The sequence below is a fragment of the Gossypium arboreum genome, chromosome 4, assembly GCF_025698485.1.
Source record: "Gossypium arboreum isolate Shixiya-1 chromosome 4, ASM2569848v2, whole genome shotgun sequence".
NCBI classification, from domain to species: Eukaryota; Viridiplantae; Streptophyta; class Magnoliopsida; order Malvales; family Malvaceae; genus Gossypium; species Gossypium arboreum.
Window position 1 is genome coordinate 110,265,465 of NC_069073.1, and position 72,089 is coordinate 110,337,553.

The 72,089-nt window shown below is 33.4% G+C and overlaps 4 protein-coding genes across 4 annotated transcripts; 3 read left to right on the forward strand and 1 right to left on the reverse strand.

Annotated features, from left to right (window-relative positions):
- The first annotated feature begins 4,609 nt into the window (after positions 1-4,609).
- Positions 4,610-9,091, forward strand: LOC108459506 (protein trichome birefringence-like 3). The gene is made up of 6 exons (XM_017758888.2): positions 4,610-4,930; positions 5,012-5,249; positions 5,357-5,528; positions 7,379-7,575; positions 7,655-7,813; positions 8,597-9,091. Exons 1-6 carry the CDS (start codon positions 4,762-4,764, stop codon positions 8,928-8,930), a joined length of 1,269 nt encoding a protein of 422 aa, XP_017614377.1. The 5' UTR covers positions 4,610-4,761; the 3' UTR covers positions 8,931-9,091.
- A 2,931-nt stretch (positions 9,092-12,022) lies between these two features.
- LOC108459392 (uncharacterized) lies at positions 12,023-13,874 on the forward strand. The gene is made up of 5 exons (XM_017758755.2): positions 12,023-12,265; positions 12,427-12,522; positions 13,324-13,385; positions 13,516-13,574; positions 13,662-13,874. The coding sequence occupies exons 2-5, from the start codon at positions 12,443-12,445 to the stop codon at positions 13,671-13,673; spliced, it is 213 nt and encodes a 70-aa protein (XP_017614244.1). The 5' UTR covers positions 12,023-12,265; positions 12,427-12,442; the 3' UTR covers positions 13,674-13,874.
- Positions 13,875-15,220: 1,346 nt separating this feature from the next.
- LOC108458309 (protein SCO1 homolog 1, mitochondrial) lies at positions 15,221-17,871 on the forward strand. Its single transcript, XM_017757658.2, has 7 exons — positions 15,221-15,486; positions 15,579-15,767; positions 15,883-15,973; positions 16,361-16,573; positions 16,794-16,883; positions 16,987-17,119; positions 17,517-17,871. The coding sequence occupies exons 1-7, from the start codon at positions 15,334-15,336 to the stop codon at positions 17,623-17,625; spliced, it is 978 nt and encodes a 325-aa protein (XP_017613147.1). The 5' UTR covers positions 15,221-15,333; the 3' UTR covers positions 17,626-17,871.
- Positions 17,872-20,484: 2,613 nt separating this feature from the next.
- LOC108460736 (AMP deaminase-like) lies at positions 20,485-27,464 on the reverse strand. The gene is made up of 20 exons (XM_017760355.2): positions 26,755-27,464; positions 26,057-26,205; positions 25,763-25,949; positions 25,161-25,339; positions 25,033-25,084; positions 24,809-24,936; positions 24,536-24,715; positions 24,089-24,156; positions 23,846-23,988; positions 23,415-23,476; positions 22,996-23,109; positions 22,702-22,842; positions 22,436-22,588; positions 22,137-22,190; positions 21,952-22,062; positions 21,688-21,861; positions 21,524-21,604; positions 21,334-21,432; positions 21,048-21,177; positions 20,485-20,943 (listed from the first exon to the last, which is right to left on the reverse strand). The coding sequence occupies exons 1-19, from the start codon at positions 27,113-27,115 to the stop codon at positions 21,109-21,111; spliced, it is 2,505 nt and encodes an 834-aa protein (XP_017615844.1). The 5' UTR covers positions 27,116-27,464; the 3' UTR covers positions 20,485-20,943; positions 21,048-21,108.
- Between the last annotated feature and the right edge of the window lie 44,625 nt (positions 27,465-72,089).

Sequence of the window (72,089 nt, forward strand, 5' to 3'; positions counted from 1 at the left end):
CTATCATAGAGAATCTATTCATGAATCTTCTGTAGTACCCAGCTAAACCTAGAAAGCTTCGAACCTCTGTCACATTCCTCGGCGATTTTCGCTCAACAATAGTCGAGATCTTATTTAGGTAAACTCTAATTCCTTATCCTGACACGATGTGTCCTAATAATCTGACCTCCTTAAGCCAAAATTCACTCTTGCTGAACTTGGCATACAACTTCTTATTTCTCAAGGTTTGTAAAACCGTTCTCAGATGCTCTGCGTGTACTTTCTCAGCATGTAAGTAAATCAGTATATCATCAATAAAGACTACTACGAACTTGTCCAAATATGGCCAGAAAATGCGGTTTATCAAATCCATAAACACCACAGAAGCAATTGTTAAACCAAAGGGTATAACAAGAAACTCATAGTGCCCATACCTTGTCCTAAATGCGGTTTTCGGTACATCTTGCTCCTTAACTCTTAGCTGATAGTAGTTCGACCTTAAGTTTAGAAAACACGGTGGCTCCTCTCAACTGATCGAACAGATCATCGATCCTTGGCAAGAGATACTTTTTCTTTATGGTTACCTTGTTGAGCTGTTGATATTCTATGCACAATCTCATCGACCCGTCCTTCTTTTTCACAAAAAGTACTGGAACACCCCATTGTGAATAACTCGGTCTTGCAAAACCCTTATCCGTTAACTCTTGTAACTGAGCCTTCAACTCCTTTAACTCTGTTGGAACCATTCTATACGGAGCAATCGAGATAGGTGTCGTACCGGAGACCAACTCAATGCCAAACTCAATTTCTCTAGTTGGAGGTAATCCGGACAACCTTTCCGGAAACACATCCAGATACTCACATACCATCGGCACTGACTCAATTTTCACTTTCGACTATTTGGTGTTCAACACAAATGTTAGGTAGGACCCATACCCTTTTCTCAATTATTTCTCGGTAGTCAAAGACGAAATCAATACTGGTGAGTTATCCGGTTCACCTGATTCAACTTGAAGAATATTCCCATTCTCACATTTCATTTCAATAAACTTGCTACTATAATTCACTATCACATTATGAGCAGTTAACCAATCCATGCCAAGAGTTAGGTCAAATTCATCAAATGGTAGTAGCATGAGGTTAGCCGGAAAACAATAACCTCTAATCATCAAAGGACAATCTCTACACACTTTATCAACTATCATATGTCTGCCTAACGGGTTTGACACTTTTATTACAAATTCAGTGGACTCAATAGAAATATTTATACGGGGTACTAATTTCATGCATACATAGGAATGAGTAGACCCTGGATCAATCAAAGTAATAACAGAGATATCGTGAAGAGAAAAAGTGCCCATAATCACATCTGGTGAAGATACCTCTTCGCGAGCGTGAATGACATAAATCTTTACAAGCGCACGACCCTCAGACCTTGCAGCTGAATCTCTAGAGGCACCTTTACTGCTAGCCCCACTACCCTGACTCAGTGTCACATGCTCACTCTCCACTGGCGCAGCCCCTTCAGCGGGAGCCGGCGCATTACTTTCTACGTCATCTGCCGTAACTACATTAGGATCCATTTACTATATGAAAAACATAATTTATAATCGTCAGGAATCGTCACACTATCAATATAAAACTATGGAACATATAGCTAGACTCGTACTCATGCTAGGTTAGTTCTAGAATCGACTAAACCTTAGCTTTAATACCACTAAATGTAACAGGTTAGTTCTAGAATCGACTAAACCTTAGCTTTGATACCACTAAATGTAACACCCTACACCTGTGCCCTACGCTGGGACGGAATACAAGTTGTTACCAACCTTGAACACATGCATTCCTACGTTTTTTAATTATCAAGATCTGGACAATTTAAAACTTTGTTTAAACTTCTTCAATACGGCCTACAAGACTTCAAACATCCATTTAAAAACCAATCGGGACCAATTTGGGTCCTTCAATAAATTCTGAAAAATAGTACTAGACACAGGGGCACACGGCCGTGTGGAAAGGGCAACAAGCCCGTGTGACCAATTTGACATGGTCGTGCTGTTGACCCATGTGACTCACATGGCCTAAACATACAGGGACACGCCCATGTCCTTTACCCGTGTGGAATTAATTTCAAATTTGAACCTACAGGGGTTTTCACATGGCCTGGCACACACCTCTGTTCATGGCTCGTGTTCCTCACACGGCCATGACATGCCCGTATATTAACCCGTGTGCAAAAACCTGGACATTCTGTTTCTGATGTTAGCAATTCTTAAGGGTCACACGGCCAAGGCATACGCCTGTGTGCTACACCATGTCCTTCATATGGCTGAGACACACGGTCGTGTCTCTGCCCGTGTGTTTACTACCATGCATACTAACTTAAAATTTTTACGTGCAGGGGACACACGGTCGGACAACACACCCATGGGGCTGGACGTGTGTGAGACACACGCCCGTGTGTCTACCTGTGTAAACAACATAGAGCTATTTACCAAGCCCTTTGCCACCTTGAAACACAAAATAACAACACCCGTCATGCTAAAGATCATCGAAATATGATTCCCAAATCCAACAACCACATCTAAGGCATTTACATATTACATATTTACTAAAACAACCAACAAATTACCCATTCATGAAATAACCTCTTGTATTCATGTGATAACTTTCAACTTAAACCATTTCCATGGTCTTATACAAAATGAATCAAAATGCCAAAATAAACCAACACATTTGGCCAATTAATAATGACACAAATTCTAAAGTCAGGGTCTTATACATGCCATAATCAAAATAAATAGATCTAATTATACCAAGTACTTCGATTGATAGTGTGATCGATGCCTCCGACGTCCGTTGATCCACGAGCTAATTAGACGACACTATAAGAAAATGGAAAGAAATAGGGTAAGCATAAAGCTTAGTAAGTTGCATGAAAATAAATATAGTGACAACTTTACTAATCTTCATCTTACTCAAGATACAAAAATAAGTATAAGCACAACTTACTCATCACTATCCAATACCATTCACATAGCATATACTAAGCTCACATCTCATACATTCAAATTGGTACTTGTACCACTCACAACATGGTTATACTTTTCTCGTTAAACTTAAACTGTGACTCTCGCCGTAGAACCATTTAAAATACCATCGGATATTCACTAAGCCTCAAACACAGTGTATAATGCTAATGCCATGTCCTAGACATGGTCTTACACTAGCTCATCCATCAAGTCGATGCCATGTCCCAGACATGGTCTTACACTGACTCTCACATATCCGTGCCGATGCCATATCCCAGATATGGTCTTACACTGACGTATTTTGTAGCCGATGCATGTCCCAGACATGTCTTATACTGACTTACATCTCGAGGCCGATGCCATGTCCTAAACATGTCTTACACTAGCTCTCGTCTCAATGCCGATGCCATGTCTCAGACATGGTATTATACTGGCTCTCATAATGTGGCCGATGCTTGTCCCAGACATGTCTTACACTAGCACACAAATGACCCGAGTGTCATGGCACGAATATTTGATTTATTTCCTAATGTTCAAACGGGAGTTCTACTATCTCAATATTCATCATACACAATCATTTCCACAAACAAGCAATTTATGCTATATCAATTCAAATGCATATAATAACATTATAGTTGCATTATTTACATACAACTTACCTCGGTATACAAAATGTAGACTACTCGTTTGGCTTAGTCCACTTGCTTTGTTTTTCCTCAGTCTAAATTCTCCCCCAAAACAAAATCTAAATTTGCTCCTGAATGTGTCATCTTAAAAATAATATATAATTGGTTACATTTGATGGGAGGTTTCGTTTCTTATTAATATTTTCACTTTTTTTCCTTCACTAGATTTTTATCTCATTTTTTTTACAAAGTTTTAAGAGAGCATATTTATAAGGAATAGCCATCCAAGGGGAGAATTGTTGCAATATTACATACACTTTGCATGTTGTGGATGACTTAATATACAAAGAAAAGGCTCTTTGAATGCTTTATGAGATTCATGTACTCTATGGCACATTATATTATGGAATGAGTCACCCTCCTCTTATTAATGGCATTTATGTATATTTTATGATACATTTTATTATAAAATGTATCTACTTTCGATTTTATTTATTTACGATATATATTAGATGATTTCACATTTAAAATGTGGGTAATTTTTTTTTTTAAAAATACTTTTATAAAAGAATATTCATGAAATGAATTATAACAGGTGCCAAAAATTTCTTCTTGCCGTCTCCCTTGCGTACACACACATGGGGACCGTAAAAGATACTGCGAGTACGTTAGTCGACATCAGCTTTTCTCCTGCTACCAAATGAAGACAAAAAATTGATACCATACTCAGCAACGATAGGAGCACAAAGAATTGAAAAGAAAGCCTGTTACGAAAAGATACATCATTTACTTCACCTAATTAAAACGTTTAAAGGTATAAATTTAGATTCAAATGGTGATTTAGATCATGTAGCTTCCACGAAAAGGAAGAAGATTAGACAAGGATGTTAGCCTTTGAACTTACTCTCTACCTTCCATTACATTATGCTAAACCAATATATATATGTCAAAAATCCCACAAACCATAGCTTTAGCTTTACTCCTACTCAAAACACAAAGGTGGTCATCATTCTGATGCACCAGCTGAGCTCTCTGATGCCTTTTATCACACTGTTTTGGCTTTTGGGTTTTAATATTTCTCAGCTCTGCCTCAGCGCCTCTTTGTAGCATCTCCTTCAACCATTATGATGAAAGGTTACAGAGGAAAGCTACCCCTTTCAATCATCACTGTTACACTCTGCGGTTTTGCTTTCCTTGCTCTCTTATATACTGAAAGACTCAGTTTTCTCTCTTCAAGTTCTTTTCTCAAATCTAAATCCTGTGCTAGAAGAACAAGTGCTGTTGTTAAAGCTAGTAAGTGATTCAACAGGGTTTGTTTTATGATTGAATTTTTTTGTACGAGGATTTTATTGTTATGATGTCGTTGTCTAACAGAGGATGAAACAGCAGAGAAGAACCTAGAAAACCCCGAACTAGACGATAGGTTCGAGTTTGACCCTGAGGAATGTGATATAACTCGTGGGAAGTGGGTGTTCAACCGTTCCATCAAGCCTCTGTACACAGACAGGAGTTGTCCGTACGTGGACAGGCAATTTTCTTGCGTCAAAAATGGTCGGCTTGATCTTGATTACCGTCATTGGGAATGGCAGCCAGACGACTGCTACTTGCCTAAGTAACAAACATACATTTAGAATTTAGGATGATTTTAGAATTTGAATTTTGAGGACGTCTAATGAAGTAATCGGTTTTATTCCTTCTAATGTTTCATTTCATGTGTAGATTTGATCCAGAAGTTGCGCTTGAAAAGCTTAGAGGGAAGAGGTTGGTGTTTGCAGGGGATTCCCTGCAAAGGAGTCAATGGGAATCTTTCGTTTGTATGATAGAATGGACTATTCCTCCACAAAAGAAGTCTATGAAACGAGGCAAAATTCGTAATGTCTTCAAAGCCAAGGTACTTACCCCTCTAACATTTGAAATATTTGGTCAAATCCCATTATATTTTTTTACACTTTAATTGGTTAAAAATAGTCCCTGTATTTTTTTGAATATTTTGAATTTAATCCTGGTTGTGTACTTTCATTTTCAAGATTTTAGTCTCTTTACTTTTTATATTTTAAAATTTAGATTCAACAGTTAACACTGTTAATTTTTCTTTTAAATTTAAGTTTATTACAATGTTATCTTTTTAATTACATGGCTACCAAATGATTTTTTTAATTTCAAAATGTTAAATTAACAAATTTTACAATGTTAACAATTGGATCTAAATTTTAAAATTTTAAAAATACAGATATTAAATTATTGAAAATAAAAATATAAGAATTAAATTCTAAATTTTGAAAAGTAGAAAAACTTATCACATATTTTAACTATTTTATTTTACATAATTTAATTCTGTACTTCAGTAAGGTTAAAATTTTTGTTAACTAAAAATATTTTATGACATTTAAAATGTGATTATGAGAATAGTTATTTTCACTAATTTTTTTTTAAATCCCACTGCACCTAGTAATTAATCATCTTGGTGATTGTGAACAAAGACATCATCATCTATAACAACATATTGAAATGCATAGAGTAGTGTAGAAATTAGGCTTTTGAATGCTGACACGTTAGCAGTTGGGGTTTTATTAAGTAAGGGAGAAAAAAGGGTCTAATTATCCCTCAGTCCCTGAACATCTTTTAGTCCCTCTCACTCGCTTTTTGTTTTAAAATTTTCATCATCTACTTGTTTGATTTAAAATTAAATTAAATTAATAACATTATTAATCTGTTTCTATAAATTTAAATATTAGTTATCAATTAAATTTTAATTTTTAAATCAAACTTTTGAATATTAAAATGCGGCATATTTAAAATTGAAAAAATCCAATAAAAATTATACCAATTGGATTTAAAATTTTAAATTAATTGCAAATGAGCTAGATTCCTGTATTAATTTTTATTTTATATCAAGTATTTAGATGATTTTGTTCCTACATCTACTTTCAACTCCAATGAAATTCATATTCAATTTATTTGTAAAATTTTATCTATTTATTTTAGGATTATTATCCTAATTGTCGCTTAAGCTTTTAATCCCACAAACAAAATTACAAATCTAATATAAAGTCTTCAAAAAAATTGGCCACAAAATTGCTATAAATTAAATAAGCTTTTTTTCCAATTTAAATAACAATGTATTTAAAATAATTAATTTTGATAAATTATCATAAAATTATTTAAGCAATTAATAAAATATATTATTAATGATAATATTTTTAGCCTATACATAATTTGTTCTTAACTTTCGAAAAATTTAAATTTATTCTATTATAGTTTTGCTTGAAAAAATTATTTTAGGTTTTACTTTAAATAATTTATTATTAAAATGATTCACACATAAATATATTAATAATATTATGATACTCCAGTAATGTGCTTTTTTTATTTAACAAATAATTTTAAAAATTGACAAATGTCTTTTATAAAATATTTATTTTTTAATATTTTATTATATTTTATAGGACACTTATCACCTCTTACGCTTAAATTAATAAATACTTTATATAATAAATAATAATTAATTTTTAAGGAAAAATAATTAATTAATTACTTAAATTTATGGTTTTTTTAAATTTGAAAGTAATTATTATTTAAATAAATTATAAAAAATATTAATCCCCTGCGTTAGCTGGGGAACTAATGGTAGTCATAGTAAAGTATTACGTCAAATCATGATTTGATTAAAGAGAAGGTACACCAGAATCCAGAAAATAACATAAAAGCTAACACTGACCCAACCCCATTAATCTTTGGCAGGAATATAATGCGAGTATAGAGTTTTATTGGGCTCCATTTCTCGTTGAATCCAATACTGAGGTGAATATCTTAGAACCGAAGAAGAGAATCATAAAAGTTGACTCAGTTTCCAAGCAGTCAAAAAACTGGGAAGGAGCTGATATCCTTGCCTTCAATACTTACGTTTGGTGGATGATTGGCCTTCGCCTCAAAACACTGTATGTAACTTCTCCGCTCTCCATTCCAAATAATTTCTTTCTGGGTTTAAGCTTCTGATTTTGAACATTACATGAACAGGTGGGGTTCGTTCGCAAATGGTGAAGAAGGTTATGCACAGCTGGATACACCGGTTGCCTACAAAATCGGTTTGAAGACATGGGCTAACTGGATCGATTCTACCATCAATCCCAACAAGACACGTGTTTTCTTCACTACCATGTCCTCTATACATTCCAAGTCTGCTTCTTCTCCTTCTTCTCTTTCTAATCTTGCTTTTTTAAGGTTAAATTACAGTTTTGATCTCTCTACTATGTTCAAATTTGTAATTTGGTCAATGTCTTTTAATTTGACATGATTTGATTTTCTCTACTCTTATAATGTTATTAGTTAACATAAATAGTTAATAGCGTTTGCTATTTTGGTTAAAATATTGACTATTGACATGAATTTTTCTTAAAACATCATTCTAATAAGAAAACGAATTATGTTAGAATGATGAGTTGAAAGTAATGTTTTTAAGAAAAAATTCATGTCATCATTTTAGCCAAAATAGTTAATAATGTTAACTATTTAGATTAACTAATCATATTATAAAAATAGAGGAATAAATTATGTCTAATTAAAATATATAGATTAAATTCTAAAACTTAAATAAAGTAAAAGGACCAAAATTAAAATTTAACTTTTTAATATTACCTATTTTTACCAAATGTGCAGAAGCAAAGACTGGGACAAAAAGATGGACTGAAATTTAAACTAGGATATATATATTTAAAAACACCTTTCTAGAAAAATCATGTTGATATTTTTAAAAATCAAATCAGCATTTTAACTGAAATAATTAATAACTAACTAATGAGATTCTATAAGTAGATTATCAAATTATATCAAATTAAAATACATGAACTAATTTCAAAATTGAACATAGTAGAGGGACCAAAATCAGAATTTGACATTTTCTCAACCCAGTGTATTTTTTTGCCAAATATAACCATGGGCATGAATGCTTTTATCGTGCAGGAGCAAAGACTGGGGCAGGGAAGATGGGCTTAAATGCTTCAACGAAACGAAGCCAGTGATGAAGAAGAAATTCTGGGGAAGCGGTTCCAACAAGGATATGATGAGCGTGGTGGCTGGTGTGATCAACAAAATGAAAGTCCCCGTTTCGGTTCTTAACATTACGCAGCTTTCAGAGTACAGGATCGATGCCCACTCATCCATTTATACCGAAACTGGGGGACGGCTTTTGAACGACGAGGAAAAAGCAGATCCAGGCCGTCATGCCGATTGCATCCATTGGTGCTTGCCTGGTGTTCCCGATACTTGGAATCAAATATTTTTAGCACATTTGTAGATTTTTATTTTCATTTTTTCACTCCACAGAAACCGAGAAGGGAATTAATCTGCTTGTTATGCGTTAATTCAAAGTTCTTTTGATTTGTATATTGCAAGTTGTATTCTTAAGCAAATTTTGTGCATACAAGATGTTGTTTCCTATCAAATTACAAGAAACAACAGCTGAATCATTTCATTTTCTTTAATCATGATTTATTCGAATTTTGGGTTATTATCGCCGAATATCATTAAACCATAGTTTCTAAATTGGCCCCAAATTTCAAAGACTTCTAATATCCTTTTAAGTACTAATATTGTATCAATCAACTCCTTCAATGAACTTACTTATTAATTTAGGCTTTAAATGTGATTCAAATACGTTGCGTATAATATTTAAAATACATGGTTCAAATTGTAAATATATATGTACTTATTTCGTGGATAACATAAGTATGAAATATTAAAATGAAAAAAAAAAGAAGAAGAAGGGTAAATTACACCAACAGTCACTCAATTTTGGGTAGCTGACAAAACAGTCATTCTGGTTTCAATTCAATCACTCAACTTTAGAAAAATAACAAAACAATCACTAACGTTATCAAAAAGTGACAAATTAGTCACCCATTAACTTTTTTCGTCACTGGCTTAACGGGACCGCTAACGTGGCCAGTTAACTTGCCACGTTGGACGAGGCAAAGTTGAGTGATTTTTTTTCGTCCTTCATTTTCTATTTTTTAATAAATGGCCCAATTTTTTTACTTTTTACGTAAATGACCCAATATGTTTATGCTTTTTCTTCTCCACCCCAACAATCTCTATTTTCAAATATAGTGATCTGCTTCTTCTTCTTCACTAACACAAATATGCTCAACTTTAAAAAAAATGCAGTTTTCATTTTCCATTTTCCACGAAAGAGAGATGATGGTCAACATTAAACATCATCATCATCCATTAACTACTGTAGGTTTAGACCTTACATGGGTATAACCAACAAGATCCATTAACTGACAAATGAGTTTCCATTTCAATACAAACCATATGTACTCAACAAAACACTCACAATCAGATACTTACCAAACATCACCATGGTAGTAAACCGATAAAAAGTTTTAAGACAAAAGGTAATAAAGAAAACAAAAATCCCATAGAGAAAAAGAAATGGAAATAGCAACAATTGCATCGTTTTATCCCTAAACCATGGCAGATTCTAAGTCCAAAGCATCTAGTACAAAGAAGAAGAAATAAAGATGACCTGAGAAGAGATTAGATGGTGCATTTGGCTGGATATGGCGAAGAAAAGCTCTCGACCGTTCTCACCACGGGAACCTTTCTTTGTGAAGCTTGCCTCACCGTCGTCACCGCGATCCATGACCTTTTTTTTCTTTTCTCGATTCCTGGCTCAGTCACAAATCTCAAATTTTTTCTCTTCTTCTCATCCTTTTTCCTTCTTCTTTTTCTTCTTCTTTTATCGCCTAGCCTAACTAGGGTTTTAATTTGGGGTCGTTTACATAGTAGGATGGCATGCCACTTTTCCGTTACGTTTATAACGAAAAATGGTTAAAAGGTCTGTTTTGTTATTTTTCAAAAGTTGAGTGACTGAATTGAAACCAAAGTGACTATTTTGTCAGCTACCCTAAAGTTGAATGACTATTGGTGTAATTTACCCCCCAAAACAAACAACCCTCTTCAATTTATAGGCATAGTATTTTTTTTCAAAAATGTTGATCAAAGTTGTTCATGTATACGTTTGTTTTATATGTACTCTATGTCAAATTTGAAATGACATTTATTGCCTAAATTTATGGGCAAGACCTATCATATTTTTATGACTTAATTAATACAAAATTGATCACTTGCCTATCAACATGAATACTATAACATGCTTCAAACCATATCAACCCCACCTATTGACACCCTATCATTAGATGCTTCATAGTTTCCTTCACCATATGACACAAATCACAAATAGGGAATCTTTACACCTTCTCTTCACATATTAAGATTAGTTGGGATGGTGTTACTACATAATATACGCATTCTTAGGATGAACTTACTATTGAATCGTACCAATTGATATGATTCATAGCTAACCTTTTTTACATAGGGTCCTTCCCAATTCGTCATTATCTTGTCTTTTAGTATTTTTTTGCTAATGGCCTTTACGTGCCTCAAATTCATGTATGAGCTGGGCATTTTATTGCAATGTTCCTTGATGTCGTTGGAACTATTCTTGAAGGAGCTTGAGTTGCTTCGGTAGTTTTGTATATTGTTGGCTCGCATTCATATTGTTTTGGATGGAGGAATGGTCAGTTAGTGGCAATAGGGGTAGGGGGTTATTTGCAAGTTGCAACTTGAGGTTCATATTGATTTAGGTAGCTATGGTAGTACTAAGGCTAAGGTTGCGTGTAGCTTTGCTAGTGATACTATTGGTAGGCTAGATGGGTGGTGTTGTACGAATATCCCTCGTGATGACTAGGTTGACCATAGTGGTTATAGGCAAAATATTGTTGGTATCCTGACCTCATAGGGCATTGGTAGCAAGCCTTTATTTATATAGGTTTGAAGATTTAATGTGGGTCTTTCAAAAATGATCACTTTAGCTTACAAGTCTAATTTTAAGATTATGGATATCTTTTTTTTTTTTTAAACATTAATTTCATTAAGGTTCTTATCATATCTGCTCTTTTTGATACTATGCCTAGAACTACTCATAACCCCTCCCCAACCCTTAAATAGGAAGATAATGCACTTCAACGTACTCAAACTCATGACCTTCTGCATTGACAATAATGCCAATGCCAATCGAACTAAGACTCAATTGACAAAATTATGGGTATCTCATTTAGATTTGATGTAATATGACAAAATGACTAACATATAGAACTGACTTTTAAAGTTATAAGATATGACACGAGACATTATTAATTTTTAAAAGATGAATGAGGTAAATTTATGTACAAGTGACCTTGCTTGAATTGGAGGAGTTGCGTCTCGATCCTTTGTCCGGGAATATGTATCAAACTTGTAATTTCCCTTGTAAAAGAATATATAAAATTTCTTGATTGTTGAAAATAGAATTCTATAAATCCAACAAGACAAAGAAAAAGAATTGGAAAGGCCCAAGGAGCTAAACTTTTCGTTTAGACAACAAAAAAGTTTTCTGGCCTGTTAATCGCCATGGTCCATCAAATCCCCTGAGCCCTGACCCAGCTTCAACCCCACAACTCAGAAGGACACTCGTGCGGTCCTGCCTGCGCCTGATATAAACGAAACTCAAGCCTCCTTAACAGAGATCAGGTAGCTTCGAGAAACAAAGGAGCCTGCTACATCGTCTTCATCGTTTTCATTTGCCAGGTAAAACTCCTCTTTATCATCATAAGTCCTAGCGTTAATTCTTTCTTAACCTTTTATATAATTACATAATGATTGTTTTGTTGTCTAACAAAAATATTAGGGTTTTTTTGACTTCGGGCTTTTTGATCTGATATTTGTTTTTATTTTAATTTTTTTATCAGATTTTGGGAACTGATCATGGCTGGAGGAGGAAATTTCATGCACAGAGTTATATCTTATGTCGTCAATGAGCTTGTCGTTGATAGACTTGCAAATAGGTACCTTTTTTTCTCTGGTTTATTTTTCATTATTTTCCATTGATTTTTTTTTCTTATTGATTTTTTTTTCTAGAATAAGAAAAAAAATCAAAATATTTTCTCGAGATCAGAAAGGTTGAATATTTGTTCGTGTAATTCTAAAGACTTGAAAATAGCTTGTTGTTTGCTAACTATTTATGGAAGCTTCTTTCTCTGGCTGCTGGGACTGCTCTGTTTCCCATCAGTTCGTTCACTTGAAGCAAAAGTGCCTCAATTCTCAAATCACACACACACACACACACACACATCGATAGTGCAACATGCCTTGCATTATGGATTAAGGAGGTTTGAGAAGATTTTTACCTCAAAATCAGCCCCCTTTCCCTTTTTGGTACAAATTTATTCGAAATGGTATTGACTTTTTGTTTAATATATCTTTTCAAATGCTTGAGACCAAATTTTGTTTTTAAAGTTTGTGAATCATCTAGGAAAAGGATTCCGAAATTTGGTTTGCTTCGATAGAGTTGTTAATGTTAGGCATATGCTATCTCCAGTGTAAAATATCTGGAACTGGATTTTTTTGTTGGGGGGGGGATTGATAAAATTTTCATATGAACAAAATAAATAATTGAACATTGAAGTTTGATCTTTAATAGCCGGTGGAAAGTTTTCTCATAGTTTTAGGCAATCTGAGTTCTTTTTCCTTTTAGTTTCATTGATTGTTTGTTTGCTTACATTAATCATTGCTCTATGATTCCTTCGAGGACCAACCTTTGTTTCTTTTTTATCTTCTTTGGTTTTTTATGTTTTTTTATTTTTCAGCCCTGCATTCCAAAGATTTGCTGTGAGGACATCAAAGAGGATAGAAGATATCTCCAGTATAGGTATGTGCATGTCTCGTCCTGTTACTATGATCTTTTTCTAAATTCTGTGTGTGAATTTAACCTGCTATTATCCTACAAAAAGCCAACGAAAGACCTTGCTGATGTTAATTGCCGGCTTTGGTGCATGCAGCTGAGAAGAAGAGGCAAGAACTCGCTGAACAAATGAAAGAAATCTCGAAAAACATGGAGGTTGGCTGTAATTATTTAACTTGATATTAAAACTTTACCTTTGGTGGATGTTTTATTGTTTCTAACCACATATTGTTTTCCTTGCAGTCTAAAAACTAATGATCGTATTCGTACAACTGCTCTGACCCTCTCGTAGTTTTGGTAATCTCTAGCTTATGTACTGCTATATGAATCCATTTTCTGAAATAGAGGGGCGTAATTTGGCACCTCTAATCCACTGGTTATGGTACTGCTGCATGTATTTCAAAGGTGGTTTATTCTCTTCCAATTGGATAATGTAGGAGAAGTTTTCTTTTTGAATATGCAATGATACATATATATATATATATATATATCCCATTTATAATGAGTGATATTGACAAGCTGGTGGTAGTATTATGTTACATGGAACTCGTTGTGATTTTGGATAGTGGCATTTGCTCGTTTCATTCGGTCTTGATGTTTATATACTTTTCCAGATGTTAAATTGATGAAATAAGAGGTTAAAATGTGTGGCTTGTGATTTAAGGTAAGTTCAAAGTCAAATGAACTTTCTCTTGCAGTGCTGGTTGAAGATGTTTGTTCATCATAGGCAAAAGATGTGAGCATCAATGATCATCTCTCCCTATAAACATTTTTGGTAACCACCATTGACTTCCAAGAGATTTTCAGACAAAATAATTCAATTTTATTGTGTTTCGGGTTTCGACTTGATTCAATCGTATGGGATGATGCAAATTGGGTTCGGAGGCGTGGTTGTAGCTGGTCTTTAATTAAAATTTTCGTGTTTGGATTGAATTAATGTTTGCAGAATTCGGTTGGATTGATTGGTTGAGTTGGTTTTTTTGGTTTTATTAAAAAAGATAAAAATAAAAATATTAAAAAAAATTGATTTCATGTTAGTAGATTTCACGTTCTATTGATTGGATTGGCCTCATCAATCCACACAATTATATCTCTCAACTACTGGTATTATTTTGTCAATTAATTATAAAATGTACGAAATTATCATTCAATTATTAAATTTTATCTTTTTTATTAATAATTATAGATTTTGAAATTTTCATAAAATAACTTTATACTTTAAAATTTTTATGTTGTGTAAATTTAATCTTGATTTTGAAATAATATTTAGTAATTTAAAATTTTTTAATAATCTTATTGTTCTTTGAGACTTTTTACTTAAAAGTTTTTAAAAAATTTATTAGTGTTGAAAATATAGAAAATAAAATGAAAAACATTTAAAATTCATGATAATAATTTTCATCTTTTCTTCTTTTTAAAAATAACATTCAAAGTTAAGAATTAAAATTAAAATTACATAATTTATAAATATTGATAGTTAAAATTATTATTATGTTAATTTTAAAGTGGCCACCGTTGACCAACTAATAAAAAAGATAAAATTAAATAACTTAATACTTATTTTGTAATTTTTATAATTAATTAACTAAAAATAATTAAATAGTTAGTAATATAATTTACCCTTCTAACAAGAACTATCAATTTATAAAAATATAAATCAAGGTCTGTGGTAGTATTTGATTAACCATTATTATTTTTAAAGCTCTGAAAAAAAATCATAAAAAAACACATGGACATAGGCTGTGGGGCTTGGATTCTACTCCAAATCTTCCCAAAGTAGCCCAATACAGCAGCAAATGTGGAGTTGAGATCTAATTAAAATGATGTCTAATTCCCTTTATTTGCAAAACCCCTGTTCCTTTCGTAGTACAGTAGGGTTTATCGAAACGCAAAAGTTGAAGACTGGAAAGATCCCATGGCTACTGCTATTTGGAGAAACGCATCTCGTTTACGAAGCTTTAATCGGTGTCTTTATGCCCGCAGTCTGAGCCAATTCAGATCCTCCATTCCATCTTCAACCATAACCCCCCACTCTCTTTGCGCTCCATCTCTCCCTTCCTTCCCTCCGGTTCGTTTCCCTCCTCATTTCTTTCTTCTCCTTTTGAAAGTTACCCAGAATATCCTTTCAATCTCTCATCTTTCTTTTTTGGTGGTTCACAGGTTATTCCTGTTGGAGCTGAATTCAAATCCTTGGGAATTTATGGAAGGTTTTTATCTAATTCCACCGCAACTCCTACCGAAAATCAAGAGAAATCGTCTTCGTCATCGAAAACCAATTCTGAAGAGACCCAAAACACTGGAGGTTCGCAGCAGAGCAGTGGTAGTGAAGGCAAGCCTGTTCGCGGCGGGGTACTTCAATTTTTATTCCCCTTTTTGGCTTCTTAATTTGTTCTCTTTCTGAAACTTCCCCTTTTTTTGGATTAAAAAGTTTCGAATCTTGTTTTGATTGGATTGGAATTTGCAGCCTGTTTCATGGTTGAGTTTTCTTTTGCTGCTTGCCACTGGAATCGGTATTATTTTTTACTACGACAATCTAAAGAAAAGACATATTGAAGGTACACTTCTATGGTGAGTTGTAAGTTATGTTAAAAGGTTTTGCATTGCTGGGAAAGAGAGCATCACAATAAACAGTTGAGTCTTTAAAAGTTATAACTTGCGACTTCGGGCATCGTTAATGTCATAGTTCCATGGTTCTACAATATGCAAGATAGTCTTTTAAAAGTTGTAACTTGCAAGTTTCGGCATCACAATGTGTTTTTTAGGCTTTATTTAAGAGTAGCAGTGTTGTCAAAATGAATTGAACTTTGGCAGAAAAGAGTTCTTATGGTTCAGCTAGGCGATGAATGAAATGTCTCCAATTTTCAATTACTAATTACTAGTATCATATCACTTTTTCTTTTTCTGCTCGTATTGGTTGAAGACTTGAAGTTTTACTACTGCAGAAATTAGTAATGCTTCAAAGGCTGTGAAAGAAGGACCATCAGCTGGAAAAGCAGCCATCGGGGGTCCATTTAGTCTTGTAAATCATGACGGTAAACGTGTTACTGAGAAAGACTTTAAGGGGAAGTGGACTTTGGTTTATTTTGGCTTCACTCACTGTCCAGATATCTGCCCAGATGAGCTGCTAAAGCTAGCTGCTGCTATTGACAAAATAAGTAAGTTGCTGATAGTTTCACTTGGCCAGAAAATAAAATTATGAATTGTATGTTTAGTTATTTAAAAACTTGCATATCATCAAAGAAACTAATTTGATTCTTTATTTATCATGAAACTAGAATATGAGACAAGAATTTGTCAGGCTAGAAACAACTCAAGTGATCCATTTGTAGTAACTTCAATTTCTATTTGGTGTCTTCTTTTGTTTTCACTTCTTAGAGGAAAAGGCTGGAATAGACATTGTGCCCGTATTTATCTCTGTTGATCCTGAAAGAGATACTGTTGAGCAAGTACGTGAATATGTGAAAGGTACTTCATAGTATTTTTTTGAAGTATTTTGGTCAATTTGCTTATGCAACTGTAATTTGGTTCATCAAAACTTTTACCTGTAATTATTTTCCCACTTTTGCAGAGTTTCATCCAAAATTAGTAGGTTTAACTGGTACACCGGACGAGATAAAGAAAGTTGCTCGTGCATATCGAGTTTATTATATGAAGACGGCAGAGGAAGATACAGATTACCTTGTTGATCATTCCATAGTCATGTAAGTACTAGCTTTGTTTGATTTGACCTGCAATGTTGTTGACTGGTAATTGAGATCTGTATAGTAATAGGCATTGGTGTATGTTGACATTGATGAACACAAAATAGCAGACCTCAAAATAGAAAAAAGATGGTAGTTTACTGGCAAGAGTTGTTTGATTAGGAGATGAGATGAGAAAAGGTTTTCACCTTTTTCCTAGTGAGGACTGGTACTCTTGGGACTCTCGAAGGTAGCGATGTTAGTAAATGTGGGCATGTGTGCCACCAATATAAAGTTCCTAAACCTATCAGCACCTTTTAACATTAGTTTATTGGCTGCCACTGGCATTTCATTCATGCACTGCTTGTAGGAAGACTGTGATTTCTGACTTGATTCTTGCTCTGACATGCATATGCAGGTACTTGATGGACCCAAAAATGGAATTTGTGAAGTTTTTCGGGAAGAATAATGATGTCAATTCACTAACCAACGGTGTAATCAAAGAGATAAGTCAACAAAAAAAATAGAGATGGTTCTTTTTTGAGCTATAAGGTTCTGGTTTGTTTGATTTGGATTATCCATTCCTCGGCACGGAGACTAACAATTTTTCTCTAGTTTTCACCTGAAAAGAATACATGATTTATATTTATGTTTAAAGAATTTTATGCTGGAAAGCTTGAGCTCAATAGATTGCAATTGTACTTGAAAATAAATGCTTATTTGCATGTATGAGATTGATTTTGATACAAAATTATATTTATATGTGCACATAACATTGCCTGCCACAAGTTCATGGAGTAACCTGCCAGTCTTCTACAAATTGTAAAGTTTCTGCTTCAATGATATTAGATTTGTTTTGTTAGATTTTGATAATTATAAATGCTACTCATGTAGTTGTTTTATGTGTCAAGCGAAAACATATATTTCTCATCAAAATTATAAGTATCTTGTAAGTCTCTGCATTTGTACTAAACAATACTCATTGTAACATTCAAAACTATGCTTTCTTTCCACGTCTTTCAATTTTGTATGTAGTAATTTTCTTGATTTCCTTTTTATTTTCAATATTTTCTCATAATTTAATAATTTTAGTTTTCTTTTCTGATACATTTAGTTTTATTTTCTAATTTAAAATGGTTCACTTAATTTATAATACAAATGTTAATTTATTATTGATTAGTGTGGTCGGTGATGTTTGATAAAATGAAGAAATTATATTAAAATTGTTTGATATATTAGTAAAAATTAAGTATTGAATATAATTATATAGAGAGGATTCACTTGTATTGGTATAAAAATTAAATTTGTATATTTTGTGTGATTAATATTTTAACGATTTAACCGTCAGTATTTCATTCATATAGATTGTGTATATGAAATTTGACCTAAATTAAAAAAATTAACATATACACAATCTATATGAATAAAATATATAGTTAATTGTTAAGTTAATATTATTTTTTTAATTACACCAAAAGATTGTTTTTGTTGGAAATTTTGTATTAATTAAAATTTTAATATCATTATCAAATGCATTTAAAAATTAAACATTAAAAACAACTTTAATAAAATGCATTTTTCAATGTTACATCAAAACACACTTAAAATATATACTCCTTCTGTTCTACTAAACTTGTCACATTTTAATTTTTATGCCTCATTTAGTTACTAGTGTAATTACATTAGAAAAAGGTTTATTTATCACATATATATTGCAATAGTTAAACATAAAAATAAAGAATAGTTAGTATAAATTTAAACTTGGAAATAAAAGGTGAGTAAAACTCTTGTAAAAACAAGACCTCCAAAATAAGTGAAAAAATTTTCTTCACTTAGCTAAAAATAAATTATGAGTGACTAAATATTATCAATTGAACTAATTAAATCATATACGAAAACATGAGTAAAAATAATACACCAACCAAACAGAGCATTAATGGTTAAATTTTTAACTTTTAACTCTTATTCTTTAACGTTTATTATGGATAAAATTTTGAAAAATATAATAAAAACTTTAAATGGAGTAGTTTTAAATATGTTTTTTTATTGTGGATCCCCTCAAAATATAATTCTTCATTTGAAAATGTGGGCTCAAAATTATCCTAACAAAATCTATCCTCCAACATAGAAATCTCTTTATGGAGGAATTGTGATCTCTTTATTCCAATGATCAGGAAGAGATACAATACCTGTTAAGAGTTGCCTAAGTCATAAATTAACTTCGGATTAGTGCTTACACTACTACCTAGATCTCCTCGACCCATGCTAATAGCTAGGAAGATCATATGTCTGCAAACCTCTTGTATAAAATGTGGATGCAGAAACCTAAGTTTCCTTGAAATGTTTTGTCTGCTTTTGATTTATGGGAGATATGGCAAGTTCATTATGCGATGATCTTTCAAAGTACTTGTCCTAAAAAATTGTTTATTGATAGGGTGCTTTCAGCAATGAGAGAATTCTTTGGCCTTTCCTTAGCTGTCAGACAAAGAAATCTCCTCGTTTTGTTCCAGTTACCTAGAAACCGCCTCTTGTGGACTAGTTCAAACTCGATAACTCCGGCAAAGCGGGAGCGAGAGTCCTCATAAGAAACCATAAGGGGAATTGGATGATAGGATCTCATCGTCATATTCCTAGAGCCACTACTGTTGAAATTCTAGACCCTTAGAGACTACCTTGGAATAGATAGAGATCTTAATGTGTAGCTAATCTTATGATAGAAGTGGATGCCACTGTCTTCATTCAATTTGCCTTATGATAAAGTTTTTAATATTATATATTCACCTTTGATTGATGAATGCAAGATACTTCTTCATAATATGACTTTTAGGTCCTTGAAGCATGTGTTTCGAGAAGGCAACAAGTGCCGATTGCTTTTTAATAGAGATACTAATATTATATTGTCACCTTTGATTGATGAAGATAGGATATTCCTTCTCAAGATGACTTTGAAATCCTTGAAGCATGTGTTCTGAGAAGGCAACAAATGTGCTGATGCTTCGGCCGTACTAAAGAGTTTTTTACATCCTATTCCTCCCTAGAAGAATGATGTTTCATGGCGAAGTTTTTTCTGTTGCCTAATTCTCTTACTTTTATGTGATATGCAACGACGCACTATGCTTCGAACAGTTTTTTATCTTTTAATAAAGCTTAATTCCTTTTTCGAAAATAAAAAATATGTTTTCTAATAAAATTTAATTGATTAAAATATTTAAATACCGAGGTTAAAGTTCAAAAAATTTGACTTAGAAAATGTCAGCTGCTACATTTTTATTGAGACAATATTAATATGATAATTTGGATGTAAATCGTGAAGTGAATAAAACATAATCAATTAACTGAATCCTAGTTCAGGTCGGGTAACCAAACTTAAAATAGTGGCTTCCAAGTTATATTAATTTTATAAATGATTATTTTCGAATAACATTGAAATTAGAAGTCTGGTCAAAATTGATAATGCATGAGAAGACAAGAGAAGAGAGCAAACTTCCTACCTTGATAAATAAATATATATTATTGTAGTAACTATATATAACAGTAAGTAGTAGTATTCTATGATAGCTTTAACCTACCTAACAATAGAAGATATCATCTTTGATTGTCATCTGAAATGGTATTGTTTAAGGATTCTGCTTCCTCTTGTGTTTGTCATGTTTGCAGAAGTTTCCCTCCACCACCACCACCTACAAGCTAAGCTTTGCTTTTGCTTTGCCCAACCAGTGGCCTTGTAAATACCATCCATTAGCTTCCCATGTTGATCGTCATATCCCTTTTTTTATGCAGGATTCATGTCCAAAGGCCAGCTTCTTTTCTTTGCCGCCTCCTGCTGTTGTAATAAATAAATGCCACTGCCCCACATAATCCCTCGTATTATTATTCAAATAAATCCAATTGTTTATTGATAAACTAGAAATCTACAGAGAACAGGACCAGAAGAGAATCAGATGGCTACCTCCTCAGTATATGTGATGTGTAGTGTTAAACAATGGAATTTTGTGCAGTATGGTTGCACATTACTTGTCCACTTCTTCAGGGATAATGGCATTGCCCAGGTACACCAGCTGCATCTCCTCTCTCCAGATCTGCAGTAAATTATAGTATATATGTCGAATTTGCTTAATTTAATTACTCCCAGATACCATGATTGATTTAAAAGTAGTAAACCAGTAAATGCGGTGTATTAAGGTTATTGAAGCCCCTTTAGGCTTTAATGCATGACCAGGAAAAACACTATTTACCCTGTCACGAAATTCCAGCCGGATATGAGGTACATTTGTCCTCTGTATCTCATTTCCATTAGGCCCTCTCTTGTAATACTCCTTTCCAATCCAGTGTGACTGAAAAAAATAAATAAAATACAACTAATTTTAATAAATCCATCATTTCAAGAAGGAATCAGCTCAGTAGTCTCCGAATAAAAGCATGTACCTTCAAAGCATGTGAAAAACCAGACTGGTAGACTGAATTACGGGCAATCTCACATAAATCACATGCACTCAGCTTCCACACCTGCAGTTCAAAGGCTTTAATTTACTTTAACATTAGATAAAGTATAGATATAGTTGCCTAGAGAGAGAGAGAGAAGAGACTACAGAAGCAGCTATGCTATATTCTTCCACCAAAGGTTCCTTTGTTAAGTGTATTTGAAGTGGATCATCCGTAGACAAGGAAACATTCAGACCACGAAGGAAAAACATTGGAAAAGGATTCCGATGATAGTCCAGAAACAAGGAATTGTTGCTCAGAGGAGACATAGCCAAGCCAATCTGGTACCAATATGCCAATCCATGACAACGGTTAGAAATTCCCTTCCTATTGATTAACTCAAATATTTTTAAGTTTCCTTTTCTTCTTACCTGTGCCAAATAATAAAGATACTGTAGTACAGGAGATTTCCTTAAATTGATTCCATGTGCAATATTATGAGCAGTTAGAAATGTTGCAGCAAGGTGGTCAATATCACCAGCCTGAAAATACAATAAATATGAGGGACAAAAAAAAAAAAATATTCATGAAGGTAGCGTATAACTTTCATGAGTACCTCCCCAGAATGTGGTCGGAATTTGATGGTTGTCATGCCCTTGGATTCACGAAGCTGCAAAAATCGTGCCACATGGTTCAGCATTTTATACCAAATGGTATGCCAATGTGGATGAATCTATTGTGGATTTAAAGAAGAAAGGCAGTATTGAAGATGATATAGAAAAAAAGTTATTTTTAACCAACTATTCTCGAAAGTCATTTCTTTAACTTGGCACAGGTAATTTGGAAATAAAAAAGACAATAAAAGTCTTCAAATCTAGTAAAGATTAAAACCAGGTCCACTTATATAATACATACCTTGTTTAAGGTATAGAGGTTTGCGTAGCAATAATACGCATAGTAGGAGAATGCAGGATTAAATACATTAGTCCATTGATCTGGTGTTGGCATGTGTTTGGTGGGGCGTCTTTCAGGCTTACTCTCATCATCTACCAAATCTAGCCCTACAACCTGAATTGCCAACAAGCAGCAGTTGCCATGACGAACAATGCAAACAAAGGCACAATGCAATCCACACCAAACCATTGCCAAAATAAATGGTTAAAGAAAAAAAGATACAAGACCTGCTTCAAGAAAACATGTAACTGAGGATGTGAATCTGGATCCACAGTAACCTCAAACAGAGGTATAAAAATGTTGTCAAGAATGTTCTGAAATGAAGTAACAATCCCCATCTCTTTGTAAACATTGTAGAGTCGAGGGATCTGAAACAAAAAATAGAAGAAATGTCACAGTGCCTAGCCAAAAATCAATAGTTTTTTCTGTGTGGTCACTGTCTTACTTTAGAAAGGTTCACAAGATATAACAGAAAAGTGGTTAGTGACTAGGTACTGAGATTTCAATGAGATTATTCGCACCTGAATTAACCAAACAACATTCTCACTGTACAAATCATTGTTAACAATCCAACTAGCCAGTTGGTCCCACTCACTTTGCTTCCTACCATATATTGATATTCTGTATTCAGCCATCTGCAACAATCAAATTGAACATCAAAACAAAGTAAAACCCAGAGAACATGGTTGGGTCCATAAAAAGAGAGGGAGCATCCTCATGCATATTATTAAAAGAAAACATTAGTAATCCATAATTTGGCTCATTGATTACATATAGCTCCTCATAAAATTAAGTTAAACATTCAAAGCAAATTTATAGAAGAATCATCCACCATATGACGGTTTTACTCAAGTGCTCAAAGTTCTGTCTCCAGATCCAAGGAGCCAGAGCAGAATCTAATCTCAGGGATAAAATGTATTTGTGGGGAATAAGGAAATACTTGATATTTGCTTGCAGCAAGATCAGAAAACACTTCCTTTGTCAACTCACCAAGGAATCGACCTACAGAGATACAATAGTCAAACTGTAATTTCACATTAAACATCACCAGAAAGAAAAGATTCTTTCAGAGCAATAAATCAATAAAAAATACAAAGATATGGAATCATGTTTACAGCAAAAGAATCAGAACACCACCTTATAACGTACAACAATGCGTAAATATGAATAAGAGAAACTGATTGTTCTTTCAAATAAAGATTGGAAGGGCAGAAACATATTAGATTCAGCACCATATCCAAATCATATTATATTTTAAAGATCAAACAAACACTTGCCATAGCAAATTAATATAAATTAATTGCTTATTTCAATCTGGTCTTGGCACAATACTCCCTTGTCCCCAAAATTAAGAAAATATAAAGGATATACCTTGGATAAGATTGTCTTGCTTGAGGAAAATCTCCCTGAGCCTACTTTGACCGCAAGGATTATACTTGAGGTTAAATTTATCAAACCGATGAAAGGTACTTTTGTCAGCATGAACATCAAGAAGGTCCACATTTAAATCATACCTGCTCAAACAAAAGCAAAAATGAATTATAATTAGCGGCATAATCTCTCCCTTCCTTTTTTTTAACAAAAGAAAAAATATAGGTAGAACAAGATTATTACCCAGTTAAATCTAAGCTCTCAAAAACTTCTTTCAAGGTCAAATATGTCCCATCTCGAAATATTACAACCTGAACAAAGAAGAACCCAGTGAACAACTTTTGGGGAAAAAAGAGTCTTTTCATATGCACCACTTCCACAGCTTTAGCAGAAAAGCAATCAGGCTATTCCTACATCACATATGTGTTGTTATGATTGATCAAACCAAACAAATGAGCTTGACTGCAACTTCCACATTAGAAAATGAATATAAGAAAAAGGATCACAATTTGAAAAAGAGGACAACACTTAAAGACACATTTACATAGCACCGAAACCCCCTAGCAATGAACAATGGCAAAATCATGTGTACATGCTTTAACTTGAAAAGCGCTCAGGTTTAATAGGTCAATAGCAATTTTAAGGTCCCCTGTAAACACACCAGAGGGAATCAACAAGAATAAAAGTTACCTCATCCGGTTCTTTCCTCAACTTCGACTTGATAAACCTCAAAAGGTGTTTCTGGTTCATGCACGCTGAATGATGCACATGTGTATCAACTTTCCTTACGTTATAGAAGTCCCTATGTGGTGCACTTTTCTGAGCCAGAAATTCTCTATCCGCATTTAGCATCAAATGAAGATTGAATTTCTGAATGAACTCAAAATGAAAAAGTATTTTAATGATCAAATATAAGAAGTTACAAAATTAGCACGCACTTCATAAGCAGGGTGAAGCATTCACTTGTTCTAGAAGATTTAGCCGGTGAAAACACAAAGTTCTGATATTGCCTGCCGCTATAACGCGAAGTATGTGGTGCAAGTCAGTGAAAAAGGTTGTCGCATCAGCTACAGGAAAGAGCTCCCTTCTAGCTGAAATGGAAAAGAATGAAAATAGATGATTAAGCATAGCAGTTCAGATCATATCACAAGTAAGAAAGGTTCAGCGTAAGGCCTCTCAATACTTACTATCTTTATTGTCATAGACATGTATTACTCCATCTTGCATCTCAAAATAATGCTGCAAAAAAGGGTAGGCATATTTACAACCCTAAGGAAGAATGATGAAAAATGCAAGGTACTTGAGGTAAATTTACATCAGATTTTCCTTCAGGAGCATAAAAAAAGGGCTCTGGATTAGGTTTTGGTGTGCTTGGGTCTGATATAACTTCTTTTTCCCAAGGAGCAACTGCCTCCTTGAATACATATCTTTTCCGCATTTCCAGGCATTCTTGCAGAACTACATAGACCTCAACTTCATCCGGCGATGGTACCTCTGGTAGAATACAACAAATAACAAAAAACAGATTGGCAAATTGTAGTTATAAAACCTGACATCATAAACCTTAAACTTAAAGATAGGACTTTGCAATCTTTCAAACAGGGGAATAAACATATACACTATCTTAGGCTATTTGACAAACACTAAAAATCCATTTAACTTATATTTTCTAAAACAATGCTAAGCATGTCTTAAAAAATCATGCAGGAATGGATTTTAGGTCTACTTTGAATGTTAGAATTTTTAGTTAAATAAACTGCTAAATATTTAACATGTTGAGAACTTTAAATGCACACATGATTTAAGCATTAGAATACAAGTAATGGTGAAAGGGCCGTAAGAAGCAATAATAAACATTATGATTCAAACCTATTACTTAGAAGCCTATAGTCACACATATCACAAAGAGTCAAATACCAGAAGGGGAAATTTTAAGTCGTGCAAAAGTTTCTTGCTCTGGCTCTTTCCTTAGAATATCAGCTGCAATAGGATCAGGTTGAACACCATGGAGGTCACCGGCTATACTATGGGACCGAATCATACTAGAAGCAGCTATCTGCATTGCCTCTCCATTAGCATTGATGTGATCAGGCAAATTTGGGCCCTACACATGTGAGATATTTAAGTAAATAGTTTTGATCAAACTCCCAACAAACTATGAGTACGTAGCAGAAGAAACTTCTGCAGGAAGAGGGAAGAAAGTTTACTCACGGCATTTCCATTAGTATGCAGATATGTAATGTCTAACTTAGAACTGTCGGTGATATTATCTTCATCGTCCGACCCTTCTATGCTCTCAAAGGCACTTGCACTAGGGGACTTTGGAGAAGTGGGTCGGATAAGACTTCCAGATCTCTTAGCTGGAGTTCCATACAGCAAAAAGATTATTTTTATAGATATAAAGTATGCATGTTACATAGCTCAAAACAATAAATTTTCTTTTCAAGCCCTAAAGTGAAAGTAACCCGCAGCCAATGATCATAAATGGGAAAAAAAAGGGGGGGCTCAGTTGCTTTTTTTCATGTTTTCATGCTTGAAGGTCAGCAAAATTTGGATTCAGATGCTCTAGAAAACAAGATTGATTCTTCATTGAAGTACTTCCGTACAGAAAAGCAGTAAAGTAAGTTTCAAATTGGAGTCTTTTCTTTTCATGTTTAGTTGTAAATCTATTTCCCCTTTTTCCTTCATTGAAGGTAACAAAAATCAGTGATAATTTTCAGGGTGTCTTATCAAAAAGTAAAAAAAAAAAAGATGGAAATACACAAAGAAAACAAGTTCTCGAGCTGTTTAATTCTGCAATGTGCAAAACTTTATTTTGTCAACGCAAAAGGCCATTTACTTTTACACTTTACATTTATTTAAATAACTCATAAAACCAAAAGCTCTTGAGTTCAAAATCCTAAGTTTACCTTCAGGCAGAGTATGGAGCCTCGGCAAACCGGGAGGAATCCCGTCGACATTGACAGGACCATTGCGTTTCTCTTCTCCATCAAATCCGCCGGATATCACAGTAACATCCGGCAAAGACGCCGAACCGCGGCGGTAGTATCCGTTCCCCTTCCAGCGGAAGTGTTGGCCGCGCCGTTTTTTGGAGTGCTGCGGCTGTGGCGACTCTTCTCCCTCGGAAATGTCCTCCCTTTCCCTCTCCACCGTCTTGGCAAACTCCAGCAACTGATTTAAGGTTTTCCTATGCATATAATACGCCGACACTGCCACCAACGAAGCTCCGACCAGAGCCGCCATCGCTAGATGAACTGTATACGTGTCCATCTAAAAAAAACTCACTCTTTTTTCCTCTCGCCTAATCTACTGTTGCCAGCAAAGGATAAAAAAAAAACACAAAAACACAAAAACAAAAACAAAGCGATGAAACTGAATAGCTTTTGGCAAATGTGGGTTGGTAGAATGAGAGATGAGCTCTCTTTTATTCGGGACAAAGCTTAGCTAGTTTCCAGTATTTATAGGGCTAAAATAATAATACATTAACACATCCCCACTAACCAGGACATCAATCTTTCAGTAAATCTCTGTGAATCAAGACTAATAAACACATTAATTTAAACCAGATTAATCTATTTTTATTAATTTGATAATGGAATTTATACTTTTCGCTTTTTAATGATCATTTTATTTGATATTAAAAATGAATAGTTTTATAAGAAAAATAAATAAATTTTAAATCGATTAACAATTAATATGCACATACTTTTTGTTATATTTTAAGGAAATAATGTCCCATTGTGGTGTTTGCATCCAACTCATTGTGAAAAAGGTCAATTTTGTTAAATGGTAGGATTGATTTATTTGTTAAAATCTATTCCTTTTATATTTGCTAAGAAATAATTATATATTTATAACTTTTTTTCTAATAATTTCATTTATAATATTCATATTTGCAAACATTATATTTTTTCCTTGAAAAAACCATAAAATTACCACGTTTAATTGTGTAAAACTAAAATTACAATCAAAATTACGTAATATAATTCTAAAAGAATATCAATTACAATCAATGTAGATAAAGTTCACATCAATCAATACCTTTGTATAATTACAATTAAAATTAAATAATCCTAAAATATTTTGCTTTCAATAAAATTAGCATAACAAGGTATCATTCAATCAACAACTTAAAATTTATTTATTGTTAGATTTTACTATTGATATACCTTTACTCTGGCTGAGACACGTGGCAACACGACAACTCTTTGTCTAGTACCATCAAGCTGGTCACCCAATGATCAACCACTTGCATGCCTCACGCTTGACACCATTCATAGGGAAACCGCCCGTTTTCGACCACTTGTTGGACCCTCTATCAGGCTAACCGTTTTTAGCGAACCTTCCATGGGCTACTTGCTATTAGCGGCATAATCTCATCTTCAGGAGGGGATTACTAAAGTATCACTGAGACTGAATAATCTCATATTACTTCAACAAATGGAATGTCAGAGCAAGCACATACAATACTATGCTTGACAACAATCGACATATTACAAGCTTGCCACTTGATTTGCCACTTGGGCGAACCACCCTTTGTACCGTCGATGACATGGCATTATCAAGCAAGAAAACCTTTGCCCTATCTCAACCCACGATGAATGAAGGATCTTTAGCTCATCTTGCTCCCTTAAGTCTTAGCTCTCTAGAGTCTCCTCTCTTTGTTTTCCTTTCAACTCTGGCTTTCCACCTATAACAAGTGAATTAGCTTTTTTAACATTATTATCTCCTTATTTTGTACTCATTCACCACTAGTGTCAACAACTACCCAGATTAATAAAATGATACATACATAATTTTTGTTCATTAAAATGCTATTTATATATATTAATTGCAATAATAATTCAAAAAGAAATAAAATAAAATAAAACAATGACAGTTTATAAAATTAGAAAGGGGGCGGGGAATGGGTTGCTAGAGGAAGTGGGACAGCGTCGAGCCCGATGTGGAACGGGACGGGACGGAGAGGATTCATGTAAGGGCAAGTATGGACGGCGGGTCGCTTTCCTTATCCAAAACCAGATATATGCCTAGCAGCTGCCTTGCAACAACACAGCTGAAGGTGTGAGTATTTGTTAGATTCTTTATTTTTTTATATTAATAAAAATAATTAAATTTTATTATTTGTGGCGATGTAATTGTCGATCCACCAATACTAAATAGTAATACTATTCAATCATCAATAGGTTACTGTTATCATGTGATATATATATATATATAGCATGCACATAAATTATTCACCTATATGTATATATATCCTTTTATATTTCAGGTTCGTGAACACTGAACACTGAGTTCCACTTGCTACTACTAAGTTCAAAATCCAAACTTATGTCCAACTTTGATTTTATTTAATCAACATCTTTATTTTAATATTCTTTTAGATTTTTTAATATTTAATAATTACATTAAATCTCAATTAACTTTAATTAAATACAAAATTAACCTAAATCTAAATAAAAGTAAAACTTTGTTAGTGTTATTTTCTCTTTACATATAGACCCAACCAGTTGAAAGTTTGTAAATAAACCATGAAAGTGACAGGGCAATACCCAAGCAAAGGTTAAATTACAATTGAGTTGTGTTTCTTTACCGAAATTGATGATGATTGACATTTGTGGGTAAAGATAACAAAGTTGAAATTGTAATCTTAACATGATAGGTGAGGACAAAATACCATAAGAAAGGCTTTTTTTTATTTTAAGAGATAAGCTGCTATATATATATATGATATAGCCACATAGCTATGGTGGCATGCACGAGAGATTAGAATACTATGCTTTAAAGTGGACAATTGTGTTGGGTTTAGGGTTTATTATGAACTCTGGATATTATATATAAATGCCATAACAATCAGTCAAAAAACGACCATAATTTACAATTGCTACCCTCATTTGGTAGCTGTCCTGTCCCCGTAACTATGCTTGAAGCCAAATGGTGAACAACCCCCGCCATAATGGTGTCTTTTGGCTCCTATATACAAATAAACAACCAGTTATGCTGTGCATGCACTCACCACCAAATTTATACCATCAATACAATTGCATCTATCAGTGCATTCCATTACATATGGGGTCCATGCATGTGGACCAAAGGAGACCTTCCTCTAATGTATACGTTCTCACATCATTCAGTCTTTTTATGTGTATAGATACATATACGCACATGCATATTTTTTATTAGACCCGCCACGTACATCAGTTGATATCATCATCGCATAAGTTAAGTATTGTCCTCTTTTAGAATCGTTGTCTAATTTTTGAATCCAGTACATCTATAAAGGTAGAAGGTCCCCCAGTATTTAATTCATTTTTATAACTGTTAATCCAAGCTTGGAATGGAATGAATTTGGGCAAGGATGTGAAGCGTGAAGGTAAGCTGACTTGCAAGAAGGAATGGAAGATAAGCTATGGGGCATTGGGTTGGCACTCCAAGGATTAAATTAGTAATCTGATTTAAGATGAGTGAAAGGTTGAAGATGGTGAATAATGGACTTACTTTAAAAGGGGTTCTTAGAGGTCTTTTTATGCTTTACTCCCTCCGACCTTTCACAAGATCGTTCCCTCCTAAACATGTCAGCCTCTGTACCCACTTGATTTTTGCGACCTCAGGCCTTTTGCTTGCCTATTACCAATACTTGATAGATCATTTTTATTAGGTACTATACTATGCTAAAGAACAGATATCAATTTTAGAGAGAAAAAAAATTATTGAGAAATTGTTTTTGTATTCTTTACTTACCTTGAATCAATCCACAGATGGTGTTTATATACATGAATAAGAGTAACTGCTCTTAATCCAACTGCATACCTGACTTAAGCAACAACTGCTTCTAACTAACTGCATTACCAAACTTAATTAACAAACTAACAACTTTATACTAGTAGCTCTAACATTCATCCAACTTCCTCGACTGGTAACACCTGAAGGAAATGGTGAAAACGAGTAAAAATAGAAACAGGCTGTGGTTTAGTGAAAATATCTGCAACTTGGTCACAAGCTGGTACTTCGTTGACAACAAGAGATCTACTAGCCATTTTTTCGCGGACAAAAAATAAGTCAACTTCGACATGTTTGAACTTAGAGTGTAAAACTGGATTAGCTGCAACAGCTACTGCACTGGAATTATCACACCAAACAGCAAGAGTATCAACAAAACTGAGTTGTAATTTTGGCAACAGAGAAGTTAACCAAGCAACATCACTGGTAGCAGCAGCCAAATTGCGATATTTAGCCTCTGTCGTAGAGCGAGAAACAACTTGCTGTTTCTTAGAACACCACGAAACAGGTGTATGACCAAAGTAGACACAATACACCGAAGTAGAACGGCTGTCATCAAAATCAAGACCCCAGTTGGCATTAGCATAACCTACCAAAGATAATCTATCGGATCGTCAAAAAACCAACCCATGAGTGAGAGTGTCACGCAGGTACCGCAAGATACGTTTTAACGCTATCAGATGAATCATAGTAGGTGCATGCATGAATTGGCACACACGATTTACAACCTAAGCAATATCTGGCCGAGTTAACACCACATATTGAAGAGCACCAGCAAAACTTATACTCAGTAGGATCAGCAAGCTGATCACCCTCATCTTTAGACAGTGTAGCCGAACTAACCATTGGCGTATGAACACTCTTTGCATTAGCTAGAGAGCTTCTGTCAAGAAGATCACAAATGTATTTGTGCTGGTATAAGTGAAGATTTCCATTGGAGGATCTACTGACTTCGATCCCTAAAAAATAATGGAGATCACCCATATCCTTCAGAAAAAATTTGTTATGTAATTGCTGAACAAAACAGTTTATTTCGTCAATCGAACTCTCAATAATAATAATGTCATCCACATAAACCAGAACATAGACAGTAAACTTGGTTGAAACTTTAACAAATAAAGAGGCATCAGATTTAGATAAGACAAACCCAGTAGAGACAAGAAATTGTTTCAACTTCTCAAACCAGGCATGAGGAGCTTGCCGTAACCTATACAATGCCTTCATCAGACGACACACCAATGTCTCACCATTTGGTCCATATTGAATATATCTTGGAGGTTGCTGCATTAATACTTCATCAGTCAAATCTTCATTTAAAAATGCATTGTTTATATCGACTTGATGGAGTTACCAACCATTAGATACAATAATAGATACAATGGTTCGAATAGTAGTAGGTTTGACCACCGGGCTAAATGTTTATTTGAAGTCACACCCAGGCACTTGTGAACATCTTTTTGCTACCAATTGTGCCTTTCGTCGATCAATTGACCCATCAGGATTCTTATTGATTTTGAAAAGCCATTTGCACCTAATCGCTTTTCGACCATGAGGTAAAGGAACAAGTTCCCAAGTAGAGTTAGCTATCAGTGCATCAAATTCAACTTGAACAGCTAACTTCCACTCCTTATGAGAAAAATTATCCTCAATAGAGCGTAGCTCAAAATCTACAGCTACTGCTGACAAAGCTTTAGGTCTAAAAATTCCTACCTTAGACCGAGTAACCATAGCGTGAGTATTTCTTGAAGAAACAAAAGAAATATTTGGGAATACAGTGGGTAACTGACTAGCTTCAGTGTGTGGATTGCGAAGCTGATGCTCCCTTAGAACAGTTCCTGACTCAAGCAACTAAGCAACAGGGATGATCTCTAACAGACTACATGTAGCTGGTGAAGCAACCAAATCGAACTGCACAGGACCACGACCTGGATTAGGCAAATGAATCGCAGATGAAGATTCAATGGTTCTGCTGGTTTTTGCAGTGAATAGAGGAAAGGATGACTGAACTATAGGAACAAATGTGGTAACACATATAGGATTCTGAATCACGTCCACAAATGGAAAAAGGAACAAGAAACGACGTTCATAAAAAATAACATGACGAGAAACAATTATCTTACCATCTGCTGTGAGACAGTATTATCTTTTATGTTGCGAACTATACCCCAGAAACGTACATGGTTGTAAGGAAAAATCCAACTTATGTTGCATAAATGGATGTAAATACGAAAAACAATAATAACCAAATACCCTGAGGTGATCATAGGTAGGTTCACTCCCATAAAGAATTTGATACGGAGACTGACCTTTCAAAATTAGAGTGGGCAATCTATTAACAAGGTGTACAACATTGCAGAACGTATAACCCTAGTAATCCATGGGTAGATTAGCCTGTTCCAACAGTGTAAGACTGGCCTCCACAATGTGCCTGTATTTACGCTTAGCAACACTGTTTTGTTTCGAAGTATAGGGGCAGGAGAGACGATGAAGTATCCCATGACTAACCAGTACTGAAGCAAAAGCACGAAACTCACCACCCAGTCGCTCTGAAATTTTTTAATATCTTCCCAAATTGAGTGACAACCATCTTCTAAAACTGAAGAAAATATTCAACTACTTGAGATTTATGTTTAATCAGATAAACCCAAGTAAACCGACTACACATGTCAATGAACGAAACATAATACAAATTACCCCCACAGGCAACAGAAGTCAGACCCCACAAATCAGAAACAACCAATTCAAATAGTTCCACATATTCAGTAGTAGAGTGTGAAAAGGGCAATTTATGTGATTCCCCTTCTGACAGGAAATGAAAATATTATCAAGACTTATTTTATTTGAAACAACTCTACATTTATTAAGAACAAGTTTAACAATTTTAGAAGAAGGGTGACCAAGTCTTTTATGCCACAAAGTACAGGCATCATCATCTGAAGGAAAATCTTGAAGCCCGATATTGTGAACAGCAGAAATTGAATCAGAAGGGACAGACGGATCAACTGAAAATTGATAGAGATCATCATGAACTTGGCCCCATAGTAAAATTTCCTATGTCTGGATGTCCTTAAGAACACAATAAGATGGGTGAAATTTAAAAAATACATTGTTTTCAGTAGCAAACTGAGAGACAGATAGGAGATTTTTTCGGATGCTCAGTATGCACAAAACATTAGTGAGGTGTAATAACTTCATCTTTGTAGTAGAATAGTATTCTCAATAGACAAAATTTTAGTGGGGGCCCCATTTCCCATTAAAAAAGAAGATATACCTGAGTATGGAGTGGAGGCATTTAAACCGGAAGTATTCTGACAGACATGATGTGTGGCTCTGGAATCTAGATACGATGACGAGTTTCCTACCGGCACAGGAACATATGAATCAGTATTATCAAAGTTGGAGTCATACTGTGTGGCATCCGAAAAATCAGATGCATGAAAATCAGGGATTTAGGGTAGCCCAACACATTGTGAGGAATCAAAATCAAACACATGGGCTCGTGGTTTAGTTCGCCATGGAACTTCGGGAACATTATTTGGCACAGAGCCTGCAATATCAACATGATTAGCATTAGGCCCAATAAAATTTTGGCCAATATTAGTACCAACATTGATTGGTCCACTTTGTTGTCCATTGTGACTAGGTGGCCCAATATCTTGGCCTACACCACTCAGCCTGGGTGCCCCAACATAGGGCCCAGAACAGCGCTGGCCCAAATTGCACCCCAATGCACGCCCAACGTTGTGCCTGTTGTCTCGCCCAAAATTACACCTAGATTGAGATCCACCAACATATCCATGTTGACCATTTGTTGGGCCACCAGCATAACTATGAAACATGTCATAATGGCCACCAGCAAACCCATTTTCATAATTAGCCCCATTAGGGTTGGAATGGTCAAAAGAGTTAGGTACTCTAGGTTGCGGCTGATACTCAAAATTTTGAAAAGGTCATTCTTCCCACGAAGCATCACTAGGGTTTTGCGTCGAAACGATCTTCGCACACAGGCTAGGTCCACCAGAGCCAACAAATCAACCATAGGCGTCACCGTACAGCCCTTGTCCATGGCGCGCCGTCGAAGGATTCTAGCCACCATAGTCCCGATTGAAGCGGTAGAAACACTGTTGCGTTAAATGCCCGTACTTGCCGCAAATTTGACATTGAGTTCAAGGACGAAAATCGTGCCCGCACGAGCCAGCCGTGGAATGCCCACCACACACATCATGTGAATCTGATTTGGTCACCACTACAACCAACGGTGTTTGAACCAAGTGAGCATGCATCGGAACCTCTCGGGCTGCTCTCATCTGACAATTTTCAAACTCTATGAGAATGTTAACCAATCTTTGGAAGGGAAGAGTCTCCGAAGAGAATGAAGCCATTGTTAAAATCGCATCAAATTCTAACGGAAGTTCGGCAAGGATCACTTCAACCTTTTCAGCCTTCGAAACAGCAGATCCAGATGCTGCAAGTAAGGCACATATCTTCTGGATTTTGACAATATATTGTGGTACAGTTAAGTTACCTTACTTAATAGCATGCAGATCATGTTTTATACGAGAGGTTTTCGCACCAGTGGACGTAGCGAACAAACAAGTCGCGATGCTCCAGATTTCACATGCAGATTTAGCAGTTGAAAAATACGATAATAAAGACATACTAATCATAGATAAAAGCTAAGAGGCTAACAACTTATCTTGCTGAGTGAACATCGATTCATATGGATTTAGAGTCAGAGCACTGTCTGGAGCCGCCACAAATCTAGGCGGAGCAGGTAACATTCTTTCCAAAAATCCTGCAACTCATATCCTTCTACGATGAGTCGAATGTGCTGCTGCCATTGGACAAAATTTCCTTCATCTAGTTTTACTGTATCATGACGAGGGAACAACAGAATCAGACAAGCACTGGAAAATGATGGAGTTAGATGATCGGTCGAAGTAGAATCCATTGAATGAGCCATAAGTCGATGGCGGAAGCAAGCACCAGGAACTAGGTGACTAATACCATATTAGGTACTATACTATGCTAAAGAACAAATATCAATTTTAGAGAGAAAAATAAATTTATTAAGAAATTGTTTTGTATTCTTTACTTACCTTGAATCAATCCACAGATGGTGTTTATATACATGATTAAGAGTAACTGCTCTTAATCCAATTGCATACCTGACTTAAGCAACAGACTGTTTCTAACTAACTGCATACCAAACTTAATTAACAAACTAACAACTCTATACTAATAGCTCTAACAACTTTGAACTTTATGTATATTAAACATAGGGTAAATTCAATAAGCAACCCTCAAATTATATCTTTTTTTCTAGTTTAGTATTTTTTATCGAATCAAGTACTTAAATTATAATTTTATAATCATTATGGCCCATATTGTTATTTTTGATAAAAAAACCTTTAACTAATAAAAACCACCACTTTGTCCTTTATATCTAGATCATCATTTACACTAAATAAAAATATATATTAAAATTAAATTATTATTTTTCTCTCCACGCCTTTTTATTTTCTTCTTATTCTTCTTCAAACCACTCATGTTTTTTTTTCACGTTCTTTTTTTTTGTACTTTCTTATCCATAAATTTTCACTTTCTTTTCTTTTCCATTAAATATGGGTTTTTTCATGTTTTCTTTCTCCCACAATTTTTATTTTTCATTTTTATATTTACTCTAAACTCCCTTTTTTTCTTTTTCATTTTTGATGTTGTGAAGATGAGAGAGATATGAAAGAACGAAGATAAAGATGGAGGGAGGAAAAGGAAGAGAGAAAGATATTTAATTAAATTTTTACTTAACATAACATTTAAATTTTTATATTACTAAAAATTTTATGTGTCAATTCGTGATTGATTGAACATAACACTAGAAATTCATAGCTTAGATCGGTTAAAAAAGAAATTAAATATATAACTCAAAAAGGTATATTTATTAAATTAAGCCTTAATTATATTGTATAATAAATTTTTAAACCCTTTATATGCATGGCATAACAGAAAAATGGATGTTGAAGGTAAAATGTTCATATGAAATAAAAAAGAAAGAAAGAAGTGGGATCTTTGTAAATGATAATGTGGAGAGATATAATAAAGGATTAGGATGCGATATATGATAAAAAGCACATAAAAGATGGACTTACTAAAACAAATCTCATACCTGAATATGATCATTAAACCAAAGCAGAAGTGGTCGTTACATACAGCTGGATCAAATTATAAATGGATCATACACCAAAGGGGGACCATTTGCCAAATAAAACAAACGAATTGGTCTAGGACATGACATTTGGCAATCCACTTCATTACAATACTTATGATTTTACAGCTAGGACTTTGATGTCTTGGTTTTCCACTTAATTTTACATCTCACAGCCCCATATCATGCTTACATATACTTACACACATCTCGTGCTGTTTTGTCTCTTTTTTGTTTTGGGTTTTCTTTTTTAATAAGGTTTCACTACTCTTCAAAACATTACCTTAAACCCTTTTTGTTAATTGAAAATTATTTGGTGGGTTGGTTTTACACCTCATAAGTAAAATTAAGGGTTGATAAGTAGTGGGAAAGTCAAAAAATTTTGAGAAACGGAAATATATTGTATATATATTTTTGAAAAAATTATTATACTTCCTTTATAATTTATAAAATTTTAAATTAGTAATGATAAAATTACACTTTGTTCCTTAAATAATAAAAATTTAATTTAGTCCTTTAAAATTATAAATATATATGCTATCATAAAATATACAATTATAATATTTTTCATTTTAGCCCCTAATTTTGCTAATATTGACAAGTATTCTATAGAAGTATAGTAAAATATTTACAAAAAAGAAAAAGAAAAAGAAATGTATGTCAATTTTTAAGACTGCTTGTGGAATAAAAAATATACACTATCAATGTATCAAATACTCACCCTTAGCTAATTTAATTTGTAATAGAGTTTTATAAGGTAAAAATATCATGGTCCCTTATATTAAGAATCAGATTGTATTTTGCCTTCTTTACTTAAAAAATAGACAAATTAGCCCCTATACGTTAGAGCAAACGGCAGAGTAGTCCTTTCTATTAAAAATTTTATCTAATTCTATTGTTAAAAATTGACAATGTTGACAAAATTACTAAATAACTACATCTGACATATCACGTGTGCCTTATTCTAATATTTTTAGACCAATTTTAAGAAGTAAAAATAAATAAAATTTTTAACAGAAAGCTTATTTTACTCTATGATTTAATGTATAAAAATTAATTTATCAATTTTTTAAATATAAAAAATAAATATAATTTAATTCGTGGGAAAGGTAATTGAGAGACATATACATATGTGTTTTGTTTGGAGGCTTGTTAGTTTAATTTGTGCGTCTTTTTCGGTAGCGTGACAGAGGGTTAAAGAAAGTAAAGGTTGTTGAGGTGATTGGGAGGGTAGGGACGTGGAAGGAATCTTTTTGAGACTTCCCCGATTATCCATACCCATTGGGTTTGTAAACTTTTTTAAAAAAATGATAATAAAAACAATTAAATAAATTAATCTCAGTTGCTGTACGTGGGATGTAGGAGTGTGTAATTTGTGCATCTTATGTAAATTGGTTACATTTCCTACTTTTATCATCATGGGTTGGTTTTGAGTATTTATTAAGATATCGGTAAGTATTCTGAATTTTTTTTCCAATACTATTATTTTATTAATTTAATTTAATTTAAATTTTTTAAATTAAGTTAAGTGAAATGAAATTTAAATTGATTCAAATCGAGTAAAATTATTCGAGTTAAATTTAAAAATTAAACATGTTAAATTAAAATCTTGTTACAATATAACTAATTCTATGTATATTTGAAAATTTTATAAGATACTTTAGTATAATAAACTTGAATCATTAATTAACTTATTTAGGTCCAATAATTATTATTTTAGAAAAAATTAAAAATTAACCTTCTTTATATATTTTTAGAATTTTTAATTTTTTAAAATAAAAATTTATAATTTTATAAATATTTTGAATTTTTAAAATTATTTTGATTTTTCGGTTATTTTTGTTGAGAGAGAGACCAACTTATTCATTTCCAAAATTGATAGGGACCAAAGGGAATTTATACCAATTTATTATTGAAATTGTAAAACTTGAATTATTTATTCGAGTTGACCTGAAAAAATTAAATAAATCGATTTGATTAACTCAAAAATCGATTTTTATTTTATTTTTTCGAATTGAATTGAATTTTGCTCATTCTTAATTCGATTTTTTATGGAGATGGAGGTAAGGATTTATGCAAAAATAAATTTTATAAGAATTTTAACCCTTACACATACAAATCAAGATAAGTTCGAGTTTTATGTATCATTTTTGGTATAAGGCCGGTAACATGAGATTGAGATAGCTTTTTTATGACTAAAAAAAATTGGCAATCTTTGTTTTAATTAAAAAGTTCATTCAATTAATTAGAATTTAAGTTTAACTAATTTTTTTCAATAAAATGAATTAAAATTGATTTGATTATTAAAAAATTAATAACTTGAACCAAAAGATGACTCAAGTAATAAATATATATTCAAATCCAAAAATAATTTGAATCTAAAATGATTGTAATGTGAAATGATCTAAACTTGAATAATCCAAAATAATTGTATGGTAAAATCCAAAATGACTCTGAAACTCAACTGTTACGACTGAACAATCAAACAAAAAATGACTCAAATTAGAAACAATCTAAGCTTGAAGCAATTCTAACTTAAAAATAATCTGAACCCAAATAAAAATAGATAATTTAAATTTAAATTGATTGAATCCAAAATTAATCCGAAGTGTCTAATATGCATAAAAAGGAAAGCATAAATTGAGGGTGTAATACAATGAAGAATTGATTAAATAGAAGGTGAGTGAAGTGGCAACATGTGCCAAAATAGGAGGCAAATGGGAAGTACCATAATATTCGTTTTGCGTTTGTGTGATGTTGGCAAAGGCACGAATGGGGAGGCAATTAAAAAGCTCTGTTGGTATTGGGCGCCTCAGCAATCACATTCCATTAACCTGCATCCGATCAGCCGCTTGAATGGAAAGGAATTTGCAAAATAATTACACATAAAAGTAAACGAAAAGTGTATATACAACAACAATAGTGGGAGCATCTTTTCTTAGACTTGGAAGGTCTCCACGGCATATCCAGCTCCCTTGGACCTGCCTTTACTTAACATTCACAACTTCCTGCACTAACTTTTTAGCCTATTTTTGTTTTTGGATCTTTTTAAAAGATAAATTTTGTGTCGATTTTTGTTTAGTCACGGTATTGATGAATTTTGATTTAATATTATCTGATAAGATAGTTTTCTGTTTTTCTTTTTGAAAATTGAGTTTGGGATAGGACCGGATGTGTATTAAAATTTTTAGAGATTAGGTTGGGATCCATTTTTCATCACTCCCGCATTACCATCTTCATCAAAATATTCCCTTTTAATTTTTAAGATTAAATCACATTTTTATTCTAAATTTGATAACTATTTTTTATATTAGGGTCTAATTTTTTTTTAAATTAAGCTCTTGGTAATTATTTTCACATTGATATTTAGTTTTCTTAATCCTAGTTAGTCCTTAAAATCCTTAAAATTCAGACCCCGATATGGGAACAATTATCAAGTTTAGGGGGTAACTCGTAAAAAGAAGGTTCAAGCCCCAATGTAGGAAAAATTATCAAGTTCAGGACCTAACTTGGAACAAAAAAAAAGTTTAGGCTCCAATGTGAAAAAAGTTGCCAAGTTCAGGTCCCAAATAGTGGTTTAGCCCTATTTTTGTTCAAGATTGATAAAGTGTTGGAAAAATTCAATCAATCGAAAAATAATATTTTCATCCAATTAATTTTTTAAACAGGTTAAAGTTTGTCTCTTGGCACGTTCTCGTCTGCCATTTGGCTTGTTTTTGGGTTTTTTTTAAGTTTTTTTTCGATTTCCTTGTGTTTTTTAAAGGTTGCGTTTTTAAGGTTTTCACTAGGTTTTCTTTGAAGTTCTAGCTATTGGTAGAATAGTGATAAAATAGAATGGAGAGAGGTATGGAGAACATGAGTATTGACGATGGGGAAGAAGATGGTTGGAGTATTATTGGTGATGAAGAAACTCATAAATCGGCTTATGATTTGTGTCTTGTGGGCTGTTGCTTGACGGCCAGTGTGGTTTAGTTTCTAGCATTGAAGAATACTATGGCCAGCATTTGGCATCCTTTTGGAGGGGTACAAATTTCAAATATAGGGGGGAGGGAGGGAAATGTTACCTATTTAAGTTTTTCTATGAAGTGGATATTATGCAGTGGAAAATGGAGCCCCGTGGGCTTTTAATAATCATTTGTTAGTCATGCATCGGTTGAAGGAAGATAAGGATCCAATGTAGATCCCTTTAGTATTTGTGAACTTCTTGGCTCAAGTGCATGATTTGTCGCCGAGTTTCTTTTCGAAAATGGTGGCAAGTTAATTTGGAAAATTTAGCAAATTTATTAAATATGATATGAAGTAGAGGAGTGGTGGAATGAAAAATTTCTTGAGGACACAAGTGCAATTAGATGTCAAAATCCATAGAAGAGGAAGAAGAACTACAATTACAGTGGGATCTTTCGTTACGTGCGCTGGTGAAAAGGGTAGCTATCAGTAGTAGTATTTGGCTTTGGAAGGATGGAGACTGTAGATTTTGTGGGGCAAATATGGGAAGGCAAAATTTGAGAAGCAATATTGATATAGATAAGAATAAAGATAATTGGCAAAAGATAAATCATATTTTAGGATTTAATTTGGAGGGTCTATCTCTTCAATAGGAGTTTGGCAGGGACGAAAAGTATAGTGGGCTAGGCTTAGCGTCAATGGAACACGATTATGAAGAAAACCCATTAGAGATAAGGTGAGGAAAAAAGAGACCTAGGTCTGAACAAATAAACTCTAAAGTTTTGAGTTCTTAAATCGAGTGGGAAATAATGGTAAAGGTGAAGATGTACAAACTTTATAGATATAAATAATTGCCCGTAGATAAGTCGTTGGACACCATGAAAATGATCAGTTGGAATGTTCGCGGTTTGGAGAATTCACAGGCAGTTCATCAACTTCAACATATGTTGAAAATCTATAATCCGTAACCTGTCTTAATTATGAAGACAAAACTTAGTGCTGATAGGATGGAAAAGGTGAGGATGAGGTGCGAATATCAATGTGGAATTGATGTGGAGGTAAAAGGAACACAAGAGGGTTTAAGTTTAGGATGGAAAATAGGTTGTTTGATTACTCTTTACTGTTTCTCAAAAAATCATATTGACATTGAGGTTCAAGAGAATCAAGGAGGCCAATTTGGAGATGGATAGGATTCTATGGAGCCCCCGATAGCAGAAACATAGTAAGGTTGTGGAATTTATTAAAAAATCTTTGAAGATTCCAAAATTTACCATGGCTTGTAAGTGGGGATTTTAATGAAAATTTATTTGCATATTAGAAGAGTGGGAGTATTCTAAGGGAGAAAGGTCAAATGAAAGAATTCAGAAAAGTTTTAGAAGAATGTTGTTTGGAGGATATTGGATTTTCGAGTCTTTGGTTTATATGGGAATGAGGAAATCTACTAGAGACAAATATTAGAGAATGACTTGATCGAAGTGTTGCGACGACAGAATAGATGCAACTATTCCCCAATTTTTCTTTGAAACACTTGTCTCATTCCTTCTCCGATCATTGCCCACTACTTATTCAAATTGATTAAATGGAGTTTAAGGGGAGGAAAAAATAGTTTAAATTTGAGGCGTGGTGGAGTATGAAGAATTCCTGCAATGCCAAAATAAAGAAACTAAGGGTGAATAGCTCAAAAATTTTAACTGATAGATTGAAGGTGGTAAGTTTGGGTTTGAAGAATTAGGCGAAAATGGTGAAATCGAAAAGAGGTGAAATGATGAGGAAACTTGGTAAAAGAATGAAGGTGTTGGATAATCAGGAGAGAACTGATGAGGTGTTAGCCAAATTTATCAATGTGAAGCTGCATTTTAATTTGGAGGCGAATAAAGAGGAAAGATATTGGGAATAGAAAGCGAGGGCAAAGTGGTTGAAAATGAGAGATCAGAAAACTTCATTTTTCAATAATTTTGCCTCTTATAGACATCGTAAAGACATGATAATTGGATTGATAATAGTATGAATAAGGATTTGATGGCCAAATACAAAAACGAGGAGTTATATGAAGCTTTGAAAACAATGGGTTTGATAAAAGCTTTGGGTAAGGACGACTTTCCTGCTCTATTTTATCAAAGCTATTGACATATAGTTGGGAAGGATGTTTGTGCTTTCTGTCTAGACATTCTAAATGAAGGTAAACCAATGGAGATGCTAAATAAAACGAATACTGTTTTAATTCCAAAAGCGGATAATCCTATTAGTTTGAAAAAATTTAGTCCAATTAGTTTCTGTATGGTGCTGATAAGATTGTTGCAAAGACAGGGGCAAATAGATTACAAAAGATTCTCGAAACTTGCATTGATAAAGCACAAAGAGCTTATGTGTTCGGGAGACTTATTACAGATATTGTGCTCCTAGTTTATAAAGTGTTGCAAGTTTAAAAAAGAAAAAAAAAGAAAGGGGAGAAAGGGATGCTTAGCATTGAAATTATATTGAGCAAGGCTTATGATCGGGTAGAATGCCCTTTCATTAAAAAAATGATGTTAAAAATGGGCTTCGCAGGACCTTGGGTGGATTTTATAATGCAGTGCATCAATTTAGTATTGTTCTCTTTTATTATTAATGGTGAATCGGGTAAAAACTTTAAACCCGAAAGGGGATTAAGACAGGGGGATCCATTGAGCCCGTATTTATTTTTATTTTACAGTGAAGGTCTTTTGTCATTGATGAGACTTGCAAAACATGAGGTTTGGTAAAGGGAGCGAGGATATGTTAAAGGGGGCCACAAATAACATATTTAATGTTTGCTGACGATTGCATCTTATTTGGGGAAGCGACCACCACGGGAGCTAATGTTATAAAGTGCTTCCTAAAGGAGTATGAAGAAAGCTCAGGGTAGTTCATTAACTTTGACAAATATATGAATTCCTTTAGCACTAATGTTTCATATTAGGACAAGCAATTGGTTTAAAAAATGCTTAACGTTAGGATGTCTAAAGAATCAAAAAAATATTTGGGGCTTCCGAACATAGTAAATGGGGGAAAACAATGGGCTTTCCAAGGATTGAAGGATAAAATAAGGAGGAAGATAAGTAGGTGGAGTATCCGACATATTTCACAATGAGGTAAAGAGATTTTCATTAAATCTATTCTTTAAATCATTCCTACGTATTCCATGTTATGTTTTCTATTACAAAATTATTTATGTGTGGAACTTGAAAATATTATTGGTAATTTCTGATGGCGTAAAAGTAGTAATAAGTGTGGAATTCATTTGTGCAATTGGACAATTATGTGAATTAAAAGAGTATGGAGGGATGAGATTTCATTACCTAGCAAATCTTAATTTGGCTCTGCTATCCAAACAAGGTTAGGGATTGATTAATTACCCTAATTCCTTATCAGTGAAAACTTTTAAGGGAAAATATTTTTCAAATACAAACTTTCTAGAGTCAAGTTTAGGGAATCTACCCTCATATACCTGGAAAGCGTATAGCCCTTGTGTCTGGGATATGTTAGGGAATTGATACAAGAGTAGGAGTCTCGGTGAGAGATGATGTTTGGATACTTGGGAATTCAAATTACAAAATTCAACAGCCTATTACCAATTAAAGTATACAAACATTGGTTGATTTGATTGATTCAGGTACGAGGAAATAAAGAGAAGGAATTATATGATCTACCTCTAACAAGGTGGAGGCCCAACGTATTTTAAGCATTCCTTTGACACAGTTTCCACATAAGGGTTTCTTGCCTTAGGGTGGTAAGGCATCGGAGGAGTATACAATGCATAGTGCTTACAAATTGTTGTTACAAGATAATAATAGGGGAACTACAAATGGAACTAATTGTAACACCATATACCCGACCTGATTTAACGGATTCAAATATAAGATGTTAGAATACTTATATACTTAGCAAATTTTACAATCTACGAAAGTCATATTAAATGTACCTCTTATTTATTTAAAATCTTTTCTAGGACAATAAGTTTGAATAAAATAGTTATTGTTTGTCACAAACTTTCAAAGGTAGTATAAAACCTTATAACACAAATGATTGATTTAATAAACATATGCGTAGTGTGTATTACTATTTGTCATTTGAAAAACATATTTCTAAGAATGTCCCCCTGTATACATAATATTGCCCTCATCCTGGCATATTCCCTAGCTTGGTCCTTCTTAGCGCACTGGTTTGATTTTCAAACTTGCATACCAAAAGACGTATATAAGTTCAAAGGAACTTAATAGGCTTTACTCAATATTACCTTTAAAAAGTATTGTAGAATTTCTTGATTCAAGGGTTTGGATCCCTCTTAGACCTTGGCGAATACTCTTTTAATTCTTGGTTAGCGGATAACCATATGCCTATCTCTCATCTTGAATACTTTATAAATGACCCATTTGACTGGCGGGTTACAATTTCACCCTATAGACTAAATCCTATTTGTCTATCCTTTTGAAGATATTATTTGAATACATTCCCCAAGGTAATATTCCTATGGGTACTACTCTTTGATTGATCCTTCTACTGACTTTGATGGTCACCAAACATATTTTGTACCAAATCTTCCAATTAATCCGAACAACATACTTACTCGGATGAATACAAGGTTTTCACCACCCAATAGCATTCCAAGTAGCTTTGATATATAGTGTGAGGATTTGCAAGTTTGGCAGACTCTTACACTACCATACCTCTAGATACAACAAATTTACCATCATGGTAGATTTAATGTAACGACTCGAAATTCACGGTTGTTGGAAAGTGTATTTTTGGGTCATTATTTTCGTAAAACAGATTCGTAAATATTTATTATAAATATTTACAAAGTTAGTTGAGTGGTTAATTAGGTTTTGGTTAGGTGAATTAGTTTAAATTAAGGTTAATTAGGTATAAGGACTAAATTGAATAAAGTGTGAAAGTTTAATTATAAATTAAAGAAAAGTTGAGGGATTAAATGAGAAAATAAGCCATAAGTAACACTTGTATAGTAAAAAGTAAATACAAGTGTATGGTAACAATGAAATTCATTTATACAAATAATGTACATAAGTATAAAATAGTTATAAAAGTAAATATTTAATATTTAAGTATAAAATATAATAATTACTAAATAAATAAATAAATCAAATTAATACAATTATATGGCAATAATAATGCACATGTGTAATAAAAATATACATACATTTGTAATAATATATGTATTTAATTATTATTTAAGTAAATATATTATATTAATATTATATTATTATATTATTATTAGAATTAAACAAATAAATAAATAAAACAAAAAGAAAGAACAAACAGAATTGGGAGCCAAAAACAAGGGAGAAAAGAGAGAAAGAAAAAGGGAAAGAAAAAGAAAGGAAAAATAGGGTTTTAAGGTTTCAAGCTTAAGTGGTAAGTTAATTTAGCCCATTTTCTTGTAATTTTGATGTTTTTGGAATCCTAGAATAAAATATGACTTGAGATAAGTGGAAATTTTGAAAGTTAGTTGATTTTTAGATGTGGTTTATGTTGAATTAATTGAAGAATTAGAGTTTGAATTGATAGAATTTTAAGTTAGAATTGAGATAAGGATTGAGTTGTAAAGTAAATCATAAGTTTTATGTAGTAGGGACTAAATTGAAAGAAATTCAAAATTAGGGTTTTATGCTGAAATTATAGAATTGAAATTAGTTTTACGTAATAGTTGAATGAAAAATAGAGATAAAATTATGAAGAAAATGAAGTTAGAATTGAATAGGGATTGAATTGGAATTTAGGTAAAAGATGTGTATTAATTGAAATATGTAGTATGAAATTTGAAATATGTAGTATGAAATTGTAGTGTATTGATAAATTTCAATTATTTTGATTTCTGTAGCTAACATTGAGCCAGAGGCATTGGTTAAGAAAGGGAAAGAGAAAGTCAACGAGGATTAGCTCGGAAAATTACGGTTTGTATTTTTATAATCTAAATTTAATTATTAACTGTTGAATTTTGATTTAAATGTTTATGGTAAGATATCAAGGTAAGTAATAGCATTTTTGATGTTGAATTTAATGTATGTGAATTTGTGATTGATACGATATTTGAATATTGGATAATTGTAGCATTGAAATTGAATTGAGTTGAATTGAATTGTATTGAATTGGAATTTATGAATGTATTTGAATTGTGTAATGAATGGAAAGTTGAAAAGTGAATTGAATACCCTATTAACATTGTCGGGCTAAGTCGGATATAGTTGGCATGCCATAGGATTGGAAGAGTTTAGGAATACTTCGACTTCGAGTCGATGAGGCACTATGTGTCATATTATTATTGCTTTGGATAATGAGTACCGTATTATTTTTCTTTGGCATGGCCGATGAGGCACCGAGTGCCGTACTGTTATGTTTTGGTTGGATCCGCGTATCCGTCTGAGTCAGAGTCGTGTTAATAGGGATATATGAATGAATTGACCAAATGATTGTCATTGAATGATATTGAATAAGAAATAGATATTGATATTGAAATTGAATAGAAAATTCTATTATGACATGCTATTGAATAACAATTGTGAGATTGAAATAGGAAATATGATTATTGAAAGTGATATGGATGATGAGTTTATAAAATTGATTATTGGTTGAATGATTTTTATTAAGTATGAATATGTACTTAAACATTATAAATTTTTGCTTAATAAGTATTTGGATTATAGAAATACCACTGAGCTTATACTCAGCGCACGGTTTATTTCTGTGTGCAGGTCAGGTGAAGTCCAATCATTGAATCAGCATCCAAAGCCGATCTCGAACTCAAACACGTGGTGAAGTATTTTCTCTTTTGAGAATGGCATGTACCTAGGTTGTCTTTTAATGTAATTTTGATATGTTAATATTAATGGTGTATAAGATGATATTGGTTGATCTATATATACAAATATATGTCGTATAATATCGTCATTTACATTGTTTAATTTGAATTGATTTGGATGGTATTTAAATAAATTGTTTAGATAATTTATGTTAGATATCTATAAACATACATGATTTAGATCGTTATATTGATAGTTTTGATATGTTTTAGATGTATTTAATTGTATTTTGGATTGGTTGAATAAATGGTATTTGAGTTACTTATTGTTCAAGAATTGCAGGGTTGGTAAACTTGTTGTATAAGGATCATTTTGAGTCCACAAGGCCTGACACACGGGCATATGACTAGACCGCGTGAGAACACAGCTTACACATGGGTGCATGGTTAGGCCATGTGTCCTCTGCAACTTAAAATTTTAGAAATAGAATGCCCAAGTAATGCCACACGAGTAGAGACACGGGCGTGTATCTCAGCCGTGTGAGGTACACGGCCTAGCACACTAGCATGTGCCTGGCCATGTGAAAACTGCACCTAAAATTCGAAAAATAAATTGACTACACGACCTAGCACATAGGCGTGTGGCTTGGCCGTGTGAGGTAAGTCAGAGAGTTACACGAGGTAGGACACGACCTAAAGGACGGCCATGTTTAGGGTCATACGGACGTGTCCCTAAATCACATAGGCGTGTGAGCCCTGTAAAGGAAAAATTTTGAAATTTCGCTAAAAATTCTTTGAGTTTTCGATTAAGTCCCGATTCGTTTTAAATACTTATATTGGGCCTCGAGACCTATAAAAGGGACAATATGATTAATTTATGATGTGTTTGCTATTTTACTTATTTATTGTTCATAACTGATCTAAATAGTCCGGTAATGCCCCGTAAACCTGTTCTGGTGACGAATAAGGGTTAAGGGGTGTTACATTTAAGGCTGTTTCCTCAGTCAGATACAATGTTGAAAACTCTCATAGAATCTAATTCCAAGACATACCCAGATTTCTTAGTAAGGGCGGTCCAACCACTTACCATTTAGGCGTTACAGAATTCGTCATACAGTCTTTCGAAATAATACGCCATAAAGGCTTTTCACAAGATTAGCCATAAAAGCTTTCCAAGTAATATGACACAATGGCTTTTCACGAGATTAACCGTAAAAGATTTTAAGATAATACGCTGCAAAGGCTTTTCATAAGATTAGCCACAGAGGTTTTTCAGATAATACGCCACAAAGGCTTTTTAGAGAATTTTCGAGTTTACAGTCCTGATAAACCTCGTGTTTATGGTTCTGACAAACTACATCTTTGACATGCTTACATTCGTGTTTACTGTCTCGACAGACCAACACAATGGATGCCAATAAGCCTCACTCACATGGTCTTACATTGTCTCTCAATATTAATTTATTATCAAATGATGCCATGGGGACTCACCCACATAGTCTTACACATATCGTATTCGCCTGCAAGGTCGGGCTGTGATATACCAATCCAATTTGCAATAAAATTACCCTACCGAAGGCATAAAAAATAAAGCTTTTTCCCTCATTTTCATGTGAAACAAATTTGTCAGTACTGGAATCGTATAATAGGAAGGTATTAGATAGTGACCATACTCATACTTGCAACACTTACCTAAACTCGATGAGTCAACTCATCACAGCAAATACTCTTATCTAATTCCCATTCATATTTATAACGAAATCATACTCATTCACAGAAACATCAACCATAACATAATCAACATAAAATGACATACAAGAGTCAGGTTCAGAGGTTCACTAGAGACCAACCTGTACTTTGGCTAGGAGTTTTTGTTTGGATTGTCTTTCCTAATCCAATAGCAGCAACTACTTCCAAGATTATAATATTTCCATTAGAATTCCTATTATAAACATTTTACTAACATGTGAGCTACATGTGAACCCTATGCAAGGCCTTCCTGTAACACTTTTCCCGTCTATAATTGTAACGTGCAAAGCTATAAGACTTACTAGAATGCAGAATCATCTACTTATTAGACAATATCTTAGCGCGATCTGAACAAAGAAGAAGAAGATAATGTTGAGGTTAGAAAGAAGAACCTGAACATTAAGCAGAGAGAAAAACCATTTGAAATGTCCTTTTTTCATAAATATACTCCGAATCCCTCTAATTTCCTTACCAAATCAAGGGTAGGTACAAGAAAATTTGGTAAAGGTTTACCTTACTATTGACTAGTCATGGGAAGGGTCAAATCAATCTAATTAACTCCTATTGATAAATGGCCAACCATGTTACTTGTGATGATTTGTTTAGTTGGCTTATTTTAGTGTACAAGTAATCTTTCACACATCTTGCTACCCTACTCTCTGCTTTTGTTGCTACAAAATCCCAACAACTCCAAACCAAACCTGATATAAAATCCAATTGGATAGTACTCATGCAAATCGGGCATTCCATATCTTGGCGGTGACTCACGTTCGATGTGATCTTAAAGACAATTAAGTTTTCTAAAACTTCCTCATACATTTGACAGGATCTTAGTGCTCAAACAAAACTTTGGGCCATGCCCCTTTATAGGCGCACACTCTCTTGGGTGTAATCTTTCTTCTTTTAGAAACATCCCGCAATAAATTCCTTAGATACTACCAATGGGTGAATGTTTTAACGCTAATATGCACCAATACTCTAACTTGCCATTTGGCCAATAGGGTAGCAGATTATGTTACCACAATGCGTCCAACAATTTACATACTTACCTTACTCATCTTTTCGGATCCGCTAATTTTCGGGGTGTGACACTAATCACCCCTATTTGACACTTTACAAAAAGTTATGAATTTTATATTTGCCTACTAAGATAAATATTACATTATGGAGAATTACAAACCTACTTTTGCTAATCTAAATTAGAAGAGACTAATGGGAACATCTGAATGTCCCAAATGTTCGAATGGATTTGAAACAATGGAACATGTATTTCTAGAGTGTCTGAAATCAAAGGAGATCTGGTAGCAGTTAGGCATTATATGACCAACAATGTTATCAATTATGCATATCAAAGACTGGGTGAATCAATTTTTTAAAGACAATTCAAAGTACCTTTATCAAATCTTTTGTTGTGCTTTGTGGGCTATATGGATTGAGAGAAATCAACTACTGTATGAAGGAAAAAATAGAACAACATTAGAGACGATAAATTTTATTAGGAATTACATGGGAGAAATTGATGGAATCAATGAAAAAACAATAATAAAGTAAGTCGTGTAAGCATGATGAAAGGTACCAATTGACCAATTTGTCAAAATATATTTTGATGTAGCATTTTGTAAGCAAAATAATAAGTTATGCTTAGGAATTGTCATTAGAGATGCTACTGGGAAGGTGTTATTCTCAAAAAGCCTTCTGCATGGCAACATACCTTCATGATTTGCAACTGAGGCACTGGCATGTTTATAGGCAGTTGAGATGGGGCTGCATGTTGGTCTTACTAGGGTAGAGATAGAAGTGGATGCCTTAACGGTGATTCAAAAGCTACAAACAAAGAGAATCGAAAGGTTAGTAATAGGTGCTCATATTTTAAACACTAAAGCAATATGTGAAAGATACCAAGTGTGTGTCTTTAAGCACGTGCCGAGACGAGCAAATGAAGTAGCACATTTATTGACTATAGAGGGGTTAAAAAGAAATGAAGACTTATCTCATTGGTGAGGCTCCTTATTATGTAAAAGAGGCAGCTAATGAGGATCTTCAATAGTTGGGTTCAACTTCTCTACAGATTGGCACCTAGATGGTTAAAATGAAGATGGACGGCAATACTCACTTTAAGCAAGCAAAATGAAAAACAGAAGAGACTCACAGGCTGTTTGTAAGACCACTTACCTGTGTCTGACGCTAGGACAGGATACGAGGTATTACCCGGCTTTAATATAAGCACTCAGCCAAAACTGAGCCATAAAGAAAATTTTGTTCTATTTAAAACTTTCGTTCCCAAGTACAACGTCCCTTAAATGGGCTTACAAGGCCCAAATCATACGTTGAGGTGGTTCAGGACTAAACTAAAGACTTTGGAAACGTTTGAGGACTTAGAGAATTTTCATCATGAAATAGGGCCACACGCTCGTGTGGAAGGGCAACACGCCCGTGTGGAAGGGCAACACGCCTGTGTATCTATTTTGACATGGCCGTGCTGAAGGCCTGTGTGAGTCACACGGCCTAAGCACAAGGGAACACGTCCATGTCCTAAACCCGTGTGAATTTAATTCTAAATTCGAACCTACAGGGGTTTTCACACGGTCGAGTACACACCTGTGTCTATAGCCCGTGTCCCTCACATGGCCATGACACGCCTGTGTTGTAGCCCGTGTGTAAAAAACTTTGACATTCTATTTCTGACTTCATCAACTCTTAAGGCTCACACGGCCAAGGCACACACCCGTGTGCTAGGTCGTGCCCTTCACACGGCTGAGACACACGGCCGTGTCTTTGCGGTTTTGTTTACTACCATGCATACTGACTTGTAAAATTGAAGTACAGGGGACACACGACCGGACTCCACGCCCGTGGGGCAGACCATGTGTCACATACAGTCTAGAAACATGCCCGTGTGTCTGCCCGTGTAGACAAAAATAAGGCTATTTACCAAGCCTTTTTGCCACTCTTACTTGCACTAACTTACACAAGATCAGCCAAACCAATACAAGCATAACATATATATAACCAAATCAGCCACAATCGTTGGAAATTTGCATCAAATGCATCTAATAATAATTAATATTAGCCAACATTAATGACCTATACAAAATGTTATCACATCCATCATAAGAGCCAACACTTGTGGCTAATCGAACAAGACACTAAACCAAAGATTTGAGTCCCTATACATGCCAAAATTACAACATTTAAATTAACTATACCAAAAGCTTCAAGTGATAGTGTGATCAATGCCTCCGACGTCCCTTGATCCCTGATGCAAGCTTGACAGCACTATAAGAAAATAGAAATGAAGGGAGTAATCATAAAGCTTAGTAAGTACATATATGCAAATAATGTATAAGTAGGAACTCATTCATCAGATGATAATTTATTAAACTTGAATGATGTATATCATTTAGACCTCTTTATCTTACTCTTCACTTCATTTACGCATACTTGCTACATCTCGTCACACAATAAAGCCTTATTCATAATTTTAGTACACATACTTGTAATCACCCTTAAAATAACTCAAGTTCATTCTCTCTAATGACATACCTCATTGGAATTATCTCCAACTCACTTTTTGAGTTACCTGTTGAATACACAGAATACTAATGGATACACGAGAAGTTCGCACCTAAGTGCCATATAAGTAGCCAGAGCTACATCATTGTAACAGCTTAATTTTTAGTAGTGTCGGAATAGTGATTCAAGATCACTAAATCCTAAAAATGAGTAGGAAATATTATTAATTTAGTGAGTATAAGTTAAATGTGAAGTTAAAATTTTTTTGAAATAGTGAATAGTGTACTAAAAATAAATATTAAAATAATTAGGATCGAAAACGAGGCATCGAGACCTCGAGAATTTTAAATCGAGCCATAAATATTTTTATAAATATTTATGAAGTGTTAATAAGTTAGTATTAAAGTTTCGTCAAGAAATTTTAAAGTTCTGATAGTTAATTGAACAAAAAGGACAAAATTGTATCAAATGCAAAATTATGGGAAATGATTAAATAGCTTAAATGATAAAAGAAAGAGGGTTTAAAAGGAAAATAGACCCAAGGTCTATTTGGGCTGGACGGCAAGGGCATGAAATCAGCAATAAAATAAGGAGAATTAAGGGAAAAATTGGAAAATTGCAAAATTTACTTAAAAAAAACTAGGACTAAAGTGAAATTATCTAGATTTCTCTTTATTTTTCTGCATTCTCATCAGCAAAAACACCATGGAAGAGTTCCCTTAAGCTGGTTTTTCATATTTTTACTGCAAGTAAGTTCAATTCTTGATTATTAAGTTCAATTCTTGATTATTTCTTGAATTTTTTTGTGTTTTTGTGACTTTTACAAGTAGGTCCACTTGTTGAATTCATTAGTTTTTGATTCTATGAAAGAAATTGAAAGTTTCTATAAGTATGTGCCGAAAGTATATGATGATTTGGCATGGAATTAGAGCTTTAAATTGCTTATATGCTGATTTTATTGAAAGAATTGAATAGAAAGTGAATGTTTGGGATCTAATTGTAAAAGAGTTTGAAGTTAGAGTTTTATGTGAAAATTCTGAATTTCAATAGTTATTAAATAACTTATAATGTCTAGGAAAAGTAGTAATTGAGAAAATTAGCTTAATTGAGGGTTAATTGAGCAAGGACTGAACTATGTGAACTGTGAAATTTGGGGCAAAATGAAAATCAACATTTTGCACTAAAATAGTTTTAGACAACAGTAGTGTCAAATTTTAAAAAATCACCAAAAATTTTTGAAATCAAATTAGAAGATGAATAAAATATGAAATTAAATCTTATTGAGTCTAGTTTCTTATAGAAGAAATGATGTAAGTAATGAAATTGTAAATCATGAGATATGATAAATTTTGTGAGATAAGGTCAGAATGATTTCGGGTTCCCCTATTCTGATTTTGGAAAATCATAAAAAATTGGATAAAAATAATTAGGGGCTTAAATTTAATTTTTTAGAATCCTGAATGATTCTATTTTCAAGAGAAATAAATAGGAACATCATTTGAATCCTATACGAGGAGATAATTAATTTTTAGTGAAAAAGGGTCGGAACTGTCAGACAGCAAAATAGGGGTGAATTTAAAGAATAAATTGTATTTATTGGTTAAACCAAAAATTATGAAAATTTTACGGTAAGAATATAAGTGAATCTAGTTTCAGAGAAGATTAGCGGATCTTAATTTTGAGTTTTGTAGCTCAAGATAAAAATAATTTAGTGACTATAACATGGATGGATAGCTTGAATATTCACATAAGTAAATAGTGAAAATTATGGATAATGTTACTTACAAATGTGTTATTTATACTAAGGATGTGGATGGAGAGGAGGAGGAGGAATATATATATATATATATATATATATGAATGACTTGTGTATAAATTGATCACATGCCCGATTATAATCGATAAATGTTGAATTAAAAATGATATAATGTTTTATTTGGAATATTTATTATGAAATTCTGATTATCGTTATAATACAAAAATCGAACTTGTGAGTTTGTATAACTAAATTTTAGTGACCATTTGTTAATTTTATGAATTTCATGATGTGTTATTTCTTATGTATTGATGATAAAATCGTGAATAATGTAAAAACAGAAAATTGAATAAATGATCAAATTGAGCACTTCAGTTCAGTGACAAGATGAATTGACAGAAAAGACAATGGTTGGTCCATGGCAAAGTGTGAAACGTAGGTATGGTATCATCTATATTGAGTTGTGAAATGTAGGTATGGTATTTCAATAAGGAAAACCATACTGAGATGTGAATCGTGGCACTGAGCAACAATGTACTTAATTCCGTAAGACATTTCCTAATTTGATAATAAGTAATCTAATCAGTGAGAAGTGGTAGCTCCAGCTACCTGATCAGTGAGAAGTGGTAGCTTCAGCTACTTGATCAGTGAATAGTGGTAGCTTCGGCTATAAATGACGAGTGATTTCCGTGTAAGACCATGTCTGCGATATGGCATCGGTGTGATATGTGTTTAAGATGTAAGACCGTAGCTGAGTTATGGCATTTTAGTGAAAAGACCATAGTTATGCTACGGCATCAGTGATTATCAGTGAAATTCAGTGCATATCGGTGCAGACCAATGAATGTAAGACGTTCACCAATTTGACAAAGTTTTGGTAATTATTATTTGAATTTATATGGCATATTTTAGTAAACATTTAAATTTTATATGATTTCATCATTCAGAGATTGTGTTTGACAGGTTATGTTAGTAAATTATGAGTATGTGGATCAAAGTGTCAGAATTTAAATAGCTAATAAGGTTGAGCTCATTCACATAAATTTGTCATTTGAAATTGTGATTGATAGGAAGAAACAGTGAATTGCATGCTTATGAATGGTTACACATACTTATCTGAAAAATAAGAAAAATGACGGTTATTGATATATGGAGACATGAGACATTGATATATGAAAATGGAATATGTTTGACTAATGTGTTCATTTATAATTATGGAATTATGTACCTCATGTGTGCTATTTGCATAAGGATGATATTTTAAATACTTTGGTGAGTAAAGATTAAATATGAAACAGTATGAAATCAAGACAAGTTGTTATGAAAATATATTTAAATTATCTGTAAGTGTTTCATACTCCTTGGTAATGCTTCGTACTCTATTCTGGTGACGGATACGGGTAGGGGGTGTTACAATCATGCTATGTAATGCTAGCATTTTGAGCTACTCACGGGCCTTTCTACCAAGTCAGTACCCCGACCCCATAGCACAATCATGCAACGCCTGCTCATTAAGCTACTCATGGGTCTGTACACAAAGTCAGCATCCGGACCCATATAGTGCTAACATGAAATGCTTGCTCAGCGAGTTACTCACGGGTTTAGTCACGAAGCTATTACCCGGACCCACATTACATATAACATTCATCTTATGAACTCAGACACAACTCATGAGTTCAGACCACCTAGTTTTTCATGACCTACTTTGTGTATCCTATACTATTCCTGAGGTTTAACGGGATTTCAAATCTAACCCGTTGTCATCACACTTGCTCATAATGTAGGTTACTCTTATATCACATTATTTATACTTTTATGGCAACAAATAAGATTATGATACTTGATAACAATAAAAAATTCAAATATATAAATTATCAACACATTTAAAAGTAAGCTACAATGACACATTATTTACATATGTACTTACCTCGGTACAAAACGATGGGAACGAGCTTAATCCTCGTAAACTTTGTTCTTTCCCTGATCAAGACCTGAATCACTTTTCTCTTGATCTAAAATGTCAAAATTTAGCTTATTTAATACTTAAATCATTCAATTCAACTCAAGACTCATACTTTGGTAAAATGATCATTTTGCCCTTAAACTTTGCAAAAATTACGATTTTACCCCTAGGCTCGTAATTAATTTTTATCAAATTTCTTTAACTATTAAGCCTAGCCAAACCCTTTTTACTCTTATAGTGACCCAAAATTCCCATTATTTCACCACATTACTATCTATTTTACAATCTTTACAAAATGGTCATATTAGGGTTTTCATGAGAAGTTCTTTCACAAAAGTTATTTATTTAACAACCAAGATTTATTTTCTTCCCAAAAAACTCAGCAGACATCATAAATATTTTCATGGCAAATCCCTATACTATCAACCCTTTTGCAAAATGGTCCCCCCATTAGCTAGCTCATGCCATAAGGGTCCAAAAGTACAAAAATTATCAAAAATAAGCATCTTAATCACTTACTTGAAAGAGGATAACCTAGCTGAAATTTTAAAGCTTCAAATCCTTCCCTTTGCTGAAAATTTCTATGGCGGTGAAGAAGATGAAAAGGTGATATCATCTTCCTTTTATTTTATTCCTATTTTATCAATTAAGCCACCAAAACCCACCTAGCATTTGACCATTTTAATTTTCCTTTTTTCTTGGCTGGCCATCACTTATCTATTGGCCTAATTTCACTTTAAAGACCCCCAATATAGGTTCTCTAGCAATTTGACACCTTTGGCTATTAAAACAAGACTTTTGCACTTTATGCGATTTAGTCATTTTTCACAATTAAGCTCACAAATGTTAAAATTACTTCACCAAAATTTTCATACACTCAAATAATCATGTTATGACACCAAAATAATAATAAAAATAATTTATAAACCTTAGATTTGTGGTCCCAAAACCACTGTTTTGACTAAGCCCAAAATTGGGCTGTTACACTGTTTTTTCAGTTTCGATGGTAGTTTCGTGACCTACGTGAAGGCAAGATAGCAAATATTGGGTGAATATAAAGTTTTTATTTTTATTTCAGATGAATTGGAATGAACAAGAGCAAATACATGGTGGTTTTTTCAAGAAACAAAAAAGGCATCTAAAGGGACTTTGTTTTTTCAGATACTTAGGGATAAGCTGCTTGGGTGGTTGGATTACCTTTTTTCTTTTGTTTTTTTTATTGGGTTGTCTGAGTTTATTTCTTTAACTTTGTTTGTGTTTGAGCTTTAAAAAATGTGCCTTTTTTTTTAATAATAATCCAACTATTCATTTTCTAAAAAACAAAAAAAACAAGTCTGATAACCCATAATGAAATTTACTAAATAGAATTTTTTTTCCACAAAAAAAAGTGTGAAAAATGATAAGTAGATAAGACCTACTTACCATTTAATAATGAATAAATTCAATTGCTTTTTATTTTATTCTATTTTATTTAATATTATATTATCTTTGTAATACCCCTAACCCGTATTCGTTTCCAAAACAGGGTTACAGGATATTATCGGAGTTTACATAAACATTTATGCATAATTATTGTCATTTATTATTTATAATCAAGACTAATCATGTTGTCCTTTAAATGGACCCTTGAAACTCAGTTTAAGTATTACAAGCAAATCGTTACTAAATCGGGAACTTAGAAAATTTTGCACAAAATTACAAAATTTTTCCTATGTACAAGGGTCATATGCCCGTGTGGCCAAGAGACACGCTCGTGTGGTCCCATGACATGCCCGTGCTTCATGTCGTGTCTTACCCCGTGTAACTCCCTAACTTGGGTTACACGACCAATCCACAGTGTGCTAGGTCATGTGGCCAATTTATTTTCCCAAAATTAGGTATAGTTTTCACACGGCAAAGCCACACACTCATGCTCTAGGCCGTGTGCCTCACACGGCTGAGACCCACGCTCGTGTCTTTGACCGTGTGTTCAATTCTGAGCATTTTGTTTCTAAATTTTAAGATGCAGGGGACACACAGCCAGACTACACGCCCATATGCATGGCCGTATGTCACACACAGCTGAGCCATACGCCAGTGTCTCTGCCCGTGTGGACGAAAATAGGCCATTTAACGGCCATTTTTCTCACCCTATTCACAATTAACCTGCATACAACATTCTCATATACCAATATAACCCAATCAAGCAACCAATACAAACTAATAATCAGGTTTTAGACCTAATATATATATCATCACATAACTCATTTGCATAAACTTACCACATTAACTCCATTCATTGATTACTAAAGGCTATTACTAAGTACATGCATATAAACATACATATATATATTTGTACCACTCTCAACCGTATTACAAGTTTACTTCTTTTAAATTTAACCCTATATATGCCATATAAACCTTAAGTTGTATAACAAAATCTACCAGATTGGATAGTGTGAACCGATGTGTTGATCCGATCCTCCGAATTTCTTGAAAATCTACAAAGAACATTGAACAACTAAAGTAAGCTTAATAAAGCTTAGTAAGTTCGTTGGCTTTAAACATAAATCTTACCAAATATACTAAAAACTGTATTTAAATAAATCATTCATTATTTCCTGCCAACCACAATTTTAGTTGATGAATTCACTTATTTCATCTCAAAATCAACATTATCACTGAATTTTCAACCTTTAGTATCAAATATCACTTATCAAATTATTAACCTTTGTCAGACTGATGAACGTCTTATGGATATGAATACATCGTAAATTTTTTTTTGGAAGCCCGAGGGCTAAACAGAAGCACATAAGTACTAACGGAAACCCGTAAGGGTTGAACAGAAACTCATAAGAGCTGAACGAAAACTCAATAGGGTTAAACTGAAACTCGTAAGAGTTGAACTGAAACCCATTAGGGTTAACTGAAGCTCATATGAGTTAACTGAAGCTCATGTGAGTTAAACGAAAAGAAAACACAGAAGTCCACAAAAAAAGCTGAACCTTGGTTTACTTGGGTAATTTTTCGTCAATTCTCCAATTGTACTGAACGATTGTACTCAATCCTGCGTTCTGTTCACTTCGAACACTTGATTCAATTTCGTAAATTTAATAATAATAATTTTATTTTCAACAAATATTATAAATAAATACATATTACCATTCATCAATTTAACAAATAACATTAAAAATTTAGCCATACGAACTTACCTAGACTAGTTCGTAAAATTTGTTGTAGCTTAGGAACTATTCGGATAATTTCTTTTTTCCTCGATTTTCTTTGGACTCTTGATTTATAATATAAAATTATTCATTCATTAGCACATATATTTCAGCCTCATTCCACTTTACAATTTATACCCTTTAATTTTTAAAATTATACATTTACCCCAAATTTTATAGTTTTTACACTTTAGTCCCTAATCAATTAACCCATCAATTAAACTAAATTTTCTCAATTAACACTTTATTCCTTCATTCTAAACCACTACACAACCTTTGATATTTAGAATTTCAGCACCAAACCCTAATTCTTAACTTTTTCACAATTAGGTCTTAAAATCAATTTCTATCAAAATCACTTATTAAAATCATCATATAATAAAATTAGAGCTTCAAATCCATTTTAATTCATCATAAAATTCCAGCACTTACCCATGACAACTTTCAAAATCACTCATAAAATCAAAAACTAATGAATTCAATAGTTGGACCTAGTTGTAAAAGTCTCAAAAACATAAAAATTACATGAAATATTCAAAAATTAAACTTACATGAAGTAAAACTATGACAAACCAGCTTCTTAGAGACCTCCTATGGTGTTTTTTTTTGAGAATTAGGAAGAAATGTCTATATTTTTCAATTTGGTCACTTGTTTTATTATTATTTTTAACCAAATTACCATTTTGCCCTTAGTTCACATCAATTTTGTCCATTTCTTCTTCCCACATGCGGTCCGGCCATTGCCTATATGTTTAATTACCTATTTGGTCCTCCCTAATTATCACTTATGCCATTTAACCTTTAATTAACAAGTTTTGCACATTTTTCAATCTAGTCCTTTTTAATTAATTAACTATCAAAACATTAAAATTTTCTAACGAAACTTTACTACTAAGTCATTAACACTCTGTAAATATTTATAAAAATATTTACGGCTTAGTTTATGAAATTGAGGTCTCGGTACCTCGCTTTCACCCAATTTACCTAATAAATTATTTTAATTCACAAAATTCACTAATTCAAAAATATTTCTAAAATCTCACTTGACTAATAAATAGTAATTTATTAAAATTTCAAATTCACTCATTGAATTTAGTGATTTGAATCATTTGTTTCCGACACCACTTGAAAATTAGGTTGTTACAATTTTCATCGAATAATCTAATTATAATCCGTATTTAATTTTAAGTAATATACCAAACAAAATTTAAAACTTAAATTTAACACTTATTTTTCCACATTTAATTTTTCAGTTTATAAAATATAGCCAAACTTTGTATAATTTAATTATATATATTTTTTTACTTTTTATAAGATTTTAAAATATTTTAACTATTTTTATATTTTTTTCTAATTTTATTATATGTATTTATTATCCATTACCTTAATTGAATTAAAAGAGTTTATTATTGTTGCAAGAATTCTGAAAGAGATTACAAAATGAAAAATTATTTTAAAAATGGATTTGAGATATTGTATCCTTCTATTGAATTTGATATTAAGTGGTAAGAAAACTCGATTCAATTTAAAACTTTAAAAAAAATCTTGATTATCTTAACAAAAATGTGAGTTGGAATGCACTTAATATCGTATTATTATTTGATTTAAGAGTTTAAAGAATGAGTAGGAATAGAAACTATATAAAAATAAAATACATATTTATTTAATGTTATAAAATAATATTATATATTTTATATATAATATTCAGGGTTGCTAAAGCAAAAGTCATGGGAATTTTTTAGAGTCGAACTCGAGTATTAATTTTAAAAAATTAAATTCAAATCAAAATGGAAATGAGAAATGAATTTTCAGATTTTTGTCTGGAGTCTTGAACTTAAACAAAATCAGGCATTAAAGTTTTGTTATTACAATCTGTTGACCTGAAACAATTGTTAAGTTTATAAGAAACTAAGTATGAGCAAAAAAGATTGTGAAAGTGGGCACTTTTGTACTAACTGCCACAACCACAACGAAAACAAGAGGCAACAAAGTTGTTTACGCAATTCAATTTTTCTCTGTCTGTGGAGCCTAGCTTAGTTTGATGAATCAACTATCTTTGAAATAAATACAATCAATGATCCTAGTTTTTACACACCTTAGTGTAGAATCTTCACTCTTGTATTTTAAAGATTAGATCTTTCATGACTAAATTCTCCCCCTAAGAACTCAGCTTGTAAAACCAACCACACAAAGGTTTTATAGATGCAATCTTACAAAATAATGTTCCTAACTGAATAAATAAGTGCTATCAAAATCAATACATCAACCTATACAAGTCTCTCGATTATATGAGGCTTTTGAAATTTTCTAGGATAATGAAGATCAATCACAATCCCTTCTAAACAACTGCTAAAAAGCCTAAAATACAATATGATGTTAACAATGAAAGTAAGACTATTGACAAATAAGTCTTCAAGTTTCGATCCAATTCAACTTCCTTGAATGAAAGGATTTGATATAAGCAATCCGTTTTCAGGATATATTTCTCAAAGTGAACTAATATTCATTTATGGGCTTAAAGCATCTCACAATATTAGCATAATCCAAAGATTTGATTCAATAAATTGTTAATCTTCCAAATATGATAAGTTGTTGTTTTCTCGCAGTGGTGAAGGAAGTGGACACTTCCCCTATCACATTACAACAACTTCAAATATTTCAACACAATGAGCTATGAATTTAGTCTTCTTACATTAATTTAGTTATTTTTAGTTATTATATTTTTTTGAAATTTGAAGTTTTAGATTTCAATTCGAGTCAAATGGTGGTTGTTAAATTACTTTAAATAAAATATATTATCACATGTGTAATGTCATGTCATATTACTATTTTATATAATACTTGTAAAAATATCACGTTATTTTAGTTAATAGATTTAATGATTTCCATTTTGAGTTAAGATTGAAATGTCAAAATTTGACAAGTATATAAATTAAAAACAATCAAATTAGAAAACAATGATTAAATCCAAAATTACACATAAATAAGAGTTTGATAACAAATTTTAACCTATTGAATTTAACCACTACTATATAAATCATAAAAAAAAATTAAAATTCAAAAATATAAAAATTAAAATAAATCAAATTAAACTATAAAAAATTAACTTAATTGAAATTATTACTATCGCAAGAATTTCGACGTGCTTAAAACTTTTTCTTAGAAGTTGATTAACTTTCCGACCAATGTTTGAAAGATTTAATCATTTCCTATTCTTTTTCCAAGTAATTTAAATGTTTAACTTTTTTTTTTGAAGAATTAAAAGTTTAACTTTTTCTATAAAAAAGTTATTTTAAAATTAATATTAAAATAATATCATCATGACATGGTATATTTTATTCATTATATTTAATATCAATAAACTTTTAACAATCAAAGCCATCGATTATATCCATTAAACTAAATCTTTGTGGATTCAAATATCTTATCCTATTTTCTAAACCCTTGGTCGAAGACAAAGCTTGACTATTTTAATATATAAAAAAGATCCGGGACATTATCAGTAATTATACCAAATACATTGCTAATCAATGTGCACCCACAATGGGATGAAATTAAAATTACAACAATTTGTAGAGATCTTCCCAAGAATCTCAAACATCAACCTCAAATTATAATTTATTGCCCAACTTAATCATACACATCAACATCTATCCTTTTTCCGATAAAAATACCTATTTATTATAGAAATTTAAATTATAATAAAATAAAGTGATTTTTTCATTTACAATTCAACCCTAAATAAAAAACTTTATCATAAATTCTTTATCTATATTAAACAATAAATATTAATTTATTTACAATAATCACAAAATCCTAATGCTCTCACAGAAAGAATTCAAGAATCTTAAAAGCAGAGTTAGTGGCACACAGACACCTTCTTTTAGAGATTTAAAAAAAAAAATGAAACCCTGCCATTAAAAACTAAGCACTAGTATTTTATTGAGCGTCAACCATGAAAAGCACCCATGGATTAAAAAAACAGTGGCTGTGGTACTGCGGCACACAGCCGTGCAGCAGCTTAGGATATCATATTACCAATATTTTTTATTTTTCCAAAAGTTACTTTTTATAAGGTTGAAAGTAGAGTTGATTAGGGCTTTAGTTACATTTATATATGATTTCTATGATCACACATATTTATTTTTTATACAATATTTAAAATTATTTATAATTTCTTTTCAACTTTTATTAAACATATTTATTAAACCTAAAATTTTAATTTTACTTAAAATATAAATGTTATATTTTGTTTTTCAAATTGTGGCTCATTAATTAGTTATTCACCTTTCTTGAAATTTATTTGAATTTAGATCATAATGTTATTTATCGTGGTGTGTGAGTTGCATCAGAAATTTGTCCTTATTGGTAAACAATAAACTATTTTTAAAGATTTACATAGACAAGTTATGTTTTCTTGTTATATGTACAATATTGTAGTATGTTTTAGTTTTCATATAATATAAATTTTATTGACCTTATGATTATGAATACTGATATAGGTGAGTGGCGATTGTCTTGCTTCTATGGCTATCCTAAAGAAGTAGGACACGAGACCGTTGGTCGATGTTAAAGTCGTTAGCCAGCTTGCATAATAGCCCTTGAGTTGTGATAGGTGATTTTAACAACTTGGCTAGTGATGATGAAAAGGAAGGTGGTAGTGTCCATCCAAATTACTTAATCGAGGGATTTCGACAGACTTTAGAAGATTGTGGTCTATGGAAACTGCCATGGAGAGGGTGGTCATTCACATGGGAGAAGGGAAGGGGTTATGTGGTGCTCTTCAAATAATATATTACCATGTAGAGTTCGTTTGAGGGAGAGGAGTACAAATATTGATTAGGTTGTAATTTTTATGAAGATATTTCCCATGCATTTCTCTCTTATCCTAAAGTTGTGAACTGTTGGAGCTATTGTGATCACCTGTCGGATTGGAAGGTAGCTCGAGCTATACAGGTTCATTGCCGGTCGACTCTCGGTGTACTGCTAACGATGGAACAATTGCTAGGAGAGGCTGAACATGTTGGGCGAAGCTGGTGACAATCGTGGTGCAGCTCTTGTGTTTAGAGGAGAGAATGAGGGGTTTTTATCAGATATCTCCTCATGTGTTGGGGGTTTTTACTCTCCAAGAGTAGCAGAGGCTATGGCTTTAAGGACAGGATTGTTATGGGCGCTCGACAACTTACTTGAAACCGAATCTATGTATACCGATGCAGAAGAGGTATATTTTGCTATCAAGTCTTTCGAGGATGACTGGATTGAGTTTGGCAGCATTATTTTTTAGTGTAAGGCGATGTTATGCTCAAAGATTGGATATCTCATAACATGGAAGGTCACAAGCTTGCCAAATGTCAAACTTTATGACCAATTTGCAATTTGGAACTCTTTGTCAAATTGCATTTTGGCTTGATGGTAATAAAGTCAATTTTATCTAAAAAAAATAAATTATATATTAATATATAGAAAATTAAAAATATTATTGAATTAAATAATGGGTAGAGTTCGAGATTTGAAAGCTTGAGTTTAAATTTGGCCCATTTTAAATGAGCCTAACTAATTTGTTCAATTTTAATTTTTGGAATTGGTTTTATTTTTTTGTCTAAACTCTTTGAAAATTTAAGTAGACTTTTGAATTTGAAGGGATAACTTGTGGTTTGGAGAGGTGTAGCTGGGAGACTAAACTACATAATACACACTATAAGTCTATTATAAGTGTATATATGTGAAAATCACATATTTAAAACACACATGTGCTTTTAAAAACAACATTCAATAAGCAATGAAACATATGATTTGAAACTAATAACAACATATATGCAATATATATGAAATTAGAATAAAATAAATTAGTTTTGTTGAGTAATATTTTCTCGTGTCCCTTATTGATAGGAATGTTGGGGTATTTATACACGTTGTTACAGATGCTATTATAGCTCATGATAGTGTCCCACTATTTTGTCTTGACCTTGCTGCCTCTAGTACTGACATTCTCTGTCCCTAGTATTGATATTCTCTGCAAACTCCAGGTTTGCTGAGCATGTGTCCACAAAGCACGCGATCCTTTCTATTCTTGGGACTGACATTCTAAGCGGGCTCTGTACTTGCTAGACATGTGTCTAGGTGGCTTGCGGAGCACACGACCCTTTTTACGAGCTCCCTAGGTGTATGTGAGCTGAGTCGATGGCCTTGCGTTACTAGCTGGGTCATTGGTTTTGCCTTGAAAGCTGAGTTTGCGAGCAGGGGCCACGAGCTCGCCTTATTGTCCTCTTCGTGGCTCATTTTGCACTCAATCTCCTGGTGAGACCTATCCGGGTCATGGGCCGGAGACCCAGATTTCTAGTAGGGTACGCTTGCGAGCTGTAATGTGTAACAATCATTTTGCCACGTGCGCGAGTGGATTTCGAGTGTGCGTATCTGATCGTTAAAACTTGAACCATTTCTATCTGCTCGTATATGGGTCGTTGATTTTCCTTGGTTATACGAATCGCCAAAGAGCGGGAAGAGAAATCTTTCTTTAAAAAGAGGAGCCTTCGGAACCCTAAATCTTCCATACTTTGCATTTTTAGCAACCTGAAATAAAGGTAATTCCAAACACTTTTTCTTTTTAAAATTTTTGCTTTCTTTTTTTACTCGAGTTATGGTGGGGATGAAAGGACTTGGTAATCAGATAGTCCTAGCCCATCAACCCCTGTCTCTAGTTTTGGTGACAGAGAAGGTTTATCCTTGCACCACAAAGTAGTAGGAACTACAGATAGTTTTGGCTGTCTAAGGAATAAAACTTCCCAATTTTGCGTACGAGTTCTCTATCCCAAAGGGGTCGCATTGATTATGCGAAACCACCGACGATAGCTTCCTTCTTCAGATTCATGCGCTGAAGGTTGGGTTCCACTTACCATTGCACCCTTTCTTCTGTAGTCTGCTCAAGGATTACAAGATTGCACCTAACCAAATCTCATTCTTTTTTTGGTGGATCACTATGATGTTCCCTTGCTTGTCATTTTTTAGCATTTCTATCAATTGAAGGGCCATAATCTGGAGATCTCGTCGGGGTTCTATTACTTGTCTCATCACAAGAAGGTGAAGACGATTATCGTGAATTAATGCTCCAATCTTTGTTTGAACCGGGGGAAGTATGTCTGAGTTTGCAGCATATTTGGTAAGGACTTTGGGTTCCCAATAAAGTGGTCTTTGTCGAGCTAGGACGTGTGCTCGTTCCAGCGAACCCTTCCCACAGATGAAGCTGTGATCCAGTTTCGAAGGCTTTACACTGGGCGCCTGTTGGTTTTGGAGGATCTTATCATAGCGAAGAATGTTTTTCAGTATTGCATGGAGGGTTACAGCCCCAACGAATGGAGGCCTGGTAATAATGTGGAGCTCACCTAGTTTTTTGGTGCACTACCGGAGAACTGTATGTGGCCTTATGACTTTTTTGAAGAGGTAGGTCAGATATTATGGGGTACCGCTGAGGAACCAATGAATTTTTTCTCTGAGTTGAAGCTTTGTCCATTTGCTCTTACCGAGTATTCGTAGGGGGAAGGTGGTAGGTAGAATGTTAATTTGTTAACTACTTCCACTAATCATAGGGTTGTTACTAGTGCAGAGATCAATCACAACTCTAAGGATAGTTCAAGTGAGACTAACAATATCACTCGCAAGATCAACGAGGCTATAAAATTTACTTCTTTGATAAGTGGTGCTCGCCAGAAGTGTAAGACTATTGCAGAGGTAGTACGCATCAGTTCTGCGAGTGAGAAGGAAGGGAATAATTAACAATTGAAGCGACATAATAAGAGAAGGGCAGACCCTGTTAGTTTTATTGCTGCAGTGGTTGAAGCTTCAAATTCTCCAAGTTCTCCAGTGGTGAGCTTGTCAATTGTTCCCCTTATTAGCTCGCTGATTACTATTGATGAGGATACTCCCCCACCTGCCCTTTGTGCCTCTTCTTCTGTGCCTATTGTTAGAGGAACTACCGTTGGGAGTAATGGATGTTCATTCTTGTGGTGCAAAGATTCGAGCTCGTAGGGGTACCCTTATAACCCTAATGACGTGGCCCTTGGATGGGAAGCTTCTGTGCTAGAGGCTGCAAGGCTAAGCAACACACGAATACCCCCAGCATCAAGCCTGTCTTCATCTTTGCGATTCTTGCTTTCTGAGGCTAATGTAATTAGGTTGCGGTATGAAGGGGCCCGTTAGAAAGAGCTCGCAGAGACTAATACAGAGTTGGCAGAAGTTTGCGAGCTGTATCATAAGATAAGAGAGAAAAATGAGGTTATCTGTAACACTCCTAACCTGTATTCGTCATCGGAACAAGGTTACAAAGCATTACTAGAATTTACAAAATAATTTCACGTGATTCATGTCATTTACTGTGTATATCTTAAACTAATCATATTGTCCCTTATATATACTCTCAAGGCTAATTTTAAACATTCAAATCGAATCGGGACTGGATCAGAAACTCAGAAAAGTTTTCACGAAATTTTAAATTCTTTTTTTAGATGTAGGGTACACACGCCCGTGTGACCATAGGACATGCCTGTGCTACTGGCTGTATCCAACCCCGTGTAACTCTCAGACTTGTCCCACACGGCCAGCCACACGCCAGTGTGCTAGGCCGTGCAATCAATTTAATTTTCTATAATTAGGTGCAGGTTTCACACGGCCAAGATACATGCCCATGTTCTAGGCCATGTGTTACATACAGCTGAGACACACGCCCGTGTCCCTACCCGTATGCCGAATTCTAAGCATTCTGTTTCTCAAATTTAATATGCAAGGGACACATAGCTAAACCACATGCCTATGTGCCAGGCCGTGTGTCACACACGGTCAAGACACACGCCCGTGTGTCTACCTGTGTGGACAAAATAAAGCCATTTTCTAGCTTTATTTCTCACCCAAAATTTGCCATCAACCTACACCAACACTTACACAAATATATCAACCAATTCCAAATATTAAACCACACAAAAAACATTAACATGTATGATAGAACATAACCTATATTCATATAGCCAAACTTATCTTTTTGTTAAGGTATATAGTTTACCTTAATTTAATTTAACCATACCATAAACATATATATTAGCATGATATTACTTTATAGTATATACCAAATCAAACATTACTAGCCATACTAATGGCTAGATTGCAAACATCCATTTACAAGCCATCATTTGGTCAAGTTAACTTATACATGCCATTATACCAAAATAAGTTTACTATTTATACCAAAACGAACTAGTGGATAGTGTGATGATGCTCTGACTGATTTCCAACCTTTGCAAGCTCTCGGGCACTATAAAATAGAGAAAATAAAACCTAGTAAGTAATTTATGCTTAGTAAGTTCGTATAACAAGAATTAAACTTACCAATCACAATTACTACAATAAGCATACAATAACACACTTTCCAACAAATTGGCAATTTGCCTAATCACATACACTCAAATAAGCAAGTTAGTCACATAATTCACATGTACATCAAATAAGCATAGATGAGCTCATCATGTTACAAACTTTCAAGTATTTCAGGAATATTCGAGATATATAATTCATTTGATCTCATAGTTTCTCATTTCAGGAATTTATCCGTTGAATCATTGAAATTTTGATGGATACTAAGGTAGTACACACAAGGTGTACAAAATTGTAAACCATCAACTTATAATCAGGGGTATCTATTACTACACTTAATCAGGGAGCACACTATTAAGCCACATATCAGGATGCTCAATTGAGCCATGTAACAGAACACCTATCTGGGCTAAACAGGAAACTCATAAGATTTTTATTTAGGGAGTTCATAGAGCTTAAAATATAACTCCGGAGAGTTAATATTAGGGAGTACTAGATAAGGTAACAGGGAGTTCAAGCGAGCCATGTCAGGAAGCCCAGAAGAGCTTATATTAGGATGCTCACGTGGAGCTGCGTTTGTGTCTGCATTATATGTTGCATTACAACCGATCGAATTATATAACAGGACGCTTACACAGAGCTACGGTAATGCGTAACACATGCTAAATCACTACCAATTAGGATGCTCGCAGGAACTATATATCAGGATGCTCGAGAGGGCTATAATAGGATTGCTCGTCTGAGCTATTTTTCTGTTCGCAACATATGCAGGATGTCATTCCATAAGGGAAATCACATATATCCATCAAATTTCTTAATTCAATCGGAACTTGGCATATATTAAAGCAATATCGGGCATATAATTTATTTCATACTCTAAGCATTTATATAATTCATCCAAATACAACATTCATTTTCAAACATATTAGCATGCAAAATAAAGTTACATGAACTTACCTCGATACTTGTTCGTATATGAAAACTTACTAATCTGAAACTTTTTCTTTTCTTTGATCTAGCTTCGAATTTGAGTTGTTCAAATCTATATAAATGAATTTAATCATCAGTTTGTTACATTTCACATTCAATTGGATTCAATTTACACTCTAGGAAAAATTACCATTTTGCCCTTAAACTTTTCATAAATTTTAATTTCGTCCCTAGGCACGGAAAATGAAATTCATGCAATTTAATCCTTATTCCAAGCCTAACTGAATTTTACATGTTACAATAACAGCCCATGAATTTAACAAAAATCAAAATTTTTCCATGGGTTTTTACCATTTTTCAATTTAGTCCCTAAATCATGATTTAATCAAAATTTCCTTTTGTAAAAGTTGTTTATCTATCAACAACCTTTCATTTTCTACCATAAATTTCAAATTTTTAGATCATTCATCCATGGAAAAACTTTATTACTTTGATAACTTTTCAAATTAATCCCCAAAATAAATAGATTAAACTATCCCAATCTCAAAAATATAAAAATTACTAAAAACGTGACAAGAAAACATACCTAGTTAAGCTTGATTAGTTTAGGGTTTTCATATAACTTGGGGATGAAGATGATGAAAATAAGATGATATTTTCTATTTATTTAGTTATCATCTTTTAATTTTTCATTTCCAATTTAGTCCTTAGCCTTTTCTAATTTTTTCATGGATGATTCACAAAAAATATCTATTAACTTTTCTTTAATGATATAATTACCATATAAGGACGTCAAGTTTTGAATTCCATAACTATTTGATCCTTTTAGCTACTAGAATTTAACTTTTGTATTTTATGCAATTTGGTCCTTTCTATAATTAAGCACGTAATCAGTAAAATTTTCTTATCAGAATTTTTATATGACATTCCTATCATAAAGAAGACCATACAATAATATTAAGATAAATTTTCTTTCTGACTCGGAGTTGTGGTCCCGAAATCAGTGTTCCAATTTCATTGAAAATGTGTTGTTACAACTCTCTCCCCTTAAGAATTATTGTCCTCGAAAATCTTACCAGTAAAAAGATTTGGGTATTGCTTTCGCATGGTATCCTCGGTTCCCAGCTAGCTTCTTCAATCCCATGTCATTGCCAAAGAACTTTCACTAATACTACTTTTTTATTTCTTAACTTTTTTATTTCACGTGCTAGGATTTTAATCGGTTCCTTACTGTAAGTCATATTAGGTTGAATCTCAACTTCTTTTGGAGAAATAACATGTGAAGGATCTAACTGATATCGTTGTAACATAGACACATGCAAAACATTATGAATCCGATCAAGTTCTTGTGGTAATGCTAACCGATATGCAAGAGGTCCAATTATTTCTGTGATTTCATATATTGCCCGATGAACCATGGACTCAATTTTCTTTTACGGTCAAACTGGAGAACTTTTTTCCAAGGAGATACTTTAAAGAATACCTTGTCACTAGCTGAAATTCTATTTCTTTCTGTTTAAGATCAGCATAAGACATTTGACGATCAGAGGTTGCTTTCAAACTGTCCTGAATCACCTTTACCTTTTCTTCTATTTCACGGATCAAGTCAACTCCATGTATCTTTTTCTCGTTGAGCTCTAAACAATACAATGGAGTTCTACATTTTCTGCCATACAGAGCCTCGTACAGTGCCATTTTAATGCTGGACTGATAGCTATTATTATAAGCAAAATTAACTAAAGGTAGATACTTTTCCCAGTTACCTTCAAATTCAAGCACACAACACTAAAACATATCTTCTAAAATATGTAAAACACGTTTGGATTGTCCATCAGTTTGAGGATGGAATGTGGTATTGAAATGTAACTGTGTACCCAAAGCTTCTTGCAACTTATTCCGGAATCGGTATGTAAACCTAGGATCTCTATCAGAAATAATAGAAGTCGACACTTTATGCAATCTGATAATCTCTGAAACATATCATTCAGCCAATCTATCAAAGGAAAAATCCATATGTACCAGAATAAAGTGTGCAAACTTTGTTAACCGATCAACAATTACCCAAATA

Excerpts from the sequence above, each read along its gene's own strand:
- LOC108458309 (XM_017757658.2), top strand. The coding sequence starts at position 15,334 with ATGGCTACTGCTATTTGGAGAAACGCATCTCGTTTACGAAGCTTTAAT. Across the intron at positions 15,974-16,360 it reads AAAGAAAAGACATATTGAAG|AAATTAGTAATGCTTCAAAG; the intron begins GTACACTTCTAT and ends TTACTACTGCAG. Across the intron at positions 17,120-17,516 it reads GTTGATCATTCCATAGTCAT|GTACTTGATGGACCCAAAAA; the intron begins GTAAGTACTAGC and ends ATGCATATGCAG.
- LOC108460736 (XM_017760355.2), bottom strand. The coding sequence starts at position 27,115 with ATGGACACGTATACAGTTCATCTAGCGATGGCGGCTCTGGTCGGAGCT. Across the intron at positions 21,433-21,523 it reads GTTTTTCACATGCTTTGAAG|TCACACTGGATTGGAAAGGA; the intron begins GTACATGCTTTT and ends TATTTTTTTCAG. Across the intron at positions 21,178-21,333 it reads GGCTGGAATTTCGTGACAGG|ATCTGGAGAGAGGAGATGCA; the intron begins GTAAATAGTGTT and ends AATTTACTGCAG.
- LOC108459506 (XM_017758888.2), top strand. The coding sequence starts at position 4,762 with ATGATGAAAGGTTACAGAGGAAAGCTACCCCTTTCAATCATCACTGTT. Across the intron at positions 5,529-7,378 it reads GTAATGTCTTCAAAGCCAAG|GAATATAATGCGAGTATAGA; the intron begins GTACTTACCCCT and ends AATCTTTGGCAG. Across the intron at positions 7,814-8,596 it reads ATGTCCTCTATACATTCCAA|GAGCAAAGACTGGGGCAGGG; the intron begins GTCTGCTTCTTC and ends TTTATCGTGCAG.
- LOC108459392 (XM_017758755.2), top strand. The coding sequence starts at position 12,443 with ATGGCTGGAGGAGGAAATTTCATGCACAGAGTTATATCTTATGTCGTC. Across the intron at positions 12,523-13,323 it reads GTTGATAGACTTGCAAATAG|CCCTGCATTCCAAAGATTTG; the intron begins GTACCTTTTTTT and ends TTTATTTTTCAG. Across the intron at positions 13,386-13,515 it reads AGAAGATATCTCCAGTATAG|CTGAGAAGAAGAGGCAAGAA; the intron begins GTATGTGCATGT and ends TGGTGCATGCAG.